We start from the raw sequence: 72,089 nt of genomic DNA on the forward strand, positions 1-72,089 counted from the left end.
AATAATCTTTGATGGGTCTTTTTGGGTTTTATAAATATCACCGTTAACAAGCATTTTTAAATATAATAAGATATAATAATAGATAATGTTTATTAATTTTTATTTACCTGGTGTATTAAAATTATTTGGATATTCAGGTGATTCTGTGCGTTGACAGTGTCCCGAAAAAGAAGTAGCCGTTATTAGTCCCCCTAAGAATATTATTCTTTTTTAAAGCAATTTATTTTTAAAATTGAACTAGTTTAAGTAAAAAAAACAACACATAATTTACTCTGTACCTATCAAATAACTTTTAAAAATATCCCGGGTGCGTCTCAAAAGTTATAACTTTTTTATTTTTTTCAAATCAAAAAACGAGATTTGGTACGCTAATTTAATATATGACATAAATTAGGATTGATTGACGTATTCAATTGTTTTTGGTCACTTCCTGTTTCACCGGAAATGACTACAACTTTTGATTTTTAAATAACACCCTGGTATTTTTCTACTTTATTCGATAGAAAATGATACTCGAATATAATGTATACTCCTAATAGAACGCATAAGTATGGTTTATGGGTGACATATCATATGTCAACTTTTGACATTTTCGTTTTAAAAAAATCGTATTTTAAATTTGAATCTAGAGTGTGTTAAAAACATTAATTGTTAATCAAGGAGCCTTGGCAAAATAGATTTGATCGTCTAATGTTTTTCGTACCTTATCCTGGCCGGTTAAAAGATATATAGCTATATATAACCATATCCCAATTTTTTCAATTGGAACAAGGGCGGCTCGTTAGCATATTTGGAAAAAGCATTTTTTTACGAATAATTTGGTACCACACACTTGGTATTTCGAGTCAAATTGTCGATGCTTCAATTTCAAATAAACCATATGAGAAAATGTCAAAAGTCGACCTATGTCATTCTATTCAGAGTGTCATTTTCTATCGAATAAAGTAAAAAAAAATCAAGGGTGCCATTTAAAAATCAAACGTAGTAGTCATTTCCCATGAAACAGGAAGTGACCAAAAATAATTGAATACATCAATTAATCCTAATTTATGTCATATACTAACATACCAAATCTAAAAAAAAATAAATAAAAAAGTAACAGCGATGAGCCACTTTTCAGACGCACCCGGTGTAGACAATTATGGTTCTTTTTTTAGGCGCATCCTCGATGATGGGGTTGAAACCCTGGGTTTGTCCGGGATATCACATATTCATGTCCACAAACATTCTTAATTAGCGTTTGCGTCAACAAAAAGCAGAATATATTACATCACATGCATGTTTTATCAAACAAACTGGCGGTAAATTTATAACCGGAGTCATAAGTGAGATAATGCCCTGTCGGAATTACGGCGAAAGATATGGCCAGTTCGCGGTGAAAAACGCCTATATCCTCTTTAAATTTACTCTTATCTATATTGCTTCTATTTCAGTTTATGTTCCGGTTGGTTTGTTATGAGTTGTGTATAATTGTGTAATGGTCTATTACGTAATGAATGCTGTAAAAAGCATCTTAGACACAAATAGAAATTACAGTTAAGGATTGGTCAACAGCAAAATAAAACACCAATTCGCCACAGTACACCTAAACACTTTCCTTTTGCACTGGACGAGCGTTTCGCTAACAACGTTAACATCAGCAGATGATTAAAACTAAATTAATATCTCGAAACTGTGGGTATATCGACGACTACTGCGAATACCATGGACGGCTCAACGAACAAACGATCACAAACTGGTCACAAAATTAAATCACTCAATCCTGCGATCTTTTGGCCATATTGCCAGGAGTGGCACGTCAATGGAGAGACTGATGGTGGAGGTGAAGGTAGAAGGAAGGCGATCACGTGGAAGGTCACCTAAGAGGTGGGTAGAACAAGTCAAGATCCAAAGAGTGGGCCACAGCCTGCCTGAAGCGTCGCATATGGCGCAGTGTCGAACAACTTGGTCCAAGCAAGTGGGGGAATAGGGTACATGGTCCAAGCAAGTTGGGGAATCAATACATGATTACCATACTCTTAACCTTACTTTATTTACTATTACCATACATGTCACCATACTCTTAAGTAGGGTGAAGGACTGAAGAGAGAGAATATCTAGAAATTGAGCGTTTATATAATCATATTTATATTTTTATGCCCAACATATTTCTGATTACAGTCTTTACTTGAAATCTCATAAATACCCGACCTTTCCAATGGAGATATTTTTTCTTCAGGAGTGCCTAATAGTTATTGTAATTTATTATTAGGACTATTCACAAGTTTATAATTAATATGCTTAAAAATACTTTTTTAGCCACGGGATAACTCTCTGTCAAATGGTATTGAAATATATTTTGACGTATCTTTCTCAAATTGAAAAATCGCAACTTATACCTAGGTTTTCTAATTATTTTATCAACTAATGAAGGAGAATATCTGTAAATTCTTTCTATTTCATATCTTTCAACGGTAAGTGGAAAACTAAGTAATCTGTGAACTAAAGAATTTAAACTAGCCATCTTATGTTCAATATTATGATAAGTCTCATTTGGAATAGATTTGCTTGTATTGTTATTTTTTCTATAGATATTAAATTCCAAGCAAATATTACTATTTCTAATAACTAATACATTTAGAAATGGTAATCTATCGTTGTTCTCAATTTCATAGGCAAATTTAATAGATGGAAAACGATTATTTAATTTAGAAATGAAATTGTCTATGGTGTCAGAATGTGTGTCAAAAACGACAAAAAACATTTCTGACACACATTTTGACACCATAGATATAATAACAATAAATAGCGCACATTATATTCTGTGTTGTGCGTTTGATTTTTACTAATAAAGAAATGACTGAATATTCTATAAATATATGATGATATTATTACCATACAATTATTTTTATTTCATACAGATATTATACAGGGTGTCCCAGAAATAAGTGCAAATATTTTAAGGGGTGGTAGATCTCGATAAAAGAAACATATTTTCTCTTTCTCGTTTTTCAAATAAGTCCAAAATAACGGAGTTATTTTACTTTGAAAATTTCCAAAAAAATGATTTTTTGCTAAAATTTTGAAAACCACTGGATCTTTTCTGGATTTTCTTTCTTGGAAATTTAATCTAATACCTATGTTGCCATATTATCAAGAAATTATGTTTTTTAACTAAAAACTAAAAAAAATTCCAAAAATTTTTTCAAAAAACCTTATAGGCGTGTTTTTGGGGTTGTACTATACTACCAGTTAAAATATTTGCACTTATTTCTGGGACACCCTGTATATACGATATAATGCAACTATTCTATTGGTTCTTTGATGTACGCATTGGATTACGATAATGATGATGATGATAGTAATGGTTCTTATTCATTAATAAATTTATTTCTAAAATTTTTACTGCACTTTGTAATGGTTATTACAATTCATTAATTTTGCTTTTCATAAAATATGTATCTACTGGATGTCTTCAGAATGGCTCTAGTCTAAATACTGTTATACTAAATTTCTTCAGATTGTAGCTCGTGCAGGTTTGGCATCATAGTGCAGATATTAAGAAAAAACTGCAGATATTAAAGAAAAAACACTAGATTAACGCAATACATCAAATTCTAAACGAGCATTTCGCTAACCATGTTAACCATCATCAGCAGATAATTAAAACTGCTTTACAGACGGCTGCCGTTTTAATCATCTGATGCTAGCAAAAGGCACGTCTAGGGTTTAAATTAAAGTTTATTGGTGTGGATACTCTGATTAAATAGTGTTATTTTGCTGTTGAAAGTTTCACCCTTCGTTATAAGCTTTTTGTAAACTTTAAACTATTCTTACAGTATGTCCCCGGATTGTCTTTACAAGAAAAAAACTTTTTATTTATTGACATTTCAAAAAATGCACCTTTTATAAAAATATTTGCTTTTTCTAAAATGGTTAATTCCGTTTCGACTTATGCAAATGCAAATTTCCATACCGTTTTAGAGTAAATAAAAAAAACATGAAAATATAGTAAAAAATACCTAAAAATCAAATGGCGTTTCTATGGCAATATAATTTCGATTTCATTCTTTGATAGATAGTTACTATTAATATGCTATTAATTTTGATTAACGTCATATTTCTTGCTGTTGTTAAAGTATTACCCTTTCCGATAACTATTATCACCTCGATTATCACCCTTTCCGTAGCATTCAACTAAATAAATGTTGTGCTTTTAAAACAGCAAAAAATCTTAACATTAATTAAAATTCTATCAAAGAATAAAATAAAGAACTATATTGCCATAGAAACGCCATTTGAGTTTTAAGACTAACAATACAACTTATATTTTCATGTTTTTTTTTAATTTTCTCTATAACGGTATGGAAATTTGGAAAATTATTAACGGGATTAACCATTTTATAACAAGCAAAAACTTTAATGAAGAATGCATTTTCCTCAAAATATCAATAATAAAAAAAATTTCCTCTTGCAAAGACAATCCGGGGACATACTGTATATCGGAGTAAAATAAATAAAGGTTAAGTAACGAGAAAGTTTAACGTATATACAAGATTATTATATCTTCCTATAGTGTTCACCTCTATCTCTGAAAAATGAATATTTTTACAATTACTTGCTTTTTCTTCATAGATTGGTTTAGGGTTATTAAATACTGTGTGGCCACGGCCGTAGTTGGTTCATTTAGGTGTTGCAAACTGGGCAGAAGAGATAGAGAAAGAGCATCACGTGTGGGGAAGTCGCGTAATGAATAAAGCAGGATTTACTCTTCGTTTATTTTCGGCGACCGCTTGGCCATAAATAAATTTTAAAACTGGACCCAGACGGCCAAACACACCACCACTCGCGCCCATATATGTATATTCATGCAAATGGGGGAATATTATCCGTTTTCGGGATATACCTATGTACGTGCGCTTAGCCCATTCCAAAAAGGGTGGATGATATCCATACCGATGCACTGTAAATCGGTAAAGTGAGGGGTGCGTGTGGCTCAGGCCTAGTTACGCACTGGCAATTTATGGATTATATGTGATTAAAAACTGAATGCGACTGGAGCCGGCTTTGAATGGAGCTGTGCTACGGATTACCGTTGCATGGTTCTGTAAATAATGCAAATTAAATTTGAATTAACAATCTTTGTTCCCTTCGACGTATTTGTTTGAACGCGTTGTCAGTTCTACCAAAAATATTTATATTTAAAATAAATATGTGTGATACATTTTTGATTATTGAAACCTTATCATTATTTAACCAGTTGAAGCTAGGGTATAATTTATTATTGAAAAAAATCTTCACTAAAAGGGACGAGGTATAAATTAAATATTTAATAATAATTGATAACTATTATCAAATTTTTTGGTAAATCAGGGAAAAATAGTATTATCCACTGGAGAAACGGACAGGAGCACAGGTATAGCAAGGCGGTTAACCAAAGACCCTATGCTAAAAGCAAAACGGAACTGTTAATGATCAGCGAACTAGTGAAAAGAAAAGATATTCTAATAAATAACACAACACTGGAAATAGAAAAAGAATAATATATATTTGGGATAACTAATACACAGGTCGGGATCTCTACTACCAGAAATCAACAGAAGAATTAAGTTATCATGGAGTACATATGGAAGAAACTCAATGATATTCAAATCTAGAATGCCACTTTATCTAATGGAGAAAACATTTTACCAATGTGTACTACCAGTCCAAATTTGTGTTACCAAATGGACCACAAAATGATAGCATCGTACCCACGAGGAATTAAAAGACCTAGAGGAAGACAGAACCTGAGATGGGACCATGATATTAGGAAATTAGCAGTGATAACTTGGGTCTGCATAGACAACAATGGGCCCAAGAGCCCCCTACAAAGAGAGTATGTGAAGGAGGCTACTTCATAATTGGAAATGGTTAAATAAGCTGAGAATGATGATGAATGCTCAGCAACAATGAAGTTAGTATTACAACACGTCGTTTGACATAACATATGACTGCCAAGTACTACAGTTGAGCTGAACAAGTATTAAGGAAGTCTTTGTTGTAGACTCTGCGATGAAGATCCTGAAACACCAGAATGCATAATATGTCACAGTGAAGCTCTGGATCGCAAGCGAGAATTTCTACTTGGAAAATCAATACTAGAACCGGAGGAACTATGCTCCCATCTTACCAAGGACCAGCACAAGCTGATGCAGGGCTCAGGGATATGAGACTACGTGCAGACATAGAAAGGAGACAAACACAATTTTCCCACAGTGTTTCCGGCATAGGAGGGCTCCTTCATATTGAGGAAAAAAACACACAACCAATCTTACACCTTAGAACTTAATTAGAACAACCTTAGAACTTAATTAGAACTATAGATGGTAATACAAATGTGTGTCTAGTGAATCGACTACAGTAGACTGGTCTGCATCCACCCAGAAATGACCATTTGATTAATAACTGTATTGAGCAGTGACATACCACATTGAACCGTCATCATTCTGTTTACATCCTCTGTCTCCTGCAGTCTGGTGTGTCACTTATCGCTTTATTTTATGAAGTTGTTCATTCGGTTTACGTTGTCCGATTTAGATATAATTAATGAATATTTCCTTTAGTGTTAGTGGCGTGATATTTTATAGATATTCTGTAAAATAATAAATTTAACCATAGAATTTGGTTTGAAGGCTTTATAATGGCGGAGAATTTTTACTGTCACCATAAAATACCACAAATTTTGAACGCTTATGCCTATGCATCACGAGTATTTACCACAAACAATGGCTCGATCGACGCAATTGAGCAACGAAAAACGTAGTGTGTCGCAAAATTACGACTGCTACGCATACACCCATACGCCAGGGGCATTAAAAGCTAAAACCATAGTTTAGAGAACGAACGCAGAGTGGCGATTAAATGGCACGTCGCCTTTGCAAATCTGCAACGTAATTAAATGCGAAACGTCTGGTAAGTTTAATAGAATCGGGTAGTAAAACGCTAAACCGCAGACTGGTACGTACGTGTGTGTGCGGGTGCATGTGTGTGGCATTATTTGAGTTTCAAAATAGATACTTTGACAAATTAAATCCAATAGAGCTTGACTGAGGCTTTGTGCAACTAAGTAAACGAGTAAGTTGGAGGAGATTTAGTTTTTAGATGTCCTAAGACGTGGAGTTGATTTGTGTTTCCAGAATGTGTATCATTTGTCTGATTTAGTTGTTGAGTTCAAATAGATATAAACTCGACCAGATTTAGGTTGAGATAGAAACTGAAAGATTAGCGAACTTTCACAAAAGACTTTTTCAGGATGAAAAGAATACAATGGGTATTCTTCAATTAGTAAACATGTGAACCACCAAATTTAATGCCTCCTTAAATATTAGGTTGGGTTAGGTTAGATTGCTGGGATTTGTGATCCTGTTTGATACCTCAATCGGAGGCCCTGGACCCATTGCGATACCCCTGTATTATTGTATACCAATTTTTTTTCTCGTTCTTCCTTTGCATTAAAGCACTTCCAGCTCTTTGCAAAGTTCCTGATGTCGCTGATGTTGGCTTCTGCTTCTTCCTCTAGTCCCACAACAAAAATGTGCCCTAAAGATTTAAACCGTCGCCGTCGGTTTTCCAGTGCCGGACAGTGGTACAGCAGGTAGGTGCAATATGGTTTCTTCTTTGTTTCCGCATTCTCTGCACTATTCATCGTTGAAAATCTTCCATCTCGCGAAGTTTACGTCCGTGGGGCAGTTTACAGTGTTTGCAGTTTACACCTACAATTATGCATACTAGGTTCTGTTCTTTTTGCTATTTACCACTGGTCACATTCTTCGAGCTGTAGCACGATCCTCCCAATGTTCCCACGTCTTTTGCTGCTTGGCCTTGATAGTAATTCCTATAGCTTCCTTCAGTGTGTTGTTCGACACAAGATCGATGAACTGTCCGCTTCCTGGTTGCCCATCACCTCCTTAAATATTATCATTCCTTTAATAATTATATTTATTCCAAAAATGATTTGTCATAGACTTGAAATTTATAACACTGACACTTTCGAAAGAATTTATTATCTAGCTGTCTCTGGACAAAACTCTAAAAAAATTCTATAAAAAAAACACTCAGTCGCTATAATATGCTGAATTTGTGGAAAGTGTCAATTCTACGCATGTTCTCATCTTTTATCAGATTTATTCTACCGTCTGCGTCTGATCGCTTCGTTTATTACTCATATAGCCATACTTGACTAAAACTTACAGGTATCTGACCATTACACTCATTTATATTTGATTTGATTAGTGAAACTTCTATTTGTTTGGAACTTATACTGGAAGTTATATTATCTAAATGAGTCTAGACTAGATCATTTATAAAATATCTTTACTTAATGGAAAACAACAAAAGACAACGATTTTAGGGATATGCTTTTTATATGCTATTAGTCTTAATTATATTTCTTAATTTCTGCGTGGTGGGTGGACGAGTATGGTATAGCATTATGTATTTTAAGAATATGGTACTTTAACAAATTAAATACAGTAGAACTTGACTGAAGTTAGAGACGAAATTTAAGGTATTAGATATTTTGCTAGGTGTTTTGGAAATGTACAAGGTTTGTTTTATTTTAAAAAATAATTAACTTAAATATGACTATTGAAAACACGACTTTGAATTTGATTATTTAAAAAAGAACCAAAAATTATCTTTTTCGTAGAATGTCTCGTAGTTACTCCGCTTCTAAAACAATTTAATGCAAATGTTGCTTTCTTAACTGGAGCCAAAGGAGCATCCTACCTTCACGAAATCCACCTCCTGCAGGAAATCCTGGTTAGATATTTATTTAGTCTAGCCCATTAAAATGCATTCAGCCTTTGCGACACCGAACTCGTTTACTCAGGCTATTTTATATAAATTCTCTGTCGTCAGTTATTATAAAAATAGTTAGTATTCATTTCTAGTTCTAAATATTATTTTTAAGGGTGTATAAATATCTGTGAAAAGGAGAAGACGAAACACCAAGGAATGAGCTGCAGAAAATGATGAAGTCAACGACTGGACATTTTTAATTAATCATGTTTATGGCGCGCCAGTTGACAATAATGTAGTTTTGACATTATCTCATACGTGTTCTGAATACTTAATAAAGTTTATTTACACTTAATGTATGCAAAATGCAATATAAATGGACAAATCTTCTTCTTTGGGATTTAAACTTACCATTAATATTTACACTGCAAATTATTTTGGATAATAACTCTACATATTTAATTAAATCATACCCACTTAACTATATACAGAAATATTTTCTTTTTTAATTAGTAGAATGCAGTATGTTTAGGAGGGGGGTTAATCACCGCCACTTTACAGATCTATTGTGTGTTTTTTTTTGTTTCTTTCTCAGGGCTTTAACAAAAGTCAGTACCTGGGACGGCTCCACAGAGGCTAACTGTCCATCCTCGGTATCAGCCATACCAAAGTTCATGGCACGAACGGTCGTCGTCTAGGCGCATTCAGTGATAAGGTGTTCTGGTGTTCAGTGATAAGGTGTCCCCCACAGAATCTGCATTCGCCATTGTTTTTCAGCTTCAGCCTATTGAGGTGTTCGTTGAGGAGACAGTGTCCTGTTAGAAACCCCGTGATAATACAGAGATTGTTTTTACCTAAATCAAGGAAAATCTTTGGTTTTTCTCGATTGTAAGTTCTGAAGAACTTTTTCGAGTATTTTAATGGTTTTAACCCGTTGGAGGACTCCGCTTGGAAAACAGGACGGTTCTGTGCCAGTTAGTGGAGCGTTCGCTCCTTTTTTAGCTAGATCATTTGCTTTTTCATTGCCTTCTATCCCTTGGTAAGCGGGCAACCAGAGTACTGCCTGGTGCCCATTGATTCGGAGTATTTAGTTTTCGGTCCAAATAGTCCTATCCCTGTCTCTGCTTTGGTTTTGGAAGCATCAGTATCATGGTCTTTTATATACTGAGGTAACGTTTCTCCCTTTATAGCGTTTTTTAAACAACTACCACTGCGAACGGAAGCTTTTCATCGGAGAGCAGTCGTGTATAAGGTATTTCACTGGAAAGAAAACTAATTAATAATAATAAACAAAAAATATAGATATTGGGTGGCAGGCATGAACAGAGAAAGAAAACACAGTTGTATATTACTTAAAACTAATGAGTATATTTATTCATGATGAATTCTGATGGTAAATAGCATTGTATAATTTAATAATTATTATAGTGGTTGTATGTCGAGTAAAGCTATGTTAGAAATAATATTAAATATGTTCAATGAAAAAACTATAGAAAAATACAATGCGTGTAAAGTTATAGAAAATATATGAAAGGTGGCATTACTTTATTTAATTTATTAAATCGACATGGATATGTTCTTAACGATCTAACCACTAAACATAGTCTGTACGATATTATTTAAGATGTACGTTATTATGTTAAGACTGAAAATGTTTTAAATGTAAAACGTAAAACTAGAACTTAAATCTACACTTAGCTGATTGTTCTTGAGGCAATCCTGCTTCAAACAGTAACAGCGTGAGGTGGGCTTGCATCTCTGCAGTTTCTCTCGGCTCTACTGTTGGCCAATACATCAAAAGAGGCCAGGATACGGACACCATGAACCAATAACTAAAAGCCGGGACTGATGGCGTCCGACCGGCCAAACGGCCAAACCAAAAGTGAAGTTAAGCGCGGAGAGCGAAACCTTGGAGCGATGTTGACAGCGCCTCCACAGAGCAGTGAAACGATAACAGGGTTGTGGACTAGAGAACGTAAAAATTACGCCAAGCGTGCCAAATAAATTATCAGGCCTGAACGATACGGAATCCGGTGACGATACGCCAGACATCATATATCATAGGTATATGAAAGACATGTAACGAACTAAAAACGTTACACCTTCCAATCCTTTTTATTACTCAATACTACAGTGATGTGTTCCTCAAAGTTGTAAATTCTTAGTATGTCATCCACTGGGAGTTGGAGAAGTGGAATTTTCCCTTTTAGGGGTGTTCCAAGCCCCTGACCTGAAAATTCTCCCTATTTAATTAGTATTATTTACATTTATTTCTAGATTTGAATATGTTATTTTGTTTTTATTTTTCGTTAAGCTATAAACGTACGTGACATAAGCTGTCAGTTGCGGAAAATAGCAGTGCTCTAAACCTAATTTGTTTAAAAATATTTTTTCTGTATAATTTTGTTCCGTTAGTTTTTCCCATATTTTAATAGTTATTCTGATATTCGGGGCGGAAACGAATACAACAAATCAAAGATAATTAAAATCGGTTCAACCTTTCTTGTGTTATAAATGGTGTAACTAACACGACTTTATTTTATTTATATAGATTAATATTAGTGTCAAAGAAACCTAGACTTAATCAAATATAAAAGGTAATAATTCAAAATGTTTTATTTTGAATTACAAAGAAAATAAAAAAATGGTATCATAATATCTTGGTAATATCACGTAGCATTCTGTTTCGTAGTGATGATAGGTTTATCCTAAAAAATGCATTTTTAAAAAATACCTGAGCTACATTTTTAATACGGCGTGCGTTTCCAGGAAATTTATATGCGAACTGTGAACAGTTAGACGGAATAATGGCATTTCTGACTCGACGAAAAGTCACGTCCTAGATTAAAGACATGCAATTGTAAAGTGGCAACATTTATTTTCTAACACTATGACATTTTATTTCAGCTGTACTATTAACACATTTAAAAAAGACACCTGCATACTCAAAAGTCACATTACATATTTGTATTGTTTAACGGCGCAGTACAGACCATTTTTATTTTCTTACAGTTCCCAATAAATAAAAATTTTACTATAATAAATTAAACTGTTAGAAGAATGACCTATTTGATCTGATTGTCGAAATATCTATAAATCAATCTTTCGTTGAACCAACAATAACACAATTATAAAATTGTTGTCTCATTTGACAATAATGTTGCTTCGTTTATACAATACAAAAATTTTCTTTCTAAATGAGTACTTTTGTTGTAAATTCTTAGCCTTTAGATTGAAGTTTTGTATAGATTTATTTCTTCAAATTTAGAAAAATTTTGATCTAACTTTTTTGGACTCTGGGACTATTACTAAATAATAAAATATATTTTAACCAATGTTAAACTTGATGAAAAATGAATTATCCAAGCACCTAATTTCACTTCTAAGTATTGCTAACAATGAAGGAGTATGTAGTAAGTAAAAGGGCATATTATAGATATAGGTATTATTGCAAAATAAAAACACTAAATCACCACAATACACCAAAACACTTTTACTTTTACACTGGACGCGCGTTTCGCTAACCATGTTAGCATCATCAGCAGATGATTATAACTGAACTGAACAGTTTATAATCATCTGCTGATGATGCTAACATGGTTAGCGAAACGCGCGTCCAGTGTAAAAGTAAAACTGTTTTGGTGTATTGTGGTGATTTAGTGTTTTTATTTTGCTGTGTAACACTAAAGGTTCCAACCCTCAACTGTAATCTAGATATTATTTACAAATAAAGATAATTACCATTTTTTAATTTATAGAGTTTGTTCATTTTCACAAAGTGGTGGCCCATGATAAAAAACTTACTGTTAAAATCAAGAACAAAGTCCAAACCATTGCCAAAAAAAATCTTTATTAGCGACCGGTTCCGGCAATTCCAGCCATCAGTCAATCCATTCAAGCCTATCAAACTAATAGAAAGAAATAAAAATAAAAAATAGAACAGAAAAAATAGAAATAAAATAATTTTAATTTTAAATCTCAGATGCAAAAAAACGCAACGGAGAAATTTTAGGTCAAATTTAAAGTGTTATATTTTTATTATTTTTAGCTTTATTTTCATGATTTTTTTAGCAAGCTGTATTATAATTATATCACATTTTATTCGTAATCTCAGTTTTTTATAAACTTTAGTATTTGACATATTATAGAGGGTTAATTGATTGGTTGTTTTTTTACCCTAACTTTAAAACACCCTGTGCAATAATTCGTGTGTAAATTTTCCTAAAATATAATTTTACGCTTAGAACCATGTCTCCTGAGCATTTTGTTTATTTGGATCATGTCAATACGTGCCTTGGTTAATTTTTAAGAGCCAAAAGAGCTTGCCACAAACAATTTGTATTTTTTTCAATTAGCATTATTTCTTTTTTGAAGTTATTTTTCTGTGTGTTAGGATGCCATCAACTTTTGATGTTTCTTACGTCAAAACTGTCACAGTGATACGGGTCGTACACGATCAAGTTGGTTTTGGTCCAATCTATCAACATACTAAATTTCAGCCGTAGGCTGTCCTTGCCACTTTTCTTCTCGTGCGTCATGTCGCGGCCTTGAATTTTTACTCAAGCGCGCGTAAAGAAGTTTCACTTCATAAATTAACTAATTAAAAAGGAAAAATATATTTTGTATATTTAAATTATTGCTATATAAATATCGTATGTTAATTAAGCATTTTACGTTCGTTATTTTAAAGTTTATAATTTAAAATTTAATATACAAAAATATTATACAGGGTGGTCCGAACTGTATTCCGGAAACTTCGGCAGCATATTCTGCAGATTAAAATAAGTAAAAGTGTTCGTATAAATGTATGTCCTTAAACGCTTAGTTTCAGAGATACAGGGTGTAGAAGTTTCGTTTTCATTGTGATTTTTTCCAAATAATTTATGAAGTAACGTCAATATTTAGATGAAAATTGGTGTCTAGGAGTTTTTTTGACATGAGAAATTTGATTTTAATGTCAATATAATTTCTACTAGTAGAGAGCCCCACCTACATGTGTTTTAACTATTTTGAAGCGTAATAACTTTTTTCCGTACGTGTATGAAACTACCGAGGGAATAAATATACATCTCTGTGACTTTCTACGTAAAAAATATCTCTTTGTAAAAATCGTTACGAGCAACCGTTCTCAAGATATTTAGAATGGAAATAGTCAATACATGTCATTATTGACAAAAAATAAACACGTTGAGTAGATAGTTATTTCAATGAAATAATAAATTTGGGAAATCTTTCTGCAAAAAAATGATGATAAAACAGTTTCTGTTGGACTTTTGACACAAAATCATTTCAAAATTATGATTTTAGTCTAAAAGCTATTTAGTCAACATGTTTAATTTGTGTCAATGATCACAAGTATTGATAATTTAGATTCCAAATATCTCGAAAACCATTACTCGTAGCGATTTTTACCAAGAGACCTTTTACTACGTAAAAAAACGTCGTAAATGTATATTTTTTACTCAGTAGTTTTATACAGGTAGGAACGAAACGTTATTACTCTTCATACCAGTTAAAAAATATGTAGGTGGGGCCCTCTACTAGTAGGAGTCATATTGACATTTAAACCAAATTTCTCATGTCAAAAAACTCCCAGACACCAATTTTCATCCAAATATTGACGTTACTTCAGAAATTAATTGGAAAAAATTAAATTTCTACACCCTGTATCTCCAAAACTAAGCATTTTAGGGCATACATTTATACGAACTTTTTTACTTATTTTTATCTGCAGAATATGCTGCCGAAGTTTCCGGAATACAGTTCGGACCACCACCCTATGTATATGGTTTTACGGCTGACATTGCTGAGCCGAGACTTGGTTATTCAGATGAAACTACGTTAGTAAATATGAATATATTTTTGAGGAAAAATGTTCGGAGAAATTTGCCGAATTTTTTGTAGCAAATGAAGCTATCAAAGCAAAAAACATTTTTGTTTTGTTTTTTACATACGATAAAATAATTACAAATTGAAATGAATTGACAAAAAAAGCGTTGCCTTGTGTCAGGGTGGAAAATTTGTCGCTGCTCTTAGCCCTAATTAAATAATAATAAATTGGCGACGGGGCATTGTTTCGGTCCTCTTGAGAGAGCGTTGCCATCCCTCTTCCGATCTGTCAACCCTCTCTCTCCGTTCGGGATAAAAACGGGCGCTAATTAAAACATGTGCGGTCCGAATTAGCTCGGGAATTCGATGTTTTAGCGCAATTTATTGTTTGATTAAATTCGCCTTCTGTTGCCGGCTAATTAAATTGGCATTTGCCGCCTTTCGGGCGACAAAAACCCGCCTAATTGCCAATCCATTTAATGGACCCTCGAAATATTTTTTACCGGCCTGTGCCCCTTGTCGAAATGGTCCGTCGGACTTTGGTGACGACTTGGAGTAATTTATATCGAATCCGAAGCATTGTTTCCATCGTAGAGGGCCGATTCAATTGAACCTTTGCAATTTGCAAAGCTTGATTAATAGTAAAAGACCACCGCGATGTCCCCAAATGTCTGTCGGTTTCCTGTAGTTGTCAGATTGAAAGGTTTGGATGATATTTGTTTCTAATAGTCTAACTAAAATTATTCATTCGATATATTAAATTACATTGAAATTCATCAGTCACATTATATTTTTTATCAATTTTCTTTCTCAAATCAAACCGAAGTATTTGATATCATTTACATTTCACAATGTATTTTTTATTTTTTCATTATTGACAATTTTTCTATTAAGAATTCAGCGCTTCTCGCTACAGGCCGAAAACAATATTAATTTCAACTATACCTGGTGCATAAGTGGCTCACTCCTTTTCCGGTTCCAAAAGTTTTCAAACTAAATGTCTTCCATGTAATTTCATGTTAGTCTATACAAACCGTATGTAGCTTTTATTGAAATTTATTTTTCATTTTTAGAAAATGTTATACCGGGTGCGTCTGAAAAATTACTTACCCCTATAACTTTTTAATTTTTTTCAGACAAAAAAACGAGATTTGGTATGTTAATATATACAAATTAGGATTAATTGGCATATTCAATTGTTTTTTATCACTTCCTGTTTCACCGGAAATAACTACAACTTTTGATTTTTAAATGACATCCTCGGTATTTTTTACTTTAATCGATAGAGAATGGCAATCTGAATAGAATGACATATCATATGTCAACCTTTGACATTTTCGAATATGGCTTATTTGAAATTGCAACATGCGATTCATAACGACAATTTGACTCGAAATATCAAGTGTTTGATATCAAATTATTCGTAAAAAAATGCTTTTTCAAAATATACTAATGAGCTGCCTTCGTCCCGTTTCAAAAAATTGAGATATGATTAAAAATACGATTTAGGCATCTTTTAACCGGCCAGGACAAGAAACTAAAAACATTAGACGATCAAATGTATTTCCATAATAGGTCCTTGTTTAAAAATTAGTGTTTTTAACGCAACCATGGCAATCTAGATTGAAATTTAAAATACAATTTTGTTTTAAGCGAAAATGTCAAAAGTTGACAGATGATATGTCAATATATTCAGGGTGTCATTTTCTATCAAATAAAGTAAAATAAATACCGAAGGCGCCATTTAAAAATAAAAAGTTGTAGTCATTTCCGGTGAAACACGAATTGGCTAAAAAGAAATAAATACGTCAATCAATGCTAATTTATGTCATATACTATCATACCAAATCTTGTGTTTTTATCTGAAAAAAATAAAAAATATTATAGTTATAGGGGTTGCAGTATTACTTCCATTACTGTCGTATAACCACCGGCACCGTCTAAACATATTCTAAATATCTTCTAGATATTCTAAATATCTTTAAATGGTGGTATAACTGTCCTATAGTTTAAATATTCTACATGATTTGACAAAAACAGAACAATTTTCTGTCCAAAATCTCATTTCCTAGTACACTGCTTAAGTATACAGATGTTTCTAAATATAAAAATGTTAACTATGTTTTCCAGCACTACATAATATATCACAGTTTCACTAAGCCAGCAATATATTCAACCTGCAAAGTTTACTCATCTGCATATGCACATATTTAAAAACTTTTGCTGGGATTTACGGTGCTCTAGTTTTAACATTTGCCCAAAGTCAACTTCAACAAAACTGGTGACAAGGCAGATTATTATCGATTTGAATAAATCTCCACTGTGTAACTAGAGTATAAACTACTACATACTCTCAGTGGCGGCTCGTGTTCAATTGTAAATGTAAAATAAGAAAACCGCTGATTTTTAACAGGGTGTTCACCATTTTCTATTGTGTTGCCTGCAGTATGCGAAGAATCAGCAATACCGGCTGTAATGGGATGGATGGTGGGGATTTAATTAGAGATGGAAAATAATGTGTAGACGATCAGACTCAGCTTTATTCAGTCTAGTGCTTCAGGCTCGATCTAATACCGGGATACAGCTCACTAATATATTTATTATATTATTCACTAACACCCTCGTGGCTATTTGATCGGCCATCAAACTGCGAATATCCATACGGCAGTAAAAACCTACCTATCTTTTAATAGAATACCACATTTTTTTCGGGGTATAAACCTTAATGGTTCCCTCGCACTTGCCCAGCGCATTCACCGTATTTAACAATAGTAAATAAAACAATAACAACAATAATACCAAATAATTCCCGTTACACGGCCCTACGTTATCTAAATTAACTGACCCCCGCCCAATAAAACTAAAATTTTAGTAATACAAAGCCTATCGTACGAAAAAAGCAATGATGTAAAACTTGGCTGAAAAAATATATGCTTCGAGTTTGAGTTTGGATTTCGTTAGCACTGACTGTGCACTGATTTTTGTGCCATCATTTGCCATCACACCATAGCTTATATTATATTATGTGATTAGAGTCAGAGAGAGAGACAGACCATTTTTGTCTATTTTCAAATCTAAGCCTTTGTGGAAAGGTCAAATATTTTTACTTTATTCTTCAAGTACCGTAATTTGATGTCAATCCATATCATTTTCTGAGGTTCTTCAGCCAGGATGTTCGTTTTCTGCCCCGACTATGTCCTCCTGGGATTTTTCCTTCCATAATATTCTGGAGTAATTGGTATTTAGGACCTCGTATAACATGTGCAAAATATTCTAATTTTTTCCTCTTAAGAGTTTTATGTATTTCTTCTTCCTTGTTCATACGGCGTAACACCTCAATATTTGTAACTCTGTCGACTCAAGAAATCCATAACATGCGACGATAACACCACCTTTCCATAACCACCAGTTTGTTAATTTCTGCTGTTTTAAGGGTCCACGCTTCGGCACCATACAATAAGGTCGAAAACACGTAGCATCGGAGCCTTCTTATTCTTAAATCTAAATTTATATCTCTATTGCAAAGAAATTTCTTTAATTTTAAAAAATAATTTCTGGTCTCAATCCTGGACTTTATTTCTGGCAATTGTTCGGCAGTTTCATTTATTATTGTTCCCAATTATTTGTACTGTTGGACTATCTATTTGCGCGCTGTCTATTGGTATTGAAGTATTTACATTTTGGTCTTTTGTTATAATTATGAATTTTGTTTTCTTCAAATTCATATTCAGCCCATATTTTTTGCAGGAGACATTTATTCTTTGAAGTAAGTTCTGCAGATGATCACTACTGTCATTACTACTGCATAGTCAGCATATCTGATATTGTTGATTCCTTGACCATTCACTTTGATTTCCTGATCTCCCTCTTCCAAAGCTTCTTGAAAAATGGCCTCGCTATATATATTGAAAAGGAGGGGAGACACGTTGTAGTTATATATTTTCAGAAAAATCATCATCTAATCTGATCTTAGCGGTATTACCCCAATATACAGGTTTGCTATCAACCTTATGTCTTATGTTCGCTATCAATCTTACTTTTACTGTTTTGGGTCTACTGATCTTATTCAACTTGCTCAAGAACGGTAAACTAATAGGATTGATCATCCTCATAAGACGTACGTTCGCCTCTTTCCGCGCTTCAGCTGACAGTTGTAACGTCATTGTAGTCCTTGTCATGATAGTGTGTATTATTAGTTGCCTATGGTAAACTTATAAAAATAACAGCTCAGAAATTTTAAATTATTTATTTTGTCAATTTTAAATGTGAAAAAGGTGTTTTTAAAGTTTTTAGAGCTATAGAGTCTATAAATACGTTCATTTTGTGTTGTGGATTGTGACAAAGTGCTTACTAAGTGCCTACGATATTGTTTATTAGTTATTTTAAATCAAAATATGGAAGTACTCTAAAAAGAATGCCTGCAAAAGGTAATGCTGGGAACTGCTGTTCTTAAAAATGCATTATCCCAGTATTAAATACGGTTTTTAATACGGATTTATACATTTAATTTTCTATACTTCATACATATAAGGTGTTTAAATAAATAAACTAAATAATGAACGTTTTGCATCCGGCAACCAATAATGCACGTGTGTGTATTATTGGTTGCCGGACCAATGGACTAATAACCATGACAGGGACTACAATGACGTCACAAAGCGAGGAGTTTTCGCATGCACCTGGCAGACACTTTTGACTGAATGAGCAGTCCTATTAGGTTAACTCTTCTTGTAACTTGGTGACGAAGAAAAGAGTGTATTTTTACATATGAACACTTGAACTAAATAATGTTCTAGGTGCTAAAATCATTATTTCGATATCAACAAAAAAAATTGTTATAACCAATGTATAGGATTTTTTCAATACAATTTATTGGCCGTAGCACTTAGCGCTTTATATATGTTGTTGGTTATGGAACTTAGGAGATTTTACAAATAAAACACGGCTAACTGATTTTTTAGCACTTATTAGATAACACTATATTTTTAGAACATTATTTACTTCAAGTCTTCATATGGCTTTTTCGAGAGTAAATTACATGAATAGAAATCGTTAAGTGGCTTTCATAAAAATTGTCAGAATTCTCATACAAATACATAAAATATTTCATAAATAACATTTAAAAGCGACGATAAATCTGTTTAAGATACAATTACTATATCTGCAATAAAATAAACTAAAACTAAATATCTAATTGCGTACCTATACGTTATGTCGGGTTGAAATAAATCTCCTTATTGATAAGACAAGTTGTCGCTCATTACGTTTGACATATCAGGCAAATTAACCGTTAATTGCTGGCATTCTTTTTTTCTCATTCTTTCAACCGTATTAGACATACACATACACACGTCAAGCAAAAGTTAATGAACTAGTGAAACAGTCCAGTCATAACGGGCTATAAATATAACGCAATTAATAGTTATGTACAATGGCGTATCTGTATTCTGTGGAAGCTTTTAATTTGCAAAATACATAATTATTTTTATTCAATTATCATGTTGGGATTAATTGTTTAGAAAGCGACAGAGGCGATGAAAGAAGTTGATTGACAATGTAGTTAATTGCGGATTATCGATTGACAATTCGATATATTAGCTCTCAATTGTTAGCACTAATTAGCAATCAATTTTTAATAAAGAATATTTTCATAAGAGGCAATGTGTTGCGGAGAGAGATGTGTATATGGATCACTTTGATTATGTGTGTATAAAAAAACTAGCAAAATTAAACCAATTCCAGACTCGTATCCAGTTGCATCCACTTTCTCCTAGATCTGCCATTTTTTTCCCCCAGGTGGTATCGAAGATGGTTCCATTGGACTACACTAAATCACCACAATACACCAAAACACTTTTACTTTTACACTGGATGCGCGTTTCGCTAACCATGTTAGCATCATCAGCAGATGATTATAAACTAATATTATATATATTTCAGTTACTAATATTATATATATTTCAGTTTATAATCATCTGCTGATGATGCTAACATGGTTAGCGAAACGCGCGTCCAGTGTAAAAGTAAAAGTGTTTTGGTGTATTGTGGTGATTTAGTGTAATTTTATTTTGCTGTGTAACACCAAAGGTTCCAACCCTCAACTGTAACCATTGGACTCAATTATTTAGCATACTTATTGATTTTTGATGATGTAGTCTCGATTAACAACTTCGCCTCCTGAAATCCGTTTCCAGGACTATTAGTTTGTTTATTTTTCTTTGGATCAACTCCCACGTCTCTTAGCTGTATGTGCAGATGCTCTCCAGAGTTGTCTTGTAGAGGTCTTTGTTGTGAATTTGATTTTGTCTTAAACTGAATTTCCGGATCTCTCATTTGCCTTGAATTATTTTGTTCTGGACGTCTCGGCTACTTTTACCATTGTCTGAGAAAGTACCTCTCAAGTATTTAAAAGCCAGACAAATCTTTATAGTATCGTTTCCATTATTATCTTCATTTTTTACATCGACTCCAGCTATGGTCATGTACTTCATTTTGCTCAGATTTATTTCAAGACTTTAATTTTCATATTCCTCTTTTATCCAAAAAATCCTATATGGGTATTTCGCCACTGCAAGAAAATCTACAAAATAAAATAGTTATTTTATGTAAATACTTCTGCGTTAATCCCAAACGGAAACTACTTGTCAGAAGTTAGGTTTAAAGATATATAAATTTGCCTAACGAACAAAAAAATGCTTAACGTTTCGGGAAGTTTATCTTTTTCCGTCGTCAGAAGCAAGAAAAAATTCAAAGAATAAAAAAAAACTATTCGAGAACACTTTAGTTTTTTTTAAACAGATACGTCTACAAAAGCCGTTGACGTTCTGTTAAAATGACATCATATCAAGTTAAACTTCAAAATTAACTAACTTCTGCAATTAGTTTCCGTTTGGGATTAACGCAGAAGAAACGCATTTACATAAAATAACTATTTTATTTTGTAGATTTTCTTGCAGTGGCGAAATACCCATATAGGATTTTTTGGAAAGATGAATCCGCCACATAGGTATAGACATTTTTTACTATTCCTCTTTTAGTTTTCTGAGCATGTGCTGGCGTCATCTGGATCTTCTGCGAGCATTCTATTATTATATATGATGTCTATTCCATAATATTTCTGAAATAAACCAGAACTTGTTTATATAATATTGTGTTTATTTTATTTTTTTCTAAATAAGTAGAAATTCGTGACATATTAAAAAGTTTCTTTCAAAATGTTGATATGGCGGCAATTGGGGACAGATATATTTCTTCAAGTTAAGAAAAAAAAAGTATTCCACAAATCCAATCAAATAAATGAGTTTTCCACATTAAAGAACAGAACATTCAAGGACGTTTCTGTTTGAAATATTGTTGACGAATTTGTATGACTAAGATTTTATAGTGGTATTGCTTCTTCACTTGATGAGGATCTCATAAATAACTTGGTAGGCCTGGATCTGATTGAATCACTGTCCTCATAACTAAGTAAGTTAAGCATACAGTTAAGCCTTAGCGGAGGGAAGAGTGGTGTAAATAAATTAATTTTTCTACATTAAGATGTTGAAGAGCAATAAACCTATACTTTATTTAGCAGAGGATATATTTCATTTAAATTTGCCGCACTGTATATTCAAATGCTTTTATTTGAAATATTCTCTGAATACCTAACATTCTAATCTCTAACAGCATACCAGATGCAACAAAAATATTCTTGTAAGTACATCCGATCTAATTATGGCTGAAACGTAACAGATTAATTGTGAGGCCGATGCGACCGGTAGATTAGAATGTCGTTTTATGTAGAGGTCTCATTTAAATGGGGACTCTGTATACACCGAGATCTACCGATAATGTGGCGCATTTATATTCCTTTTATCAGGGCCGTACATTTAAGGAGCCCGGATCGTAATAAAATGTTTGGGTCCTGAGTAATTACGGAAGGAACATAAAAATTTTACTGCCTTTAATAAAGGGAAAGTCGAACCCATGTTTATTAATACTTTATACGCGTATAGGGTGTTTGTGTCGGTGTTTTGTATAAAATCTCTTCTTTCGTTCCAGTCGTTGGCAGAAGAATTTTAGAAAATATGAATAACCGTGAAATCTACCTACATTTATTAGTTAATTGATGTTTTAGTAAAATATTGATAGTTGTTTTGTACTGACCTGTTAAAAGATGCCCAAATTGTATTTTTCTCACGACTCAGTATTTTCAAATGGAACGAGGGTGGCTCATTGGCGTATTTGTAAAAAGCATTTTTTTACGAATAATTTGGTACCACACAGTTGTTATTTCGAATCAAATTGTCGTTACATTTATGACTAATGGCACTCTAAAATTGAAATTAAAAAAAAAATAAATGAAAATGCCTAAAGTTCACATATGATATATGTCATTTTCTATCAAAGTAAAAAGGGGTACCATTTAAAAATCAAAAGCTTTAGTCATTTCCGGTGAAACAGGAAGTGAGGAAACCCTAATATAGTTTGACAGAGCATTTAAATCTGCTTCGACTTATTTAAAAAAATACATAGTGTTGTATTTGAAATAACAAAGTTTATGCATACATTCAAGGAAGCAATAAATTTTTTTAGTAAAGTTTATTTCTCTGGCTTCAAATTCAGCACAAGAATTAACTCTGAAAAGTAATGTACAGAGTGGTGACAATCGTTTTTATTATAGCATGCATATTTACATATCTTTAAATATCTCAAAAACCAAAGCATTTAAACATCTTAAACCCTTATAATAAACTAGTTGAAGCCTGGCGCATCCGCCACGACATATGGAAAAAAATATATTTTTTATTTTTTTTTAATTAAATGAAAAACTAAAAATTCGGCGACGACAGTTTTTAGAAGAGCTAATTAGCTATCTTTTAGTAAAAAAGCAATTCTCTAGAGCAAGTCGTTACTTCAGTAGAGACGACACAGATAAACATTAGCATTTTATATATGTAGATGCCTTATTTATACCCATGAATCCAAAAGTGAAATAAAATACCGGGTGATCCATAAGAAAAAATATAACATTGTTATGGATCTTAGGTCTGGCACACCCTGTACATTTGAAAATAATTTTAAATTAAGCACATTGCCTCTCTACATATACCCATGAGCAGGGCCGGCGGAAGGAAAATATTGAGACCGGGCGAATACTTTACCTGCCCCCCCTAATAGTTAACATAACAACTAAGCATATTTATGCTACTTTAATAATAAAGTTTCACTTACAGGTACTTCAAAATTCTTCTCTTCCTTCAATCTTAGTCCGCGGTTGTTGTTTTTTCTATACCGGGTGCATCTTGAAAGTGACTCACCCCTATAATTTTTATGTTTTTTTGATAAAAAACGAAATTTGGTATGTTAAGTGCATGACATAAATTAAGATTGATTGACGTATTCAATTGTTTTTTTTCACTTCCGAAAAACTATTGATTTTTAAATGGCACAGTCGGTATATTTCTAGTTTATTCGATAGAAAATGACGCTCTGAGTAGAATGTAATTTTTTTTGTCAATCAACTTTTGACATTTTTGCTAAAAAACATATTTTAAATTTCAATTTAGAGTTGATCTAGGCTGTGTTAAAAACTGTTTTTCGTGTCTTGTCCTGGCCGGTTAAAAAATGCCCAAATCGTATTTTTAATCAAAATATGTCAATTTTTGCAAATGTAACCAGGGTGGCTCACTTGCATATTTGGAAAAAGCATTTTTACGAATAATTTTGTACCACACACTTGATATTTCAAGTCAAATTGCGTTATGAACCGTATGTTACAACTTCAAATAAACCATATGCGAAAATGTCAAAAGTTGACATATGATATGTCATTCTATTCAGAGTGTCATTTTCTATCGCATAAAGTAGAAATATACCGAGGTTGCTATTTAAAAATCAAAAGTTTTAGTAATTTCCGGTGAAACAGGACCTGACCGAATACAATTGAATACGTCAATTAATCTTAATTTATTTTGTATATTAACTTACCAAATCTCGTTTTTTCATCTGAAAAAATAAACAAGTTATAGGAGTGAGCCAGTTTTGAGACGCACCCGGTATATAAATGATAAGTATAAGTGATCTTTGAAAACATTAGTATTTAGTTGCAAGCAATTGCATTATTTTTCTATAAGAATTTAAGAAAAATGTCTTCTTTTTCACAATTTCGTGCAGAATCAGTATATGAGCAGATACAGTTTTGTCGGCTTCAAAATGAGGATCAGCCCATAGGCGTGACCAGGCTTTTTAATAAGGGGGGGCCAAAGTTAAAGATTAAGAACCAAAAAAAGAAAGGGAGAAAAAAATAGCGCCGCAGGCGGAAATTTTTTTTTATACGAGCGTGAGCAAAGTAACATTTTCCTATTAAAGCTTTTCCAACGGTTTTTTTTGCGGTTTTTCGTTTGAGGTGTTTTTTTATTTATTATTTATGTTGATTAGTGGGGGGGTATGGCTACCCGGCCCCCCCATGGTGTATTACTACATGTTCAATCCAGAACAATCAAAATCACCAAAAGATTGATATTTTTCCCACTACAGTTTAATAATAGTAATAAATTAATGAGGCAAACTTTTAAGCTTTTTTTGATAATATTCGGGATCGTCTTAGCTTCTTGCGAATGAATATTTGTCTCATATAATTTTAGGACAGATCAGCCATTAATAACAAATAAAGGGTGTAAGTAAGAGTGTGTACCTACAAAGTGCAATTTTGAGAGGTCAGTCTAAAACTGTCAATTTTGCTGGCTCTTGACCCAAAACAGTTTGTTTAGAGAAAATATATAAATACAAGAATTATAGAAAGAAGGGTTATTTACAAAAAGTTTATAGGTTTTTAGTTATAAGTAAAATACCACGAACAATTTTTTTATAATATTTTAGTTGCTGGCGTGGCGCCCCTCGCATACGGCGCCCCGGGCGGTCGCCCGGCCCTTCCGCCGGCTCTGCCCATAAGAGAACCGTAACATATACCCATAAGAGAACATATACCCCTTTTAGAGAAATATGACTGAGAAATAATACCGGATTATAATTAAGTACAATTTTATAACTCAACATAAAACTTTTATTTTAACGTAGTACTTTTTCCTGATTTATTTAAAAGTCACTTTCCATTCTCATATTTTATTAACTTGGGCTGATTGGAAGTAAGTCTGATGGCGAATATTTTCCAAATGCACCCTCCACCCGATAATCGTAAAAAATGGGAAAACAAAAACATAAAAATCCAGAATAAATGGCATATACAGGGCATTTTCTGACATTTTCTCTAATATTTGTTGTAGCCTAATATTTACGTGCTTCTATGGAGGCTGTTGTTTCTTATTTTGTTTTTAGGAATGAATATTTATAAATCGAAACCAGTAGTTTGATGGTTCTACAATTAGATGGTGTATTCTATGAGGTTATAATTATTATAATTTCAGAAGATAATAATATTATTAATAAATCATTTCCAGTGTTTATTTGCTAACTAATGATCGGTTTAATCAAATATACAATATTGTTAAAGGAAAATTCTTTATATGTAAAATTGTTCCTATCTATCAAATTAAAGGTCAAATATAGAATAACCTATACCAGTTATAGTAGAATAACCTATTCAACTATAACTGGTATATAACTAACCACAAATCACGAAAATAGTTTTAACAATCTAGGTGTATCACATTCAGCTATGCTAACGTCATTAGATAGATGATTATAACTTAATAATCAGACCTAACAACCAGATATAATCATCTGCTGATAGTGCTAGGTAGAAGATTGTATCGGAGGGGAAAAGTTAACCATCGCTACCTATTGTGTCCCTCTTTCTTGAGTTATAACTTATCATACAGTCTTAGGGCTTTGACAAAAGCTAGTATCTGAGACAGTTTTACGAAGGTTAATTCTTCCTCTCCGATATCTGCTCTACCAAAGTTTATGGCTTGAATGATTGTCGTCTCGGCACACTCAGTGATGAGATGTTTCCCCATTTTCCCCACAGAGTCTGTATTCGCCGTTGTTTCTTAGCTTTAATCTACTGAGATTTTCATTGAAAAGACAGGATACTTAAGGAATATTTTTTATTTTCCTCCGTCGCGTCGTAAGTCCTGAGAAATTTCTTCGAATATCTTAGACCGTTGGATGATTCCCATTCCAGGTTACGGATGGAATCTTCCAGGTTCTTGAGTTCTGTTTCATGTTCGTTTCTATTTGGGAAGCAGGACGGTTCTGGTCGAGTGAGTGTAGTCGCTCCTTTTATAGCTAGATCGTTTGCTTTTTCATTACCTTCTATCCCTTGGTTGGCTGGCACCCAGAGTAGAAGGACTTTATTTTTTTGCCTAATTTGTTCAACTTCTCTAAGCATTCTTTGACCAACTTCGAACTGATGGTTACTGAGTTGATTGCTCTTAAGGCTGCTTGACTGCCGGATGAGATGGCTATTTCTTGTTTCCGATAGTTCCTATTTAAGATAAGTTGTACCCATTTTTCAATAGCGTTTTCGGTACTCCTATCCCTGTTCCTCCTTTGGTTTTAGATTAGGTTAAACAGGCATTTCTGTGTTATAAGGATGGAATTATCTAATCTTCTCTGTACTGTAAGTCTGTAAATTTTTATTCATTTTCAGATAGTCCATCCGAGGTAAAAAAGAAAACTGCAAAAATATAAATGCAGACTGTAAGACTATAATCGATAAAAACAGATTTTCATACTCATATGCATAAAACAATTTGGCAACCGACTCCACAATTCGTATCGATTTCCTTATTACATCCGAAGAAGATTCTGCGGTATAGTGGTGTTCTTACTCGAAATTTATCCCTATTATTATCTGTGGGAAAGTCAAACTTCTTATGTAAATCGCAGTCAGACCGAAGAAAAACAGTAAATTTATTTTATTAGATGTACGTGGTAGATATATAAGTCGCCGCAACGATCTCGGAGTCTAGTAATATCGAATATTTCAGCATTTAACTCGATGCGGTATGGAGAAGTGGCAAAAAGGAAATACAGTAAATTAAATCGGAGATGACAAAAACATAGATATTGCTTAGTCAATTGTAAGAATTCAATTTCCTGCCTTTAATATAAGGATAGGGGAAAAGGGATGTTTCACGTAGTAAACCGATTTGAGAAGTGAATTTATTTTTGTCAGTCCCAAGTACAATGATCTAAGTAACATGAGGTCTATATTTATTAATAATAAATATTTAAAAATATAGATCATACACAAGATTACAGTTGAGGGTTTGAACCTTTGGCGTTACAACATCAAAATAAAACCCTAATTCATTACAATACACCAAAACACTTTACTTTTACACTGGACGCGCGTTTTTGCAACCATATTAGCATTGTGATGATTAAAACTGAAATTAGTCATCAGCAGATTATTAAAACTAAAGTGTTTTGGTGTATTGTGGTGAATTCGTGTTTTATTTTGGTAGATCATACAAGTTTGTTTGTATATTTAATGTTACAGTGACAATAGCTAGGACAGCAATCACTAGGGAATACTAACAATTACACAGTGGACCAATGAATGTCTTATTTTAAAGATATTTGTTGATTTTTTCTAGTAATTGTTAGCAGTGGCTAGTGAAACATAGACAAACAAATAAAAAGAGACTGACAAATCCCATGGTAAAAAGTGGGACCGCGTTCCCGTAGCGCAACTCAGAATAACAATTTTGAAACCAATTAGCAGGACCATGGCAGGACATACGTCTTTATTGCTATCTTTCTTTATTATGTGTGCTTTATATGAAAAAGAAAGAGATAGGTATAAAACGTATCGTAAGACATTATCGCACATTTTGGCTCGCCGAAAATTTAAATTAGCCATTATTAGTAGTATCGTATTCTTTGATTCTGAAACTGAAACTTTTCACTTAAACTAATTTATCCCCTATACCACGTAAAGGGAAAGTGGTGTAGGGAATAAATCAGTTTAAGTGAAAATTTGCAGTTTTTTTCAGAACGAAAGTATACTACTATTATAAGGGAAATTATAAAAAAAGCAAAAATTGTACTGTTTTATAAACATATTTATTTATACATAAAAATAAATAAACTTTTTATAATATAATAACAAAAAATAACAGTGTTTATTCCACTCACCTACCAATTTTAAATGCAGAAGAACTGACTGTTGCAGGAAACGATCGGCCAATTTTTTTAAAGGGCATTAAAAATCTCATTTTCGAAAAAACTGCCTAATTGCAATAACAATGTGAATATCCAAGCAAAGAAGACTTTACGAGAATCATGATCCTGACCCATTTTCAAGTCCAGTTTTAATCCTAAAACAAAAGTAAAATAGGTATATTAATAAAGTTTCTAGTTACTATAAACCAGCTATAAACTACCTACCCAAAAAATGAGAAAAATTAATTGTATTAATTTATGTTAAGAGAGGTTCGAAATATTTTTGACACTACTACTTCTACTTTTTTCTTAATAAGATGATAAATATAACTACTTACTTTTATTTTACCGGGTGTCTTTAACATATCTATCAGAGAAAGGGGGTACCATTGCATGAGAAAATAGATGATACTGGCTCCTGCAGCAAATAAAATAACAAATAGTTTAACCTAAAATTATAAGTAACAAAATATAAATACCTATATGGAACAAAGGAATTTGTTTCCTATCCATATTCATAAGTCAATAAAATGGAGAGTTTAGAAAAAAAGGTAAATCACGAAAAGAAAAATTAACAAACATGACGAATTGTCATGATGTCATCTTGGTTGTCATGATGACGAAAACGAAAGGCGATTGTTCTAATTTCTATTTAGAAATTACGTTTTATATGGCTGCTTCTTTCTCTCTTGTTATATTAGAATGAGATAGTGGGCCCAATAGACGCAATGCGCAGATCAACATAAATAGAACGAAATTTTGCGTTCTGAGTTGCGCTACGGGAACGTTGTCCCTCTCTTTGCCATTTAATTTGCCAGTCTCTTTTTATTTGTTTGTCTATGTAGTGAAAGTAACATTTCCTAAAAGTTAAAAGGCGGTAAAAGTCATTCTATTGTAAAATAGGGAACGCGTTTTGTTGGAAGTTGGAACAAATACAACTTTTAAAGACATTGAATTACCTCAATATTTAAGCTGATCAACTCACTAAATTTTAGAAGAAAATGATAACAAAACGGAAACACCAAAATTAAAATATTTCCTTTTATACTTAACCTCAAAAAGCATCAAACGTCTAGCCGTGTAACTAAGTATTAATCGACATAGTGTTGCACGAATCAGTGTAGTTTCTTTGTATTTTTTTTTTAATTTTATTCTTATCAACATTACCAACTTTACAAAGAACATTTTTAATGTCTTAATTGAAGGTGGGTCTGCAATAACCAGCCACTTTTTTTCGAAAATGAGATATTTATGAATTGCCCTTAAAAAATTGGCTGATCGTTTCCCGTAACAATCAGTTCTCTCAGTATAACAGTAAATAAATAGCGACATTAGTTGAAGCTGCCTTGCTCTAGGTTTGCAACAAGAACCGAGCAGATCTTTTTCGATTTCCCACAAATTTATTAAAATGGATCTGCCTGGTTATTGCAGCCACACCTTTAATTATTTTTTATATTTTGTTATTTTACTTAGTTATACTGATACTTCTTGGCATTGTATCACTATCATCATCATTACCATTTTCAGCTTATTCAACCATTTCCAATTATGGTATAGCCGCCCTTACATATTTTGTTACTCTCTTTGTTACTGGGCCCATTGTGGTCTACTGTTGGCTATGCGGGTCCAAGTTATCCTTCCCAATTTTCTGATAGCATGGTCCCATCTCAGGTTTGGTCTTCTTCTAGCTCTCTCAATTCCCCGTGGGTACCATGCGACCAATTTTTACCTACCAATGTTTACCACCAATTTTTGTGGTCCATCTGCTGTCCGTCCTTCTTGCGAGGTGTCCTGTCTATTGCCACTTGAGGGATTTGAGTCTGTGGATGACTGGATGACATCTATTACATGGGTCTTTTGTCGTATCCACTCTATTCTTTTACGGTCTTTCTTGGTTATTCCCAGCATATATCGTTCGATTAAGCGTTGTGCGACCTACAGTTTTCTGATAATATCCGTTTCAAGTGTCTAGATTTCGCATGCACAAGGCATGACTGGTAATACACATTGGTCGAATGTTTTCTTCTTTAGATAAAGTGACATTCTAGATTTGAATATGATTGAGTTTCTTCCAGAAGTACTCCATGCTAACATAATTCTTCTGTTGATTTATGGTAGTAGAGATCCCGAGCTGTGTTGTTAGTTGTTCCAAAAATATATATTCTTCTATTTCCAGTGTTGTGTTATTTATTGGAATGCCTCTTCTGTCTACTAGTCCGTTGTACATATATTACTTTAGTTTTTGATAAATTTATTCTGAGACCTACTTTATTGCTGGCTGTATTTAGTTCATTAATTTGGCATTGTATAGAGAAGACTAATCATTCTCTAATAGAAATATTGGAAATGTTACTGTTATTTATAAACAATAACTTAAAATTACCAATATTTTATTATGCGTCGATACGGACTTCACACTGGAAGCCTTTAATGCTATCATATTGTTAATTTTGTTAGCTGTCCTTTTTTGAATAGATAGCAAGAAGTAATTTAGTAGTTGGATGATAATTATGAGATCAATCGACTTACCTGTAAGGAAGAGTGATCCTAATTATACGAGCAGCCTCGTCGAAAGATTATAAACACCCTGTAGTTGCAACGCGACTATCCTATCTACGACGTTCAAAGAAAAATAACAATTTTTTGCTTCCCTGACTCAGCGTACCGGGCCACGTCGAGCCTCGCTGCTGATAGTTTATTCATTGTAAGAAAGGTCTAGATTGCCAAGGGTAGGGATCAACTCAACATGTGATGTCAATAAGGGCTGGGAAGTTTATAATCTTTCGACGAGGCTGCTCGTATAATTAGGATCACTCTTCCTTACAGGTAAGTCGATTGATCTCATAATTATACTTCGCAGCCTGTCTCAGATTATAAACACCCTGTAGATGTTTAAAGAATATGGCAATCTAGACTGAGAATCCCTATGTTGAGAATAAGATATATTTATTTTATTCGAAGGGCAGTTTACATCCTTTGAATTTTCTAATAATATGATATCAAATAATCTACATAAATATTGATGATAGTATAATAAGAATATAACAGAACAATAATAATAATAATAAAGATATAACAAACAAACGTACTATATGACTAGATAGTAAACACATTTGTAATAATAACATAACAAATTAAGGTACAATCTATGTAGTAAAAAACACATATTTTCTATTTTTGGTATAATAGTAATTATTTAAATAATCCCTGAACTTTCTAACATACTGTTTGTAAGGTCGGAAATGTTTGGCAATATTGGTTTATTGTAAAAGAAAACATTTTAGACCGTTCAGTCCTCCTGCTGCTTTTCTTATGGACTCAATATTCGCATTACCCTTAAAAAGATACAGATGTGGATGCATGTCTTCACCAATAGGCAGAGAAAATACTAGTGCCTATTCTACAGATACCTAAAATATTCTTAATCCAATAACCAATCGTCTGACTGGAGACAGCATTTTTTTTTTTTTATTATTAATTTTTTTTTTATCTGGTCGTAACGATATAGTTACTTTTAAATATTCAATAATTACAGAAGCTAAACAGAGTTCGGGCTTTTCCTTAAACAAATGGTAACATTAAAACTGGTTGAGGTTTGTCTCCCCGATATTTTAATATTTTCTATTACAAAAACTTGTAAATTATCTTTAGTCTGATTAATATGTTTAATATTGATTTTTGTCAAGGTCTGTAACCTTTGCCCGGATATTAAGGCCAACAATACTACCACCTTAAAACATAATTGTTTAAGGGGTACCATTCCGCTATTTTTATTAATACCGAGTGTGGATCCAATGTAAAATTGTACCTATTTAGGTTTTGGGGATTGCCATTATACATTCCTTTTTTAAAAATATTTTTATGATATACTGATCTTCTTCCTTGAAGGCAAGGTATTAATATTAGATTAAAAAATTCCCGAAAAATAAGTATGAAGACTATATGAAAAACAGTCAAATAGATTATTACCACAGTAACTCCATCATATTCTAAAGACACACTCGTACTGTCGATGGGTACTTTCATTTATTGAGACAAGAATGGCTTTTATACCAACATCAGGAACGGATCTCTTGAGGAAAGATGTTCTGATAACCTCCCTGCAACCCAGATAAGCTGTTTGTGCAGAAAGTTAGGTTTTCTGAAAGGAGACAACAATAAGTTTTTGTTGGACACAAAATAAAGGCCTTTGAAACAAGAGATACCAGAATTGACTCTAGTGTCATCTAGGAACTATTAGAATTCCACTTGCTCTATAATGCTAGTTGCGTCAAGAATTTTTTTTTTTTTTTTTTTTTTTTTTTTTGTATATGACTTTGTAATGTAATAAGCATAAAAATAACGATCAAGTAAAAGCATAAAAATAACCATCTGCCAATGATACAAGAAAGGCATCAACTGCAATGGAATGGTCCGGTTTCCATGAGATATATAAATTACATTTTGTATCATTTTGTATTAAGTCTCGAAGCAAATAAATCTATTTCTGGAGGCTTAAAAATATGACATACTTTAGCAAAACTATATATATTTTTTTTTCAAAGTTCATATTTAGTCTGAATTTAAAGACTTCTGGATTATGACTTAGATTGGACTTCCATTGTATTATGATTTTTGCTGATATAGGATGCGAAAACATATATTTCGAATCAATATTATATATTAATAATCAAATCGCAATATTCCCAAATATCCTGTGCAATCTTGTTAAAATTTTTATACATATATGGGTTGTTAACTGGGGAACAGAATGGCAACACTGCATCTAATTCCAAATGAGTACTGAGCTAAGCTGCCGACTCGTCCCGTCGCGTCCGTCGTCTCTCGACGAGCGGCCCGAGGTTGTCATATTTCAGCCATAAAGCTCTTGCCGCGAGTAATAAACAAATTAACAACCTGTATATACGCTCTTGACGTAGTGTTGTCTACCTTTAGCAATAACTTAAGCAAAGACTTAAGAGCGTTAAATACAGCCTTTAATTCCAAAATATTTTATGATAATTTTTGCATTAGTGTTCCAATATCCTCTCGTACGTGTAGAATTGCATACGGCTACCCACCCATCCTTCGATGAATCCGAGAAAATTTCTAATTGATATTTTATTTCATTGATATTAATCAACTAAGCCACCACGAAGAGTTTTACTGGTGCCCAACCATATTGTGTTGCAGGACATGCTGCCACTAGGCACACCAATAATATAAGTTGCCATTTCACGAATATAACAGGACTTTCGATTAAGAATTTGATCAGAGATTATTACAATCTTTTCTTTTTTCTCGAAATGTAACGACATTTTAATTGTAACAGTATTAAAATGAAAACCCAGACATTTAAATTCCTGTGTGGGAAATAATATATTTTTCTCTTAATTTATAACGGAACGTAATGACGTCAGCAATTGTACAGCTTTATTAGCATTTTTTAATGCCTTACTCATAACTTGATGATATTAATAGAATATCATCTAGGTATCCCACACATACAATACCTAAATTCTTAAGTACGTAAAGACTGGTCCTAATAGGTTGGTTAAGATATAATGTGCAATAGAGAGCCCAAATGGTAAGCGATTAAAGAACAGCTGCCCATTGTATTCAAATTTAAGATACTTTTTATATTAATCGTCAATCTTCACTGAATATTAAGCATTCTTTAAGTCAATTTTGCATAAAAATGTATTTTGATGAATAAAAACTTCAACACTTCTATAATCCTTTTTTTTTACATAAAGTGTGGCGGGTCTACCAAATAGGTGAACTTTTAAGATTTAATATAAACTGTAACGACCCATAGATTTTTAATTATAAAAAAAACTAAATAAATTAATCTGTCTCAAGGTAAGACTTAGATATAGCAACAATATCAAAAAGATCAGCAATAGTCTACTGAATTCTTGATGTGAAAATTGAGTAACGGGATTTCGACCCAAACCACCTTGTAAAAGTGTTTTACGGATAGGAAGTCTGTAACTTGAATCCATTCTAAAACTAGAGGATTTTTTGTAATATTTTGCCAATTACTATAAAAGTTACTTAGATAACCAATATTATTTAACTCGACTACTTCCTGAAATCCATTATTTTCCAACTCTTCCTCAGCTTCTGGTCCCCCTTGCTCCCCTCCGGCTTTTTAAATTCTTCAGCAGATTTAATGTGACAGTTCATTCTCAATGGGTCTATACATAAAAACATTTTTAATATTTTATTCAAATAACCCTTTACTCATAGGACAATAACAATGTTGCCCGCCTATGGGCTGAGCTAAAGAAACTGCATATTTTAATTTATTCTTTATTTCAACTGCGATAAGCGTTTGTTTATTTTTTGTGCCTGCCGTAAATATTTACGGCTCCTTTGGCCCTTATCTACGAGACACAAGCTTCAAATGTTTCAGCGTGATTCTCAAGGCCATACTGAAAAATCCCATATTGGAATTCGGGAGGACAATAATCATATAATATTATAATAATTTAAACCACACAGGCGTGTGATTAAAATCTATAAGTATACTTATATAACAATTAATAAAAAGTAAATGGTTAAATAATATTATATCCACAAATTACTTTTCTTAAATATTCGTTATCCATAGGCATAAACAAGATTGACTGCCAATTGATTACCTTGATTAACACAAAGAAATCGCATATTACAGATAAAACACTGCGATTCTTTTATTTTGTTTCTGCCGTAAAGATTTACGGTTCCTCTGACCTTTGCCTCTGCGAGATAAGCATGAAAACTTTTAGCGTTAATCTCATGGTCATACCGAAAAAGCCAAGATTGGTATTCGGGAGGAAATAATACTTACTATTATTGCACTACATTACATATTACACTTGTTCCTGCTGTTAAGATTTACGGCCCCTCTGACCTTTGCCTACATATTATTATTGCATGTCACTACGATGTTTTTATTCCGTTCCTGCCGTAAAGATTTACGGCTCCTCTGACCCTTGCCTCTGTGAGATGAGCATGAAATATGTATTTCAGCGTTAATCTCAGGGTCATACCGAAAAAACCAAGATTGGTATTCGGGAGGAAATAATACTTATTATTATTGCACTACGATGTTTTTATTTTGTTCCTACTGTAAAGATTTACGGCCCTCTGACCTTTGCTTCTTTCAGATAAGCATGAAATAGGTATTTCAGTGTTAATCTCAGGGTCATACCGAAAAAACCAAGATTGGTATTCGGGAGGAAATAATACTTATTATTATTGCACTACGATGTTTTTATTTTGTTCCTGCTGTTAAGATTTACGGCCCCTCTGACCTTTGCCTACATATTATTATTGCATGTCACTTCTAATCATCATATAATAAGGCAGGTACATCAATAAATTAATTGATTTGAAACACAGAGAGCATGCGTTTAAAATTTGTATTAAAAAGCTGATTTTCAAATCGCCTTTTCTAAAACAAAAGGAAGCATTAGTATAATATACTTACCATGTTGTACGCCTTAAGCTTTTTATTAAGTTTTCCTTAAAAACTCATCACTTTTACGTTTAGGCATTTTGAACGCACTCTCCGATAGGATACGACACGATACAATGAATAAACTATCAGCAGCGAGGCTCGACGTGGCCCGGTACGCTGAGTCAGGGAAGCAAAAAATTGTTATTTTTCTTTGAACGTCGTAGATAGGATAGTCGCGTTGCAACTACAGGGTGTTTATAATCTGAGACGAGGCTGCGAAGTATAATTATTAAACAACAAAGCGTTTTAGGAGAACTTTTGCCTAATTAAACCTCGACAATTTAAAAAATAAGCTTCACAAATTAGCCGAAAACTACGGTTTACTTCACCTAAGTTAATTGTGTGGAAGTAAACGCAGAAGCTATATAAAACAGTCTAAATAGCTCTAAGACCGCGAGAATTAAATAAGTGATTTCGTGTAGTAAATTAACTCTAACGCTATTTTAAAAGAAACTTTCAAAACCAGCGCAATAAAAAAGATTAATAGACAACCCCCAGAACAATTATCGTACTTAATTGAGTAAAATTAATAAGTGAGTTAGGCCACCATCAAATACTAAAGTTTTTATTTTTTATGTTGTTGGTTTAACAGTAATTATATAACTGTAAAATGGTGATAATAAACTTTAAATTCTGTTATGTAATCGCACCAGTGATATCTTGATGCAAGATAATATGTAGGTACAGTTAATTTATGTAGTTCAAAACAGTTTGCTTTGTATAATATTTAACATTAATTTGCCGTGTCAATATTATCTTTAGGAAATTATGTATGGGGCTGGAAGGCAGCATTAGGTTCCGTTTTTATAAGCGCAATGTTATTTTATGAGCATAATGTTAGTGTAAACCTTGTCATCGCTTAAGTAAATTATGTATCCCAGCTTGTAATGATTAATGGTAAATGCTTACTCGAGAATCAGTATTAATGCATATAACCTATAAAATAAGAAAGAAATCCTCTATTTTTGAAGCTCATTTCTTAATTGGGAATTGTAATATAAGTTAAATTAAAATTATAGGTAAATAAAAAAAAAGTATGCCAAATATTATTATGGAAGAAACTCAATCATACCCAAATCTAGAATGCCACTCTATCTAAAGAAGAAAACATTCGATTAATAGTGTACTACCAGTCATGACCTATGCATGCGAAACCTGGAGACTTAAAACGGATATCTTAAGGAAACTGCAGGTCGCACAACGCTCAATGGAATGAAATATGCTGGGAATAACTAATAGAGCCTGTAAACGAATAGAGTGGATACCACATAAGACCCAGGTAATAGATGTCATCCGCAGAGTCAAATCCCTCCAATCTGGCAAGAAGGAGGGACAACAGATGGACCACAACAATTAAAGCATGGTACCCAGGAGGAATTAGACCTAGCTAGAAGAATCTGAGATGGGACCATATATTAGTAAATTAGCAGGGATAACTTGGGTCCGCATAGCCAACAAAAGACAACAATAAAGAGGCCCAACTATAAAGAGAGTAGTGAGAGAGGCTACACCATAATTGGAAATAGTTGAATAAGCTGAAAATGATGATGATGATGTCAAATATAAAAAATATTTTTTTAAGGGTGAAATCAGCTCAGAAAAAAGTTTTGGGTCTTTGACACAGATATTTTTTATAGATATATTATGAATTTAGGATATATTTTAAGAAAAATAACGTAAATGAGGTATATGAAGACAATATACAAGACCAAAACTTTTCTTTTCTTGAAAAAAACCTAGGTTTTTTAAAACTGAGCGAAATCTACAACAACAACGAAAGAAATACATAAAATTTCAGGAAGTATATCTCCTCTCGTCCTCAAAAGCAACAAAATGAGACGCAGAAATGTCATTTTAACAGAACGTTAACAGTTTACAATAGACGTATCAATTAAAGATCTTGAATAGTTGTTTTTAGACATTTAGAAGAGTTTTTTTCTCTTTTTCCTTTGATTTTGACGACGGTCGGCAGAAACACCTCCTAAACGTTAAACATTTTTTGACTCACAGGCTGGTTTCTGATTGGCCTCAACGCGGCGGTGTTTACTAAAATTAACTTTTTTATTTTGTACCTACATTTTCTAGTGGCGAAAAACCCAGACTATTAAGTAAAAATTCAGCTTTTACAGCTGAGGTAAGGACAGCCTACGGCTTAGAAAAAATCTTCCGGTTCAAAGCGAAATTTGATATGTCAGTAAATTGGACCAAGGCTAACTTGACCGTGTTCGACACGTGTCACCGTGACAGTCAGTTTTGACGTAAGAAACGTCAAAAGTTGATGTCTGATCGCTACCAAATTTGGAGGCTAGACTATGTAAGCGACCGACGGGATGGTGCACATGGTCCCAAACTGCTGCCAAAGTTGGATACGACATTTCGTTTAATATTCATTAAGGTTGGACTAAGGATTTAATATTTAAGAAAAATGTGGGTCGAATTTGGATAATTGGGGACGGGCTACAGGATGATGCCCTCGAAGTTTCGAACCGGATGCCTCTAAATGGACGAAATGATCAAAATTTTTCTTAATTATGGGTCGATTGGAACCAAAGTCGGCATGTGGATAGAGATACCCGAATGAAGTTCTCCGACGATCATTTTTTAATAAAATTTTGTGAAAGTGAATCAAATTATTTATTAATTTTTATTTTTTTCAACATTTCAAACTACACTTTTTCGAAGATGTTCTTCAAATTCTTCAATTTAATAGCTTCTAGTAAGAAGTTTTACTTTTTTTCACAATTTTTTTGAATAAATAAACCGCTACAAAAGTCTAAACATTATTTGTCAATCTGAATCTTTTCATTTCTTATCTATGCAATTTTCTAGAGAATTATATTCGGTTACCTAAACGGCAACTTTATCAATTTCACCAATTATCCCAAACTCGTATTAGTGCAGCTCCTGCTCAGTTCCCTCATCTTTATGCGAGCCACACGGTCCCTTAATAACGCCCTTTCCTAAAATTGCCCTTTTCCTTTGTGTCATTTGCGGCCGTGGTTTACGTATTTTGGGTGCGGTGCGTTAAAATATGGGCTTTAAGCGGCGTCCAGCTTGACCGTTGTAGCGCCGGTCATTATATATGCGTCTCAGGAATAAGAACGACTCGATTAGAGTAGCCGTTCTGGAGGAAAACAATATCTGGGACATTTATCACGGGCGAAAAGCACTTCTAGATTTGGAAGGGTTCTTTGGACTAATAAATCCTAATTTATTCTGGTGCGTACGTATATTGTTTTTGTTTTGTTTGAACAGAGTTGGAAAAACATGAATCAATCCTATTTCTCTTCATTTTTCTAATATTTTATATTACTTAAACTTTTACTCCCTCAGAAATTTACTATAAAACAATCCTTTCTAGTTCTATTACGGTGGACAGTTTGATGTTTGATGTGATTGTTAGGAAGCATTAGTATTCTGGTTTCTTACCTTTTTAGTTTATAGTTTTCTCTTCCGTTTCTATGCTTTATCTGAAATGTTTATTAACAGGAGGAACACGGTTCCTGAAAAATATTTGTCATTATTGCCTTATTAAATATTATGTCGTATAGACACCCGGTACATATATACAGGGTGGCCCATCGAAAACGTTCCGCAAGGCATAACGGCCAGGGTATTTTTTTTTCAGAAAATCCAAAAACACGTAAATTTTGTTTGTGAGGGAGACAACTTTTGCCCCAAAAATGATTGCAAAATCTTCAACCCTCTAAGCGGGGGTGTCATCCCCCAACTTTTTTCAAATGGGAAGGGGGGTCAAGTGGCACCGCATTGAAAAGAGCTTTCTATTCTCTAGATTTACCCGCTTCGTTTTTGAAAATCGGTCGAGTCATTGAGAAAATACGAAGGATTAAAATTTGAAAAGTTTATTTAAACATTTATCAGAGAATAGCTAGAATGCCACTTTATCTCGAGAAGAAAACCAATTAACTAACTATTTGACCAATGTGTGCTGCCAGTCATGACCTATGCATGCGAAACCTGGACTTAACACAGACATTATAAGGAAACTGCAGGTGGCACAACGCTCAATGGAACGAAATATGCTGGGATTAACGAAAATATACCGTAAAAGAAGAGAGTGGATACGACAGTAACCCAGATAATAGATGTTATCTACAGAATCAAATTCCTCAAGTGGCAATGGGCAGAATACATGCCAAGAAGAACAGACAACAGATGGACCACAAAAATTGCAACATGGTACCCACGAGGAATTAAGAGACCTAGAAGAAGACCAAACCTGAGATAGGACCATATATTAGGAAATTAGCAGGAATAACTTGGGTCCGCTTAGTCAGAGGCAACAATGGGCCCAACTACAAAGAGAGTATCTAAGTTTCAGTAGCGTATCTAATTTTTTTTCGATCTAAGGGTATATGAATTAGAAAATAATGACATTGGAATTTCCATATAACAATTTTTGTTTAAATCTTATATTATCTACCGCTTTCAAACAAACAATCTGTTATATTTAGATACAAATATTTAACAGTGTCCGAATTTTGCTCCCCTTGTAACAAATTTTCCAAAACATCAGTGTCCTCTATAAATCTCACCCGAGATATATGTAATATTATGCATTTTCTGAGGAAATCCATAAAGATGCACACGCAGCAGCGACAGCAAAAATAGAAAACAAGATTTATTCCTCACATCCGAGGTGATTTAATATTATAAAAGAGAATAATAAACGGACAGGATTGTAAGCTAATAAATTAGAGAGCAGGGTGGACAGCTATAGATTGCAGGTCGTTTTACTGCCCTAGGGGGAGTTTTAAACGGTTCAGGAAATACTATTTCAGACTGTTTGTTTTCAGACTCCAGCCCCAATAACTATGGAAATGAAAACTGTTTTAGCAGGAATTGGCACGGATAACTTTTTGCAGATTTCAGAATTGTGTCATTACGGCCAAACCTGCTAACTATGATAACATATTTATAAGTATTCTCGATGATATTTCCAAATATATCAAATTAAAATATGAAAATGCGACTACTAATTTCATTTATAATTTTATTATAGTAATTTATTACTTTTAACGTGCATTCTAGTAATAGTGATGTAACAAATATTTACATAGGTACATTCGCCAATATTAGCTTATTCCTCAACATTTGTAATCGAATTCGCATTTGCGAAGTTTAGTGAATATATTTTATCATTGTCCGAAAATAATATAAGATATAAAATGAATAACATCCTGTAAGTGATACAGTGCAATATTAATTCTTTATAATTTTTGTTATTAAATTTTTCCTAGGAACTTAACATTGTCTAGACATACAGTGTCGGCAAGAGAGAATCGCTATGACAGTACAGCGTAAGAGACTCTTATAGATCATTTTTACACAATATAAAAATAAATTATAACCTTCTTAAGGTCAAATGGCAGTAAGCGCCATTAACAAATAAAGAGCAGTACGGGCCTTGTAATGACGTCCATGCGCACAGTTAGTATGACAATGCGATGCGGTTCATCGATGCGATTCAATAATTCGTTTAAAAATTCGTCCATTATGTTTGTGATATTTCTTTTGATGGTTCGCCATCACATCGACGCATTGGCGCATCAAATCGACGTACTGACGAACCGCATCGACAAACCGTATAAACGCATAGTGAGTATGGATCTTTATTACGGGTTTATTTTTTAAAAAGGCTAGGTATTTAGCTAGAAAAAGTCAAATCTATAAACAAAAACAGATACTTTTTATACTGCCTAGAATACAAACGGAAACCAACTTATCAGTGGTTCCAGTCATCAGAAGCAAAATACAAAAAGAAAAAAATAACATCAAACTTGACGGATGAATTCGCACGAAAAATACGAATTTGTACTAATTTTAACTCAATATAAGAATTATCAAAAAATAATAATTTAAATTTATCTGATTGAACAAAAACTCAGTAATCCAAGCCATACTCTACATTTTAGTACATCGTACTGTACCTTTATTAACAGTTTCCTATTGGAACGTGCACGAATCGAGATTTGGCCAAGATCCAAATCGCTGGAGGGGAGGCAGATAGACATAGGAAACTCGTGACCCATTTCCTTTATTGCTGCGCGAAGGGGTGGAGGGGGGACAGGACCGAAAGCGCTGCACGATGCACAAAAACAAATCCAAAATCCACCGCCACCGTCCCTGCGCCGTTCGTGTAACACCCGGATTTTTGTTTTTTGCACGCCCAAGTGAAACGAATGACAAAGCTTCTCCGTGACATTGTCTCACTTTAACGTAATAACCTTGCTCTTTTCTGGCACGCGGGATTAATTTTGCCGATAACTCATCCAACAGAAAAACAATAAGAGGAGCACTATCTGGCATCAATGTAATTCGTTATGTTGTCGTTCTTTTCTTTACATTGTTTTTCCTTAGTTTTTTGTCGCGTTTTGATTAAGGATTGAGCAAAGAATTACTGAGTTACTTGTTTGATTGTTTACTTCTCCCTTGTCCCCTTATTAAGGATATTCCGACAATAAACAGTGAAGCACTGTTTAGCATGAACGTAATGTGTTAAGTTGGGATCCTTTTCTTTTGTATATCTTTTTTTTATATTTCTTACCATCCTTTCTATAAATGTAATTCGCCAAATTGGTACATTTTAATCATATGTATAATATTTTTTGAATATCAAAAGTAAAAGCGCGATTTTTGCAAATCTAAGATTTGTCAGTATTCATGGGACACAGGGCACAAACTAGATTTAACAATACAAAAATCATATAGATAATTAAAAATCGACAGCTTCTAAACTAAAAATAAAAGAGGCTTTTTTAATTTAATTTAATATATATTAAATGTATATTGTTCAGGCATTTGTAGATGTAGCAATGTATCGCTTCTTTGAATATTTATTTATTAGTTTAGTTTTTTATCCAACCAAACACCACATAACCTAAAAAACATAACATAGTGTAAGTAAAAAATTAAAACGAACAACAGAAGTTTATTATATATATTAGTAAGTAATTGTTAACAGGTTTTATTAATTTAAACAGAACGCCAACGTAAGTGTCCTTGAATAGTTTATTTTAGTTGATTTTTTTTATTTCTGTCGACAGGAAATATTCCTCCTGAAACGTTAAGTCTTTTCATTTCTTGTCCATTAGAAAAATTTGTTTTACTAGTAAAAAACAACTGACAAACTGTTTTCTGTTCTTCGCAGTGGTGTTTCCATAGTTAGTGGTGTTTCCAATGACAAAAAATACAGATTTTTCTCTCTAAACTTTAAACAGCCCCTACACTATGCGGAGAACTCTTCGAAGCAGGTGAAGGTTGCCCAACTTTGTCGTTTCGTCGCCCAACTTTGTCGCATTTTGGTTTATTTCCAGTTGTCTTGACCCACTTCGGTTTTCCTCGAACTACTTTCGATTCTTAAAAGCGCCTAAAACTACTCGTGAGGAGAGCGTGGGGGGATTTTTTTGGTGTTTCCTGTTGCCTCGGTCAATTTTGTTTCGTTTTCAGCTATTTCCAAAACGTGGCGGTATCTGTACCCGAGGCAAAGGACTTTTTTTCAAAAATCTCAGTGAAATAAGTAAACCCAGACTTTTCTAAAATAGCTGTTTTTACTGAAGCCACCACAACGTTTCACCTTGATTGCTTCGTGCTATTTTACGAAATAGTACGATAAATATAAGCTCGTGTTATAAAAATTAGTTCTCCCGGTTCCTGAAATAGACCAAGATGCGCCGTGATTGGTTATTTGTTTTTTATTGTTAATCTCGGTCCATTTTGTTCAATTTTGGGAAACGTGGGAACTAATTTTTCTAACAAGGGCTGATATTTTAGTTTACTTCTGAAAGTATTTGGGGAAATGTTTTGCTAAATGATTCACGAAATATTTCCAGAAATATTTCGTAAAACATTTCGGGGATAGTGTAGAGGCTGTTTTATAAGGCAGCTCAGTAAACACCCAGTATATACTTTTGTTTAGATATTCTTTTCACGCATTATAAACTACAATTGGATAACAACAATATACAGAAATTTGAAATCCAACTCGGCCTTCGATTTCAATAAAAAAATGTTCACTAAAACCGTAACTGTTTCCTCGATTGCCCAATAAATTCGCAGATATCTGTCCTAATGTAGTCCATTAAATCCTGCGGGAATATTCGGGAATGTGGGACGTGTTTGCGACGAAACGGAAGGCGAGGCGACGCCGTTTTGGCTGTTGTTTGTTTGCTCGTCCCGGTTTTCGGGTCAAACGGACCCTCACGACCGATCGAATTTTCTATCATTTATTTGTCATCTTTTTTGTGTAAAGACTCTCAGCTACTCAAATATGATTACAAGTCTCAGTGTACCGGGTTACAACGAATAAAACGCCACTTGATTCATTTTTATCTTTATTTTTCTTTAAATTAGTTATTTTTTAATTTCTTATTTATGCACTAGTAATACCTAACGAATAATCACATTTTAATGCGAGTAAGACACCTGGATGCTGTCATATAACTATACTTATAATAATGTTGCGCGCATTTAACTAGTACTCTGCTTGTATCGTATTAACTGTTTTATCCAAGTCAAGTTGGAAGGGTTTGTAACATCTAAATATAACAATAAATATGGGGAAAATGGTCGCCAAGACGACGACCGTTCGTTCCATGAACTTTGGGACGGCTGATGTCGAGGATGGAGATCTGGCCTCTGTGGAGCCGTCTCAGTACTGGCTTTTGTTAAAGTTCTGAGACTGTATGATCAAGGAAGGGGAACACGCAATAGATCTGTAAGATCGCGGTAATTAACCCTCCTCCTAAACATTCTACATTCTACAACATTCAAATAAGTAGGCTAGCTTCCAACTTACTAGGATGTTACGAAGCCTTCCAACTCGACTTGGATAAAACAGTGGATAAGATATAAGGAGCTTACAAGTAAGACGCGCTCAGTATACATGTACGTATATTTTATGGTAGCCTCCAAGTGTACTAGATCTAAGTACTAAGACTAAGTACACTTGCGGGTATTCTTTAATAATGCGAGTATAAATTATTTTTTTCTTAAAGACCTAGTATTATAAAGAATACCGGGTGACGTATCGTCGTTGGAAACATAGAAAATGCCATGCAAATTTTAAACTGTCCAAATATTGAATCACTTATTAATTTTACAAGTACAAGTACTAAATAGTTTTTTAAAGGTCTGCCTATGCTGAATACATTGCCAAATTTGAACAATTTTGGACAGGCCGATTTTAAGGAATTTAAGAAAAAACTGCATCTATTTTTTAAATTAAAACTGAACAGGTAACAATGCAAAACCAATCAAATGTAAAGAGTCAATTAAGATGTTTATTATGGTTGATATACAAGATCGGCAAAGTTTGGCTTTGGGTGCTGATTTTCGTGTGTACGAAGAGTACAGTCAATGCACTAAGTACAATAAGATGTAATGAACAAAGAGAGAACAGCAAGTATTTTGGTTAGGTCACTGGTTATCTCTAATAATAGACCGTCCCAATGTTCGGGTTGCTCTCAGGGGTCGGATGAAGCGGGTGTGGAACCGGAGGAAATATATATTATATTTCAGAAATATGCTAAAGGCTTAGCCCGATTCTATCGTGTTAAGCTGCACCCAAAATTCCAAACACACGTGTTTTGATTAAGGCTTGATTAAGGTTTGCAGAGCTTCAGCATCTGCCATAAAATAGCGAGCAATTTGCTACAAAACCATATAAATTATATATCACTGTAATCACAAAACTTCAATCTTTGTCGGTATTGTAACGGAATTTTAAATTATTTCTTTATTTTTGAGAAAATTTAGTTCAAACATAGGGTATATTTTGATGATGTTTGACCATCAAGATCTTAAAAATAAAGAAATTATCTAAAAATGTGCTACAATACCGACACAGTATAATCGTTTACCTTTAATTTCCTTCGTCATTTGTGTAAAAATACCTAGCTAGTTTTACATAAAAGGTTAAATGCCAAATGCTTATTTTGCTACTTTTTTGGACTAATGGAATGGATTCTTACATGGTTCAGTTTAAAATCCGAGAAAAAATATTTTTTTTTGGAAATAAATTTGTGTGTCTGGAAACGTTCTATCTTCTTTTTTAGTCTTTCTATAATATTAGTGTGAATTTTTTATAAGTTTTATGTTGATTTTTAGTGAATGACTAGTCTAGGGATTGACCTCGCCAAAATTATCATCAATTTACATTTCCCAGCAGTCTTTGACGCCGTTTTTTTTTCGATCATACGGTAGTTTTGTTAAATAATTTATCAGTATCCGTTTATATGTAAAATTTCACAAATATGTAATCAAACTAAGTCCAATTTGTTTGGACTTAATTTGTAAATAACAAATCCTTAATGTTTGCACAAGAACCAAGTAAACAAATCGTGGAAGACGTACTTTCGATCTATTGTATTTCCAAAAATAGATCATAAGTGATATTCGTTTGTCTAAAATTATAACTAAAATATCCTTAACGATACCGAGTATTATAGAAAATGAAGCAATAGCGATACATTTCAGAGGTTCTTTTATTTTATCGAAGGACAACTTAATAAATTATGTTGATGTCAGTAGATAGTTCTCTTATTACTTGTAATGGTATATTATTTATGATTATATTCTTGAGTACTTTTATGCTTAGTCTCCCCCTCGGTAGATAGTAGGAGTTTCCTACTACCCTTCTCCTATTATATAATTTGGATCTTGGAGCCAAATCTCGAATAGTGCAACTCCAATTCGAAATTTCGAAACTTTTTATAGTTGGGAACAGAAATGGTATATATTAGGGAAATATACAAAGAGATGTTTTTGTTTTCTAAAATGTCTGTAAATAGAGTTTTTTATTTTTTGTAATTGTTTGTAATTGTTATAATTAATATTATTTGAGAAACAAGAGTATTTTCTCAAAAATATAACATTTTTATGTTACATATTTATAATGTTTTGATCCAGCATTTAATAGAATATATTTAATGAGTAATTTATAAAATGAAATGTGTAATGGAATTTACTTATTATTTTTATTTTTCCATAATTTTTTTGCCTGAGCATCTTGATATTCACAAACTATAATTTCCCCAATTTTGGAGATAAGTCTTTTTTCCAGATATTTCTATTGTACGTTTTTTGTAACCAATTTGTTTCTGCGCTGGGTTTATTAGTATCACATCATCATTTAATATCATTCCCGAGATCATTCCCTATCTTAATCTTCAATCTTTTTCTGGATTTTTTTTTAAATATTGGTTCCAAATACCTAGTATTATGTTAAGGTGTGTTAAAAATGAAATAGTGCCATCTTTACAGATTATAGTGGTGATATTTTGTTACGCTAGATTAAAAGTGACGCACATCACAGGAAAGGGTCATCGCTTGTTTGACTTAGGCCCGTATTTATAGTCGCGTCTCGAGACGCCAAGACGGTCTTGGGCTCTTGAGAGCGCAATCCACAGAATACACTAGCAAACGTCATTTTGGAGATTGCGATTTTCATTTTGGACATTGTCATTTTGGATAGTTTATGTGATCTGTGGATAGTTTCTTAACCTAACTTTTTAGTAAACAAAGTAAATCCCTTGTATATCCGTTTTGTCTGATTAAACAGTTTTGAATATGTTAGAAGAGTTTGAGGATATTTTGGACCATGTGGAAGAAGAAAATCGTCTTTGAGTTCCAAAAAGATATATACAGGATGCACGAAATCCAATAGAAATGTTCAGCGAGGGGGGATTTATGCCGATATAGGTTTAACAAGACTACAATTACAGAAACTATTTTACCTCTTATAAATTGTAGACTTGCAAAAACCTACCAATCGTGGTTTACCCATTCTCCCCGTTATTCCATTACTAATTTGTTTACAGTTTTATGCGACTGGTAATTTTCAGATGGTAAATGGAGACTTGCGTGGTGTTAGCCAACCTACAATAAGCCAGATAATCAAGAACAATGCAATAATGTGGAAGTATTTCAAAATCGCAAAAGTTTTTTTAGTCTAAATGTTCAGGTCCCAAAAGGGAAATTATGGATATTATAGTTGGATATCCAAGGTCAAGTCATGATAGTGTTATATTCGATCAAAGTAATTTAAGAATGCTAATGGAAAGGCGTAATATTCCGGATTTACTTCTTGGAGACAATGCATATAGATGTAGGCCATTTCTATTGACTCCTGTTCTACAGCTAGGTAATCAACAAGAAACCAGGTGTAACTTTGCCCATAGAAGAACGCGAAATGTTGAAAGGCTATTTGGGACTTGGAAAAAACGTCTTCCATGTCTCCGACGTTTACAAAACAACTGTTGCTATTATTTGTGCAACAGCTGTCTTCATAATATTGGTTTAAGGGAAAATTTAGATAATTTTGAAGATACTAATTTACACATTCCAATTATAAATAAAAAGGAAGAGGGTTAGATTTTTGAAGAAATCTTATTCAACATTTTGCAAATTAATGTATTTATTGTATTAATATATGTATATCTAGTAATTATATAATATGTTAAGTAATGTTCCAAGGTTACTAGTACCTATATAATAATTTTATTTACTTTTCTATTAGTGGTTAAGTTAGTGTTTACATATTTACATGTAACATATTTTAAGTATTTTTTTATAGTCTATTATTAGTTATCTTAAAAATACTTTTTTTCTATACTTAAATAATATATGATTTCTTAGTAGTTTTACGCTCACTATGACCAGACAGCTAAGTGCTTGTTTTAACTGGTCACACAGAATTTTCCTTTGTTCCATTTGACCTATGTTCTTTGACCTCTTCTCTCAATTTTTCAGGTAATCGAATACTTTTCATTCTCTACTGTCAATAACCTCACTTGTCCATCTTCAAATAAATCTTCAATCCTCGGAGTATATCCATATAATAATTCAGAAGGTGTTTTTTTGCCAGTGGATTTATTCACAAATGTATTTATAGCTCTTTCTATATTCTTACATATGTATCACATTTGTTGCCATCATCTGCACAAGCTGAAGCCAGTATCATTGGAATAATAATGCTGTTCAACCATTTATGGTTGTATCACACAAATTCACCCAAATGTTCTGCTATTAAAATGGACACCCTCTTGATAATCTGGCCTATTTTAGGTTGGCTAATACCAAAGAAGTGTCCATTTAATATCTGAAAACTACAAGTCGCATAAAACCGGAAACAAATTAGCAATTGAATAACGGGGAGAATGGGTAAACCACGATTGATAGGTTTTTGCAAGTCTTCAATTTATAAGAGGTAAAATACCTAGTTTCTGGAATTGTAGCCTTGTTAAACGTATATCGGCATAAATCCCCCCTCGCTAAACATTTCTATTGGAATTCCTACATGCCGTATATATCTTTTTGGAACTCGAAGACGATTTTCTTCTTCCACATGGTCCAAAATATCCTCAAACTATTCTAACATATTCAAAACTGTTTAATCAGACAAAACGGATTTACAAGGGATTTATTTTGTTTACTAAAAAGTTAGATTAAGAAACTATCCACAGATCATATAAACTATCCAAAATGACAATCTCCAAAATGAAAATCGCCATCTCCAAAATGACGTTTGGTCGTGTATTCTGTGGATTGCGCTCTCAGACCATCTTGGCGTCTCGAGACGCGACTATAAATACGGGCCTTAGAACTCGCAAAATAAAAAGAAAACCGTGTTAAGCTTATGAAACCGTGAAAGCCAGGATCGATTTTGGATTTTTGTTTTGTGCATCGTACACTCCCCCGTACATAAACCCCCCCCTTATTCAGCAATAAATAAAATAGGTCAAGTTTTCCAAGTCCATCTCCCTCCTTATTCAGCAATTTGGATCTTGGCCAAATTCCAACTCGTGTATTTTCTAATAGAAAAATTTTAATAGGGATTCTAGGATACAGTAAAAAATCGTAACGTCAAATTTTAATTGTTTTCTTAATGCGGTTTATGCGGTATTTGGAATTTATGTTAATCCTTTATAATTGTCTTTATAGTGCATACAACTATTACAATGTCAACTCCTGAATACACGTGTCTGTGAAAAGTAATATAGTTATATTTCGAAATTTTAGATAGTTTATTTCTTTTTGAGCTAATACTACAAACTCTCGGCATATAACCCTCAAGAACTCAACCTTAAGCCAACTTACAGGTTAAGCAAAGATGTGTAATAGGTAAACTTTGGTAATAGTGTTACGAGTAAAATGCTACCGAAGAGTATATGTATGTACGTGTCCGCGGATTCAAACACCAGTTGCATTTAAAAAATAAGAATATTGATTTTTTTTAAATTAACCAGGTAATCGTTTTGCAAAACGTAAAATAAGTTTTATTAAAAACGAGAAAATCTTCCGTGATTTCTACTATAGAACTTGTTTTATTTAGGAAATTACCAAATATAATAACATGTAATAAGACTGTTTATTATGCCTAACTCGTTTTGGAGCATATATTTGCCTTGTTAATATTGGAAAATATAATTCTGTCTGTGTGCACACAGGATTATCAACTCCATTACACTTCAGCTTTATGCACCTAATTAGCTGTTCATTCTCTACAAAATCTCGCCAACTGTTCGTTTAATTAAATATTATTAATCGCTCAGCTTTTAAAGCTAATAGAGCTACAACATAAATCAAACAAATATAATGGTAGGTGTAATTAATAATCGTAGAACCACTTTGTCTAAACATAACACGCTTACTCCCAGATAGTATAAAAATAAATTTTAATCTTAACATATGCTATGCAGCGAATGTTTAAAGCGTTGGATGCAACACTTGTTAAAAGATATAAGATATAACTAAATTGGGTTCATAGGCGCCCGTATAAATAAAAAACCAGAAGAAATATAATGCATTAATAGTCCAAAAGAATCACAAAATTTTATTGACATGAAGTGTAGTTTTGTAGTATATTAACATTGAGAATTATGTTAAATATTAAACAGGAATAATTAATATCACTTATGACTGCTAATTGATTATAAGTAAGAACATTGAAAGATATCTTTGTTTTTTTTTGTAAAAAAACTCAAATTTTTGTTTTGATATTTGCATTCGTTGTACAATAGAATCAGAAGTAAATAACACTGTTAAAAATATTTCGCTAACACTATTTTACTAATACGTTAGTAAATAATTTAACAAACTGTTGATAATTGGTTAAATAAATCAAAAATAACCGACTGAGATGAATAAAAAGTATAACCAAGCAACATGTAGGTAACAAACAAGAAAAGACAATTTGTTGAATAAAAAATTCCTATGCAAGCTCAAATCTTCAAATTCCCAATACACTCAATGTTTCAGTTTGTAAATAAAAGTTAAACATGTTGTCAAACATTATTTAGTAACTTATTACTGTAGATTGATTATTAGGTTTCGAAATATGCCTCTATTTTAATATACAGTGCCCGGTAATATCTAGTATTGTCGGGCATCTGTAGCTCCTATAATAAAAAAAAAATTAGGAATTTTACTTAAGTGCAAACCTAAAGTATGTACTAGGATTTATTTTAGGAAAATATTTCTACAGGGTGGATCAACAGGTGTGAGTGGATTGGGGTGCTTTTTTTGTAGGGTGAACACCCTATATTTTATATTTTATTTCATTTTTGGCTTCCTTTCTGATCACTTTTATTAAATATGTTTTTATAGTTCAGAGATATTAATAAATAAATAAATTTCAGCCTTTTTTTTAATTATTGGAAATACAAGAAACGTCTTGAAATCAAAACCATACTATTGATTAATTGGCCTCTACTTACTTTTCCATAAATATCGTAATCTTAAACCGTACAGGGTCTTCAAAATTATATGCCAAACTTTCTAAAATATAAAATAATTTTTCTACCCAAACCAAACTAACATCCTGTATGGTTTCAGACTACGATATTTATAGCAAAGGAAGTACAGACCAACTATAGTAAATACCTAGTATTGTTTTGATTTCAGAACATTTCTTGTATTTTTAATAGTTTTTGAAAAAGGCTGAAAAAACATTATTTATTTATTTATTAATATCTCTGAATCTATCAAAACATATTTAATAATATCTTTTATATTATAAATATTAATTCGGATTATAGAAAGTGATCAGAAAGGAAGCCAAAAATACAATAACATACAGGATGTTCCTTTAAAAAAACCATCCCGATCCACTCACACTTTTTTGAGTCACCCTGTAGTAGTTAAGATATTTTCCTAAAATACCTCTTAATACATATTTTAGGTATGCACATATGCTGCACATATACAAAATTCCTAAGTTTTTTATTATAGGAGCTACTGATACCCGACGCACTATTATTGCCGAACCCTGCAGAAATACAGGGTGTCGCACAAATAAGTGCAAATATTTTAACGGGCGGTTTGGTTTGGTTTGGTTTTTTATCTGGTTAAAAGAAACATTATTTCTCTTTACCGTTTTTCAAATAAGTTCAAAATAACCGAGTTATTTTACTTTGAAAATTTCCAAAAAAAAATATTTTTTTTGGTAAAATTTGAGAACCACTGAATCTTTTCTGGATTTTCTTTCATGTAAATTTAAGCTACTACCTATGTTGCCATATTATGAAGAAATTATGTTTTTTAATTTAAAACTCAAAGAAATTCCAAAATTTTCATTTTTTTTCGCAAAAAATACCTCATAAGCGTTTTTCTGAGGCCGCAATATACTACTAGTTAAAATACTTGCACTTATTTCTGGGACACCCTGTACAAGTATATTTAAAAAAAATGAAATATTAAATAATATCAGGTATTTTTTTTCTCTTTTTCCTACCTAACGCCTTTGATTGGTTTTGTAATATTTCTACGGATCTTTTTTGTAGCTTTTTACTATTACTTCAGACGAATTCATTATATTTGATTCATATAACAGATTTATCATGTGACGGATGCCTTCCCCATGCATGCCCGTTTCCTCGTGATTTATGCACTGTTATGCATTCTCATCTATTATTTGGTCGTGGTTTTCCTATTTATTTCCAGGTTTTGTATTAGTCAAATGCAGCTTATACGTAAAATAAGAAAATTGGAAGTTTGAAAGGTTGACAAATTCAGATATATGTATATGAATAAGTTCGAAAAGTTTTATGTTTGTGATTATGTTTTGATAAAATAGTTTTTTTTATTTAGAACTTTTCAATCTGATGTTTTTCTATAAAGGTTGTATGAACAAAAATCGCAATAAACATCTGAACCTCAATTTGCACAAATAAATACTACTTAAACAGTATTAAATTTAAAATTACAGCTATCACATATTCTTATAGTAACTCTTATTATTCAGGTATTTCTAGTTATTAATTTTAAGTGGAAGAATAGAAAAAATATACATGCAGTAAAAATTGAAGAAGGTATAATATGTTTAGTTTATTGAACCTGGAAATTTAGGACAAACATAAAGTTTCTTTTAAGTTTTTCTTTTCTGTTTATATGGAAAGTTTTAAGGTTTCCTATGTGAATGGATATGCCACGTTTTCTTTCGAAACTAGTTTGGTCTTACATAACAACATACTAAATCTTTGTTCTATTATATTGAATTTATTGTTGTTTATTTACCCAAGACGTACACAAGTGTATCTGATAAATGTTCTAAATAATAAAAAAGTTTTTTTACCTTGTTGGATGTTGGATAAATTTCATTCTTAATTATAAAATATTTGTTGTATGTGTCTGAATTTATATAAAAATTTGTAGGCATGTGACAATTTAAAGTTTTGATATTCCTAATACGGATTAAGAGATAGATAGATGCATGGAAACAATGTCACATAATCCAAAACGAAAAAGAAGGTATTTTAAGGACAATTAGCAACAAATACCTACATACAGGGTGGTCCGAACTGTATTCCGGAAACTTTGGTAGCATATTCTGCAGATAAAAATAAGTAAAAAAGTTCGTATAATTGTATGTCCTAAAATGATTAGTTTCGGAGATACAGGGTGTAGAAGTTTCATTTTTATTTCGATTTTTTTAAAATAATTTCTGAAGTAACGTCAATATTTCGATGAAAATTGGTGTCTGGAAGCTTTATGATACGAGAAATTTGATTTTGATGTCAATATGACTCCTACACGTAGGGGGCGCCACCTACATCTGTCTTAACTGTTATGAAGAGTAATAACTTTTCGTCCCTACTTGTATAAAACTACTGAGTAAAAAAGTATAAATTTCCGTGACTTTTTACGTAAAAAATATGTCTTGGTAAAAATCACTACGAGCAACAGTTTTCAAGATACTTAGATTTGAAATAGTCATTACATGTCATTATTGACAAAAAAATAAACACGTTGAGTAGATAACTATTTGACTGAAATAATAAATTTGGGAAATTTTATTTTTTTTAAATTAATCATAATTTTTTCTGCGAGAAAATTATGATAAAAGAGTTTCTGATGAACTTTTGGCACAAAAACATTTCAACTTTATGATTTCAGTCTAATAACTATTTGTCAACATGTTTAATTTATGTCAATGATGACAGGTATTGATAATTTCGATTCCAAATATCTCAAGAACCATTACTCGTAGCGATTTTTACCAAGAGACCATTTTTTACGTAAAAACCTTCGTAAATTTATATTTTTTTACTTAGTAGTGTTATACAGAACGGACGAAAATTTATTACTCTTCAAAACAGTTAAAGCACATGTAGGTGGCGCCCCCTACGTGTAGGAGTCATATTGACATCAAAATCAAATTTCTCGTATCAAAAAGCTTCCAGACACCAATTTTCATCGAAATATTGACGTTACTTCAAAAATTACTTTAAAAAAATCGAAATAAAAATGAAACTTCTACACCCTGTATCTCCGAAACTAATCATTTTAGGACATACAATTATACGAACTTTTTTACTTATTTTTACCTGCAGAATATGCTGCCGAAGTTTCCGGAATACAGTTCGGACCACCCTGTATACTATATACTCACCAAACACGATTTTGGAGAAAAGATAAGGATTCGCATCCCGACAAAAGAAGAATGGGAAATCAACCTAGTAATGAATACTCAAGAGATAGCACAGATGCTTCCGTGACTTCAGCAGGCACAGGTATAGTCATCTTCTCAGAGGAACTAGACATCGATCAGGCTATCGGATAGATGTAATGTTCTACAAGTAGAGGTTTACGCTATAAAGGAATCGCTGATAGACCAATAAGAGATATCGTGATATACTCTGACAGCTTGAGCGCTTTAAGAAGCATCACCATGTAATCAGTGAGAAAACTGCTATGGACTGCCGAGAAGCACTGTCCTGGCTGCGTCAAAGCGGGGCGACTCTGTGCTGTTTGCCAGGCTACAGCAATGTGGTGGACTACCAGGAAGCGGACAAACTCGCCAACGAGGGGACCAAGAGAGGGGCAGATAATCCTCCACTTGAGGTTCAGATCAACACACTGAGGGAAGCTATAGGAACTACCATCAACGCCAAGCAGCAAGAATACTAGAGCACAAAAAGAACCTAGTACGCATAATTGTAGGGATCGTCAATGGAAACTGCCCCACGGAGGTAAAACTCATGAGATGGAAGATTTCCAACGACGACTACTGTAGAGATTGCGGAGAGGAAAAAGAAATCATAGGGCACCTGCTGTGCCACTGTCTGGAAACTGAAAAATTGACGCTTTAAAACTTTAGGGCATGGAAGACTAGAGGAAGCAGCAGAAGCCAACATCAGCGACAACGGGAATTTTGCAAAGAGCTAGAAGTGCTTTAGCACAAAGAAAGAATGAGAGGAAGGTTTCGTATACACTAATACAGTGGTATCGCAATGAGCCCAAGACCTCGGAGTAAGGGTTTAAAAAGTATCCCAAACCCCAGCAACCTCACCTATTAAAAGCAATAATTTGAATACAAAACTCTAAAACATTATGTCTCTAATGTCGCTCTCTATCGCTGTTCACGTGTTCATAAATATTTCTAACAAAAGAGCCTTGTGATGTATTTACCGTTAAACCCTGAGAAACCATGCGTTAAACCGGAAATCCTGAGATTGTCCCCAAAATTTAAACAGTCCAGGCGAAAGCATGAGAATCAGTAACCCTACTGTCAAGGCTACGGTTCGGAATATCGAGGTAATTCATATGTACCGACTTCTACTTTTTACTCGGGAAATATCCGATCTTATCCAGCTTCTAATCGATGTGGTTAAACAGTACATCTCAATAAATATCACTTACAATTTTGCTTTGAAAAAACCGCTTTAGAGAAATCGACTTTTACTAGCTTCTTCTAAATGAGTCACTTAAATTCTGTGATCGAGCGGTAACCCATTTGTTGACGTGGGTGGACCGTTCGTTGCCCCGAAATTATTAACCAAAATTCCCAACAAAATATAAAGAAGATAACTTATCGTATTTGTTTTCCTATCAGCCGCAAACAACTTTATTTAAAGTTGATTAAGCATCATCTGATCACGTTCCCCATCAGCTGTAAACATCAAGCCGTGGGGTACAATGCCCACCGTCACATACGACATACACTCTCTACAGCACGGCGGCGCAAGAGAGACCCTTGCGAAGGGTGCAGGCAGCCGGCACCGCGTGTCTCCTTCAGAGGGTGTTTTGGCTGCACGGAGTGCGAAACGTTCGACTTTTCCCATCGGCATTTTGCGAGAAATGACAGTGAAAGTTTTGTTTTTTAAACGACTTTGTTTGGATTTATCGAAAAACTGGAGCTGAGAAATAAAGTTGTTTTGATCAAAAACTATTAAACATTATTGTGACTTTGTTAATATTTGGATTCTGTTTTGCTATGGAGTGACTTTTTAAAACTGGTAGAAAGTTGAGTGTACTTTTTTGGACTGCAGGGTTGGGGTTTACTCATGAATGGGAGCCACGTTAACCAAGACTTCTAGTCGTGTTACACCTAGAGTAAGTCTATTTTATTTAAATGAGCGTTTAATATAAATATATAATTTTTAAAATTAATTTTATTAGTTTTTTTCTTCGTTTATGATAATAAAATTATTCAAAAATCAAATAAAAATATGTACTTATAAATATGAATTAAGTTCATAAATACAAAGTGGCAATTTGAAAGTAGTGATCAGGAATATCTTTAATAAGATAAAAAAAAATACTAGCAGGGACATCTCAAATATATATTTCATATCAATAATTAAACTTTTAGTTGCGTAATCAAGAGCGCGATTTTTAAGTTTATTGTTGCCAACCATGACATATTCGGCGCCGTGCTGACTAACTGGAATTTAAATTTCGTTTTGACACTTAGTTTACTTACTTTTTTTGACACTAGTTTTGTATTACGAGTCTTTGGTTTAAATAAATAGTGTTATGGTACTTTAAGCTTGAAGGTGTTTACTAGCAGACCTTGTAGTCGAACATTGTTCTTTTTAGAACCTCTTTTAGGACGAAGTGGTACAAGATAGCTTAATAGCCTTAAAAACTCATCGCAACTTTATTAGATTTTTTTATTTCGAACGGGAAAGCGGTAGTAATGGCCTTTTATGTCCCTTAAGTGCTGTTAAGAAGGTGAGTTTTGTTGATGTAAATAATAACTGTTTATATATATGTATAATTAATTTATTTGTGTTTCCTAAAATATTTTGATTAAAAGAAAATATATAAAAGTGGGCAACGCTGTGCCGGTCAAACTTAATCACGTGACTAAAAGTTTATTTGGTATGAACTGTATATCGGAGTGTTAGAGGAGGACCCAAATTATTATACCCACCCTTTAGAAAGGTTTTCCCATTTTTTTTAATATGAACCTAGGTACCTTGTGTAGCACATCGTTTCATTAACCATTGTTGCTTTTTTTTTGCAGTTTTACTGAAATTTCTTAGATCGTAATTTTTAAATGAAACTTTAAATAAAGAATAGCATATTGTTTTATCAAGAGTAAAAATGATACTTTCTGTGGCGAAGCTGTATGTTTGACATTACAGGCGAGACACAAAAAGTCATTTTTACTCCGAATAGAACATGCTGTTTTTTTTCAAACGTTACAAATAATGTTTTAAACATTTCAAATGTTGCAAAGGATTTTAGAGTAATACCTTGTTGTAAATAATTATACAGGATGAGTTTTAAATAAGTGCATATATTTTTAGTAGGGTAGCAGGTATATTTTGATCGCAGAAACATGATTATGAGCTTTTTTCTACGCGAAAAAAAAATTGAAAATTTGGAATTTTTTGAAAATTTTTTTGAATTTTTTTTAGTTTTAAGTTACAAAAACATAATTTGATAGTAGGGCAAGATAGGTAGTAGATTAACTTTACAAGAAAGAAAACCTACAAAAGATCCAGTGGTTCTCAAAATTTAAGCAAAAAATATATATTTTTTTTTTAATTTTCAAAGTAAAATAACTCGGTTATATTGGAAAACGCAAAGGAGAAATATATTTCTTTTATCGAGATCTACCAGCCCTGAAAATATTTACACTTATTTAAGACTTACCCTGTATAAAAAGGTCAGTAATCAGCAAACCACAAACCATTTACCTATACGATCCAGCTGGAAATTCATGATGCGTGACAAATATTCATCGAGAAAAAAGCAAGCCGGCATGGCAGGAAAAACGCACCCGCCGATGCCGGCCATGTTTTAGGCGTTTATACGAGGACATAAAACGACAACGGCGTGACTTTATTAGAAAAAAATGGTACGTTTAGAGGGATATATTACTACTGTATTCGGTAAAATGTTTGTTACGAAAATAGAGCCAATATCCGTTCAATAAATCGATTGAATTGCAAGCTTGCAATAAAACTTTAATTAGCTTTGTAGAATGCATGCTGAATTTCGTTTATTCGGAAAATTCTCAACATAAAAATACTTTATTATTTATGAATAAATAAATAAATAAATAAATAAACTTTTTAGAATTTAGAGAAAAACGAAAGAAAATGAGAACGAGAAATACCATACAGGGTGAGTCTTGAATATTCAGGGCTGGTAGTTCTAGGTAAAATAATCATATTTTTTCTTTGTTGTTTTTCAAATAAGTCTAAATAACAGAGTTATTTTACTTAGAAAATTAAAAAAAGATTTTTGCTTACATTTTAGAACCACTGTTTTTTTTTTGAGTTTTGTTCTTCTAAATTTAATCTACTGCCTATGCTACCTATCTTGTCATATTATCAAGATATTATGTTTTTTAACTAAAAATTAAAAAAAAATTCAATTTATACATTTTACATTTTTTTTTTCAGTAAAAAACTCATAGACATGTTTCTGGGGTCGAAATGGATATACCTACCACCTCTAAAAATACTAGCACTTTCTTGAGATTCATCCAGTAGGAAAGTCACACATTTGTCAAAGATGGTAGAAATTCGTGTCCACCAGGAGTCCAAAAATTATCTTATATTTGCCGGGTGGCGCGGCGCTAGGTAAAAACTTGAATGGTTCTACTATTTCAAAATTCTTTTTACTTTTGACGTGATCAAAATTATATAACCGTGCCTTAAAATAGTTAATATGTTCAGTTCTGTAAAATGTTAATTATAATAAAGTATGTCCTATTTTAAAGATCATCCGGGGACATACTGTAGAACAAATCAAAATGACAGGACACTATAAGGAAGTATGGAAATTGTACGTGACTTTTAATGGACTATCAAACCAACAGTACTAAATACATTAAATAACATTACTCTATAAATTTCTAAAGACTATGAAAATTATATTTCATACCAAATTTAACTCAATTCGTGATATTTTAGATTTGGCATAAAAATAAGTCGAAAATCATTGAGTTATTCTGCGCCTTTTACAGAGCTTATTAAAGCTTTATTGGAAGCCTGCAATCGATTTATTGGACGACCGTTCGTCCCTATTCTCGCGGCAATAATTCCGTCAAAAACAGTAATATATCCCTGTAAACGTAGCTCTTTTTTTCTAATAAACCCGTGCCGTTGTCATTTTATGTCCTCGTATAACGCCTAAAAATGGCCGACATCGGCAGTGTTTTATTTCTTAAAGGCGATTCAAATCGTCTTTAACAAGCACACACACTGCGGGAGTATTTTTTGTTGCCCCTTTAGGTTTTTTTTCTCATAGCATATTTGGCCCACATATAATTTTTCAAATTTTCCAAAGAAAGTATTATTTTATTACTGGCATTCCAAAATAAATAATAGTATCCATCCATATATACCGGGTGCGTCTCAAAAGTGGCTCACTATAACTTTTTTATTTTTTCAGATAAAAAACAAGATTTGGTATGTTAGTGTTTGACATAAATTAGGATTGATTGACGTATTCAATTGTCTTTAGTCACTTCCTGTTTCACCGGAAATGACTACAACTTTGATTTTTAAATGGCACCCTCGGTATTTTTTTACTTTATTTGATAGAAAATGACATTCTGAATAGAATGACATATCATATGTCAACTTGTGACACTCTCGCTTAATAAAAAATTGTATAAAATTCAATCTAGAGTGGCATGGCTATCTTAAAAACACTGATTCTTAATCATGGAGCCTTGAAAAAATAGATTTGATCGTCTAATGTCTTTAGTGTCTTGTCCTGGCCAGTTATAGAAAATGCTCAAATCGTATTTTTAAGCATGTCTTAATTTTTTCAAATGGAACGAGGGTGGCTCATTAGCATATTTGGAAAAAGCATTTTTTTTCAAATAATTTGATATCAGACACTTGGTATTTTGAATCAGATTATCGTTACGAACCGCAAGTTATAATTGCAAATAAACCATATGCGAAAATGTTAAAAGTTGACATATGATATCGAATAAAGTAAAAAAATGCCGAGGGTGTCATTAAAAAATCTAAAGTTGTAGTTATTTCCGGTGAAACAGGAAGTGACCGAAAACAATTGAATACGTCAATCAATCCTAATTTATGTCATATACTAACATACCAAATCTCGTTTTTTTAACTGAAGAAATAAAAAATTATAGGGGTGAGCCACTTTTGAGACGCACCCGGTATATACAAGCTCAAAGGGTTTTTTTGTTACATCCATCCCGCCGAAACCGCTTCACCAATCTTGATGATTCTTTTTTTAAATGAAAATTATATATGTCTAGATTTGTTATGAAGTATTTTTATATTGTTTAATGGCTATTTCTATTTTTAAAAAAAGTGTTAAAAAGCAAGATTTCAACATCATTTTTGGGCCTAAATTGAACTCCTTTGAAATACTTTGATTTCGTTAACTTCTAGAATTATTAAGATTATTTATTTTAGACTGGTCTAATCAAAATTTTTGTTTTTAGTTTTAAAGTCATATACAGGCGATGAAAAAATAAAAAACGGTTTTTAAATATTCGGATTTTTTTAAATACATAATAATATTTAAAGAGAATAAAAATGCTCTTGAAATTGGCATATTGACGTCGGGCGCGGCGTTTTATAAATTTTAAGTAAAAAATGTGTAGGTAATAAGTCAAAAATAACAAAATAGATTTTTTGAAAGGATTTTTTGAAATGAGTCTTAAATAAGCGCAATTATTTTTAGCGATAGTATATTTTGACCCCAGAAACACGATTATGAGTTTTTTCGCGATTTTTTTTCGAAAATTTGGATTTTTTTTGAAAAACCTTTTGGATTTTTTTGAAAAACCTTTTGGATTTTTTTTTAGTTAAAAACCATAATTATAGCAACATAGATAGTAAGTTAAATTTATCAGATAGAAAAGCTCCAGTAGTTCTCAAAATTTAAGCAAAAACAATTTTTTTTTAAATTTTTAAAATAAAATAACTCGCTTATTTTGGAGTTATTTGAAAAATGGTAAAGAGAAAATATGTTTTTTTATTGAGATCTACCAGCCCTGAAAATATTTGCACTTATTCAAGACACACCCAGAAAATCGACAATTGCTAACTTTCATATGAAATACTCTATTACGATTAGCTCTAAAACTGTTAAAACAGTTCAAATAGTGCATTTGTAAGGCTCACTAGCTCTATCTATAAATAAAAAAAGAATCTATCTATAAAGAAAATAATTTAAATCAATGCATGAACGATTCGGGCTAGTATTGTTTTATTAGGAGTAAAAATGATGAGGTGAAATGAAAGAAAATTATAATAAATCGAAAAAAAAAATGAGAACTTTAACCCCCTATAGCTACGAAATAAACAAGAATCGGACCTATATTGATATAAAAAATAAATCTTATTTTTACGCGAGGAATCTCCCCACGAGACGGCACATGTTTTTTGAAACACCCGGTATACTTGTATAATATTATAATAACCAAACCAAACAAAATATATTTATATTATTAGAAAATGTTCTTTACAAATAATACAATAGAGCAAGCATTAAGTTCACCTTTAACATTAGTTTGAATATATAAACATTAAATTAATACTGAAGCAAGGGATTATATAACATTCTGTCCAGTTTGTTGCCACCTGCTTTGAGACTCGACCCTATGGACAGCCGCGCCCAATGGTTGATTAAAATGTATAAACACATAAATACGGTATCGTCCGTAAACAAATGGCGAGACATGCTAGCCAAAGCAAACCCTTTTGTTTTTCGTAGCACCCCAGTGTATGTTGATGTTGTTTATCTGTCGGAAAACAGCTAGTCTGTGTCTATAGTCTGCGTGATATTGAAATATGGTTGCTGAAACCACCGGTATTATAGGCTAAATACACCGCTTTTTTACATGATTTCTATGAAATCATGTTAATGAATGAAGAACATCAAATTATAAAGTGCTGTAGGTATGTATTTATTTAAAAATGTTTATTTAGTACACTCTATTACTATTATTATAATAAATATTTAATAGATATAAGTCTAACTTTTTCTTTGATTTATGAAATTATGAAAATGAAAACACTACCAACAAAAACAAAATTAAAAATATATTATTCATTAAAACTCTTTTTTCTTATTACCCTATAAGATATTTTTCATTACTACTAGAATTAAAACCACGTACAAAAATCAAATATTGCTGAACACTCAATATAGATTGTCCAAAAAATACTGTGAGACTATAGTGGAGCAATGAGAAAACATTCGAAATTTCAATATGGTGAAACTTTGAAGGAAATAAAACTATAATGCCAAAAGGTCACTGTCAAAAAGAAATCTTTAGCTGATTTTTTTCATGGAGTTACCAAAATAAATAATTTGATATTAAGTAAAAGCAATAGAAGATTATTTTCTTTTATCTATGGTAAAAGCACATTTAGTTTTTGTTTAAAGTCTGACAATTTACATTAATTTAGCCGTAAATTCAGGACAGAAATCTTCTATAAAAAACTAGAAATTAAACGACCCTATTTACTTCTACTACGGATATTTTACTAGTTTACAAAAGACAATTTTAGTTGACTTTTGAAAAAAATCAGTAGCAAAATCAGCGTTATTATGGTTTTAATTCCTAGTATTTTTAGAACTGCATCCTATTTTAAATTTCGTCAGAATTTAAGTTTAATTTTGACATATTTAAGTAAACTAAATAAGAGTGCATTTAGTTAATGTCAAATAATTTATGTTGGCAACTCAATAAAAAAATCAGCAAAAGAATCACTTTTTACTCCAATTTCAGTGAACGGTTTGATGTGATAATTACTTCCTTCAATTTTCCATCATATGGAATGTGGAATGAAATCGTTCTCTTAATGTTATTTTTAAAAATAACTTCTGATTTGCAAAGAAAAACATACAAGTTGCCATTAAAAATTCTTCTCTTGAACTCACTATATTTGTACCCAAGTTTTAAATTTATACATTCATACATCATATTATTTTTTTACTAAACAAATAGTAAATAAATTAAAACAGCTTCTATTTTGGATGTTGTAGTATATTTTTTAAGTAGAAATAAACACGTTTATTTTGGGCAAATTATTAATAAACGTGGTTTTATATGTTAAATATTAAATATACTTGTCATAAAAAAGAAAAAAAAAAAGAAACATTTCACCAATGTGTACTACCAGTCATGACTTATGCATGCGAAAACTGGACACTTAAAACAGACATCATAAGGAAACTGCAGCTCGCACAACGTTCAATGGAACGAAATAAGGTTGGAATAACCAATAGAGACCGTAAAAGGATAGAGTGGATATATGGCAAAAGACCCAGGTAATAGATGTCATCCACAGAGTCAAATCCCTCAAATGACAATGGGCAGGACACCTGACAAGAAGAACGGATAACAGAAGGACCACAAAAATAACAGTATGGTACCCACGAGGAATTAAGAGACCTAGACGAAGACCGAACCTGAGATGGGACCATGATATTAGTAAATTAGCAGGGATAACTTGAGCCCGCATAGACAACAATGGGCCCAACTACAAAGAGACTATGTAAGGGAGGCTACACCATAATTAGAAATAGTTGAATAAGCTGAAAATGATGATGATGATGATGATACCTGTCATAAAATGTATGAACTGAAATTTGTAATCGAAATATGTTTCCAGAGAATAAAACTTGATTATCTTATTTTAATGATCAAATCCTGCAGATTTATCTCCGAATATGTAAATAACAGTTTAAGAATTTGCTTATTAATAATTTCCCGAAACGATTTCAGTGTGTTTCATGTTTGTCAAAGAAAAACAAACATGCTGTTTAGGAAAACATTTAACAATAGCTATACGAAAAACAGAGCTAGGTCCCTTAAAAGTACGAACCGCAAAATAATTACGGGAACTATTTCTTTTGAGCCCCATATTACTTTGATATTTTGCCTGCCATTTCGTCTAGCCGTAAATCATAGCGAAACAATGCTTAAGCGCCATTCTCCGCTCGCTACATAGTTCGCCATTTTTAGTCATATTGCGGCGCGTATCGTGGCACCGGAAAGCACTGCTGAATACGTTGCTTGCCAGAAAAGCGCTCTTACAAATGGAAAGCACGACCGAATTTGTCGTTTTTAAGAATTATTACGTCTCGTACGTTGACAAAACGCTCATAAATCGAGAAACGAGATTCTCGTTTTTTTTCCCAATTTCGGACGACATATGGGTATGAAACTTTTGAAAAAACTTCTCAGTTATGATATACAGGGTGGTCCGAACTGTATTCCGGAAACTTCGGCAACATATTCTGCAAATAAAAATAAGTAAAAAAGTTCTTATAAATTTATGTCCTAAAATTCTTAGTTTCGGAGATATAGGGTGTAGAAGTTTCATTTTTATTTCGATTTTTTTCAAATAATTTACGAAGGAACGTCAATATTTGTATGAAAATTGGTGTCTGGGAGTTTTTTTACATGAGAAATTTGATTTCGATGTCAATATGGCTCCTACTTGTAGAGGGCGCCACCTATGTATTTTTTAACTGATTTGAAGAGTAATAACTTTTCGTCCGTACCTGTATAAAACCAGCTACTTAAAAATATACATTCACGATGTTTTTTACGTAAAAAAGATCTCTTGGTAAAAATCGCTACGAGTAATGGTTCTTGAGATATTTGGAATCGAAATTACCAATACCTGTCATCATTGACATAAATTAAACATGTTGACTAATTAGTTATTGACTAAAATCATAAATTTGCAATGTTTTTGTGTCAAAAGTTCAACATAAACTGTTTTATCACCATTTTTTTGAAGAAAAATTTATGATTAGTTTAAAAAAATAAAAAGTTCCAAAATTTCTCATTTCAGTCAAAGAACTATCTACTCAACATGTTTATTTTTAAAAAATGTATATACCTATGTGGCGGATTCATCTATCCAAAAAAATCCTTATGGGTTTTTCGCCACTGCACTGCAAGAAAAATCTACAAAATAAAATAGTTATTTTTTGTAAACACTTCTGCGTTAAACCTAAACGGACGCTGCTTGTCAGAAGTTGTGTTTACAGTAATAATAATTTGCCTAACAAAGAAAAATATTCTTAACTTTTCGGAAAGTTTTCTCTTTCCGTCGTCGGAAGCAAAAAAATATAAAGAATCAATAAAAAAACTATTTAAAATATTTGAATTAAACTATTCGAGAACACTTTACTTTTTAAAACAGATACGTCTACAAGAAATCGTTGACGTTCTGTTAAAATGACATTATATTAAGTTAAACTTCAAAATTAACAATTACTACCTGATAATAACTTAATAAAGGTAAAACCAAAAAAGCCCAAACTTTCTGTATGATTATTTTTTAATTTCACGTATGTTATGTTTATTTATATAATGTTCTTTAAAATCAAAGAAGCGATTGCCATACATTACTAACATCTACAGATGCATGAGCAATACATTTATTTTTATTAGATTGAATTAAAAAAGCCTCTTTATTTTTCTTTTAAGAGGCTATCGCTTCTCTCATTATAATTTTGGCGTTATTAAAATTTATTCTGTGCCCACCAATGTCCCATGAATGCTTTTGACAAATCTTAGATTTGTAAAAATCTCCCTTTCTTAAATAATCTTTATGTTCTTTAATTCCTAACATCTAGACTTATTTTTTTAATTTTTTATTTTTATTTTTTATTTTTTTATTTTTTTTTTATTTTTTTATGTTTATTTTCAATAATGGCGTATCGATCTATTTCCATTGTATAATATCTTGAGAACCGTGTTGCTCGTAGCGATTTTTACCAAGAGACATTTTTTACGTAATGAAAATCACAGAAATATATATTTTTTTTTCAATCAGTAGTTTTATACAGGTACGGACAAAAGTTATTACTTCAAAACAGTTAAAACACATGTAGGTGGCGCCCCCTACAAACAGGAGTCATTTTTGACATTAAAATCAAATTTCTCATGTCAAAAAACTCCCAGACACCAATTTTCATCCAAATATAAGCGAAATAAAAATAAAACTTCTACACCTTGTATCTCCGAAACTAAGCATTTTAGGACATACATTTATACGAACTTTTTTACTTATTTTTATCTGAAGAATATGCTGCCGAAGTTTCGGGAATACAGTTCGGACCACCCTGTATATAACTGCTTTTATCGCAAAATTTAGCTCCAAAAAAATAAAGTCGAACACTTTATCCATATGCTATTTTGGGCATTGAAATATTTTTCCTACCAAAAGTGACGTCTTACATACAGCTCTATCTTTTTGGCATTCTTGATTTAATCACTCCAAAATGTGCAGCATTTTTTTTAATAATAAATAATTATAAAACTCCATATAAGCCTGCTGCCTTAAAACTATTGTATTTTATTCAATTACAGCAAGTACCATACGGCAAAAAAACGGCATCAGTGTTTGCTTGTAAATGAAGATCACTGTCATTTTACATGTAAAAATAAGACCCTATCGGCAAGCGAAGTTTTGCGCCCAAGACCTTATATTGAGATACACTTGTCTAAGTACTCGTAGATAAAAAGTAAATACTAAAGTCACTTTCGTCTCCTATTTAAATATTAACAGTAAATAATTAAACATCTCCACATTGATATTATGTAGTTGTCTCATCTTGTACCATCACTGAAACAATGTTTCACTCTTAATTAAACAATGTGATTTTTGAATTACAGAAATAACATTCCGATTAAAAATCCGACAGGTAAACCAGTTTCCGTACGATTTAATAAATTCTGCGATTGTACACCAACTACCAACAAGTAATAAAATTGATTAGTATCTAGCAAACACAACCGTTAGATTTGATGGACTGTGAGAGCCGGTATAATAATAGTTCATAAATATATACCCTTTCTTTTATGACATAATGCATAATAAATATCTCTCGAGTTGTTGCTATCTAGATTATCGTAAAAACAAAACGAGATGCAGCGGAAAATAAAAGGAACTGCCATGCCGGTAACGGCAGTACGAAATAAATCACATTTGAACGACGGTAAAATTGATCTATGATAAAGCCATTACATAACGCACATATCCACACACACTTGTGTAACGATATTTCGTTATACTGGGTGGTCTAATTTTAACTATTTTTCTTGACATATATTCTCGCCAGACAAACGAAGTATACCAATTTTCAGCCATCTACAATATGTAGATTGTGTGTACATGTCGATTGTCTTTACAAGAATTTAAAATTATTGTCATTCAGAGGCAAATGTATTCTTCGTAAAAAAATTTGCTTATTCTAAAATGGTTTAGTCCCGTTCATACTTTTTCAAATTTCCATACCGTTTTAGAGAAGATTTAAAAAACCCGGAAGGTTCGATTAGGTTGCTAAGGTTTGGGATCATGTTTGATCCCTCACTCGGAAGCCTTGGGCCCATTGCGATCCCCTGTATTGTTGTACCTGCTCTCATTCTTTCTTTCCGTTAAAGCACCTCCAACTTTTTTCAAAGTTCCCGATGTCGGTGATGTTGGCTTCTGCTGCTTCCTCTAGTCCCTCCAAAAAACCTTGCCCTAAGTGGGACAGAAGGTGCTCTATGGTTTCTTCTCCCTCTCCGCATTCTCTGCGGAGAATAAAAAAACATGAAAATATGGTTGAATTTTTTCCTAGTTCTGAAGTCCTAAAAATCAAAAGGAGTTTCTATGGTAATCATATATTATGGTAATATAATTTCGATTTCATTCTTTGATAGATTATTAACCTAACCTAACCTAATCACATATTAGTCCAAGAAAATAGGCCTTTAAATACGAAGCTACACAGAGGAGTGAAATAATTAAATAAAATAATTTTTTCGATATTTTAGAGAAACGGTAAGAACTAGAAAAAAAGTTCAAATAAAGGTTGTGGAGCCTCAAATTTTACATAGAAATGATCTCTATACCTTTTTTGCTCAGATCAAAATTAACCGAGATAGAATGACTAGAAGCTAGGGGATGATAGTAGAAATTTAAAAAAAAATGATTCGATTTGTCTTAGCAATTATAAATTTCAATTAAGATTTTTTGAAATTCACCCCGAGAAGGGGCGAAAAATACAAATTAAGTGTTTTGTTTTCAAATTTTGAGTTACCGTTTCTCTAGACTTTGAAAAAAATGTTTCAATAAAACTGTCTCCCAGCTTCTAGCCACCCAAAAAATGTTTCAATAAAAGTTGTCTCCTAGCTTGGTAGCTTCTAGCCACCCTATCTCGGTTAATTTTGATTTGAGCAAAGAAAGTATAAAGACTATTTTTATGAAAAATTGGACGCTCTACAACTGTTATTTGAACTTTCTTTCTAGTTCTTACCATTTCTTCGAAATTTCGAAAAAAATATTTTATTTTTTTATTTCACCCCTTCTCGGGGGCGATTTTTTTTTTTTTCATTCAAAATTCGTTTTTAGATCTTTCAAAGTAACTTAAATTTTTGGCAAAACTTCGTATTGGAAGGCCTATTTTTTTGGACTATAATTTTATCACACTTTCCGTAGCATTGAACTAAATGAATGTTGTGCTTCTTTGACATTTCAAAATAGAAAAAAATATGACGTTAATTAAAATTCTATAAATAACCATCTATCAAAGAATGAAATCGGAATGATATTGCCATAGCTCATGATTATATATTATATTACCATAACTCCTTTTGATTTTTAGGACACTTTTTAGTTTACGATCATATAAAAAAACAATTAAAATGAATAGAAGATCCTAGCAACAGTCTACGGTAGTCAGTCCATAGAGAAAGCCTAATAAAACATTAATACGTATATTTATATGATATTTGTTAGGATTTTTTATTTTACCCTCTGGCTTGTTTGTATAAAATTGGACCACTCTGTACAGGGAGGGTCAAATTCGACGATTTTAAATAGAAACACCCTTTTCTATAGAAGATAGACAAAAACTAATATCGGTGTCTTGAGCTCAATTTTTGTCAAAAACATGATGGTGAAAATCGCAGATCGATATCTGTTACCGTTTCGGAGTTACGGGGTGTTTCTCAAAAATATGCATTTTTAACAAATCGTAACTGTAATCGTAACGTAAATTGTAACTTTTTTGCTATGGAAAATTTTGTATTTTTATGCAAACATTTCTAAAGCACCTTTTTACGTAGAATTTAATGGTTTAAGTATAATTTTTTTAAAATTAATAATTGAAGAATTATCAACAGAAAATTTAATTCTTATATGGGACACCCTGTATATTTTGAATTTATTGAAAAGAATTTAAAATTACCTTTCCAAAAATATAACATACTTTATATTTTGCTCGATTCCTCTTTGAGATATAGAGTATATAAAAATTCACCCGCTTTAAATAAGTAGGCTTTGAACGGCACCAGCTGTAATGCAAAAAAATTCTAGCTGTGAGCATCAATTAAAACGAAAATAATATTTTTTATGAGAGATGCAGAATTTTATAACAATTTAAAATATATTTAACCAACATCAACACATTTAAACTATATCCTCGACTATATCTAATAACAATAAAAATAAATAGCAAACCAGGACATGAGATTTTGCCGACATATCGGCCGTCTTCTGTTGTGGACAGACGGGGCAGTTTTTGAACATTTCTCGCGGAATTCGTTAACTCAGTGGGAGTGAAAGATACCCTCTCATAACTGCTAAGTATTTCTCATTCTTGTCTAGATTCTACGGAAGAATAAGGAACCATTATTCTTCCGCAAATACATCCATAGGATTAGATCCATGGGCACTAAGTCAGGCGGCCTCGACGGCCAACGGCTGGGATCTTGGTTAGCTACTCAATTATTCTTGAAATTGGCTGCAAAAATTTGCTGATAACTTCAGCGTTCAGAGGCGGTGCGTCGTCTTGCTAGAAAAATATGTTTTCGAGTTCCATTATGGGCATATAATCAATAAGGGGTCCAAAGCCTACTAGTTAATAGTGGCGAACTTTTAAAAATTCTGTATTTCGAAGGGGATTATAACAAAATATCAAGTGTGCTATATTTTTGGAAAAATTTTAAATTCTTTTCAGTTAATTAAAAATATAGAGGGTGTGCCAAATCAAAAATCAATTTTTCTGTTGATAACTCTTAAATTATTAACTTTAAAAAACTTATACTTAAACCATTAATTTCTACGTAAAAAGGCGCTTTGGAAATGTTTTCATAGAAATAAGAAAGTTTTCCATAGCAAAAAAAGTTACAGCGATTTGTTAAAAATGGTCATTTTTGAAAAACACCCCGTAACTCCGAAACGGTAATAGATATATTGATGTGTGGTTTTCACCATAATGTTTTTGATGAAAATTGAGCTCCAGACACCGATATTAGTTTTCGTCTATCTCCTATAGAAAAGGGTGTTTCCATTTAAAAGCGTCGAATTTGACGCACCCTGTACATGACGGCCAATACTGGTATGTTAACAAAAACCGATAAGACACGTAATGGCAAATAAAATAAATTTAAATACCCGCTTTAGCATATATGCAACATGAATAAATATCAAATAAATAGTAATAAAAGTGATAAAGTAGTTATTAAACGTTCGCTTGATCACGGTTAACAAAACGGAAAGCGAACATTTATTAACAAATAAATATTTTGCAAATTTCTTGATTGATTTATTTAAGAGAAAATGGAAATTAGTACCACTAATATATACAATTTGCAATTAGTATTTATACTGCCATAACTACTGCGTGAGCTACTTGAAGTGATTATCATTTATTATTATCATTAAATAATAATAGTAAAATAGGCAAGGCATAGCTATATACCTACTAGACTTTAAAATAAAAAATACATTCACCGGCACGAAAAACGGGCACCTTAAAATTTTGATGTACTTTAAAATTTAATATATTTTGTTCTAGTGGGCCGATTTTGGTGACTTTTTAAGCAATTTTTAGCTAAATTATTTGGCTTTTTAGTTTTTCTTTCTAAATTAAAAAATAAAGTTCCCATCTGTCAATTATACTAGGGAAAACAAAATGTTGATATTTTGGTGAAAGTTTGAAACACCCTGTGGAATATGTTAGCAATGCAAGGGATGTAAAAATTGTTTTAGTGGGGTATGTTAGGTTAAAGTTATGCCAAAATATTTCTCATCTGGCAACCAACGCACCCTTTTGGATTTAGATAATACATGGATAGACAAGTTTAAAAAGCCCGGGACACAATTTTTTCTGGTCCTCTAGCGGTCTTGAT

This window comes from Sitophilus oryzae, unplaced genomic scaffold (genome assembly GCF_002938485.1).
Source record: "Sitophilus oryzae breed Bouriz unplaced genomic scaffold, Soryzae_2.0 scaffold_1497_pilon_pilon, whole genome shotgun sequence".
NCBI classification, from domain to species: domain Eukaryota; kingdom Metazoa; phylum Arthropoda; class Insecta; order Coleoptera; family Curculionidae; genus Sitophilus; species Sitophilus oryzae.